The sequence below is a fragment of the Eucalyptus grandis genome, chromosome 7, assembly GCF_016545825.1.
Source record: "Eucalyptus grandis isolate ANBG69807.140 chromosome 7, ASM1654582v1, whole genome shotgun sequence".
NCBI lineage: Eukaryota > Viridiplantae > Streptophyta > Magnoliopsida > Myrtales > Myrtaceae > Eucalyptus > Eucalyptus grandis.
The window spans coordinates 46,883,608-46,954,916 of record NC_052618.1 but is presented as its reverse complement, the minus strand read 5'-3'; the positions used below and the strand labels follow the sequence as shown (position 1 = coordinate 46,954,916).

At 38.8% G+C, this 71,309-nt stretch overlaps 6 protein-coding genes and 2 long non-coding RNA genes across 8 annotated transcripts; 5 read left to right on the top strand and 3 right to left on the bottom strand.

Annotated features, from left to right (window-relative positions):
* The first annotated feature begins 26,628 nt into the window (after nt 1-26,628).
* On the top strand, nt 26,629-27,542 carry LOC104455718 (polyhomeotic-proximal chromatin protein-like). The gene is made up of 2 exons (XM_010070462.3): nt 26,629-26,718; nt 26,969-27,542. Exons 1-2 carry the CDS (start codon nt 26,664-26,666, stop codon nt 27,352-27,354), a joined length of 441 nt encoding a protein of 146 aa, XP_010068764.2. The 5' UTR covers nt 26,629-26,663; the 3' UTR covers nt 27,355-27,542.
* A 2,109-nt stretch (nt 27,543-29,651) lies between these two features.
* On the bottom strand, nt 29,652-31,310 carry LOC108961000 (aspartyl protease family protein At5g10770). The gene is made up of 2 exons (XM_018877463.2): nt 31,155-31,310; nt 29,652-31,016 (listed from the first exon to the last, which is right to left on the bottom strand). The coding sequence occupies exons 1-2, from the start codon at nt 31,225-31,227 to the stop codon at nt 29,806-29,808; spliced, it is 1,284 nt and encodes a 427-aa protein (XP_018733008.2). The 5' UTR covers nt 31,228-31,310; the 3' UTR covers nt 29,652-29,805.
* A 7,376-nt stretch (nt 31,311-38,686) lies between these two features.
* Nucleotides 38,687-40,371, bottom strand: LOC104453841 (aspartyl protease family protein At5g10770). The gene is made up of 2 exons (XM_010068466.3): nt 40,213-40,371; nt 38,687-40,073 (listed from the first exon to the last, which is right to left on the bottom strand). Exons 1-2 carry the CDS (start codon nt 40,283-40,285, stop codon nt 38,881-38,883), a joined length of 1,266 nt encoding a protein of 421 aa, XP_010066768.3. The 5' UTR covers nt 40,286-40,371; the 3' UTR covers nt 38,687-38,880.
* A 2,806-nt stretch (nt 40,372-43,177) lies between these two features.
* LOC104453840 (cell wall integrity and stress response component 1-like) lies at nt 43,178-44,108 on the top strand. Its single transcript, XM_010068465.3, has 2 exons — nt 43,178-43,436; nt 43,564-44,108. Exons 1-2 carry the CDS (start codon nt 43,325-43,327, stop codon nt 43,920-43,922), a joined length of 471 nt encoding a protein of 156 aa, XP_010066767.2. The 5' UTR covers nt 43,178-43,324; the 3' UTR covers nt 43,923-44,108.
* A 2,478-nt stretch (nt 44,109-46,586) lies between these two features.
* On the top strand, nt 46,587-47,234 carry LOC120295253. Its single transcript, XR_005552606.1, has 2 exons — nt 46,587-46,696; nt 46,869-47,234. It is a non-coding gene; the product is annotated as an uncharacterized LOC120295253 (long non-coding RNA).
* A 2,836-nt stretch (nt 47,235-50,070) lies between these two features.
* On the top strand, nt 50,071-50,975 carry LOC104453839 (cell wall integrity and stress response component 1). Its single transcript, XM_010068464.3, has 2 exons — nt 50,071-50,293; nt 50,429-50,975. Exons 1-2 carry the CDS (start codon nt 50,182-50,184, stop codon nt 50,794-50,796), a joined length of 480 nt encoding a protein of 159 aa, XP_010066766.1. The 5' UTR covers nt 50,071-50,181; the 3' UTR covers nt 50,797-50,975.
* A 3,676-nt stretch (nt 50,976-54,651) lies between these two features.
* LOC120296379 lies at nt 54,652-63,761 on the bottom strand. The gene is made up of 3 exons (XR_005553322.1): nt 63,721-63,761; nt 54,869-55,042; nt 54,652-54,780 (listed from the first exon to the last, which is right to left on the bottom strand). It is a non-coding gene; the product is annotated as an uncharacterized LOC120296379 (long non-coding RNA).
* Nucleotides 63,762-67,920: 4,159 nt separating this feature from the next.
* On the top strand, nt 67,921-68,860 carry LOC104453838 (putative protein TPRXL). Its single transcript, XM_010068463.3, has 2 exons — nt 67,921-68,195; nt 68,323-68,860. The coding sequence occupies exons 1-2, from the start codon at nt 68,084-68,086 to the stop codon at nt 68,679-68,681; spliced, it is 471 nt and encodes a 156-aa protein (XP_010066765.1). The 5' UTR covers nt 67,921-68,083; the 3' UTR covers nt 68,682-68,860.
* The last annotated feature ends 2,449 nt before the right edge of the window (nt 68,861-71,309 follow it).

Here is a 71,309-nt window from a genome sequence, read left to right as displayed (position 1 = left end):
TCTATCACATTGTTTTATTGTCTGGTGATTCATAAATGCTTCCGCATGCATAATAAAAAGAAAGGGTCGACGATACTTGGTCCTGGATATTGCACTTTAAAATCGACCGAGTAGAAGGATGGGCGCGTCTCCGAAGATCGGGGCGTGACAATATGTAGTCGAGGATATGATTTTCTTATGTGACCAACAGTTTATTGTTTTTAATTATTTATTTTTTCAGATTTTGATAGGCACTCTCCTTGTAGTATGAAGCACATAGAAATTAAAGAAATATTAACTCTTTGGTACAAAAAACTCTAATGCATAATCATAAAAAGAAAGACCCTTGGTTGAATCTATGCAAAGTACTCGATGAAGATTGAATAAGCACTCTAGACACGGTCCATTGTTTCATAAATGCAGTTCGATTCAATGGAACTAACTGATTACAAACCATGCTAACTCGTTCGTTCATGGCCGCTTCACCATTCTATTGCATGCAGGCATTCGCCCCCCTAAAATTGACGCAAACGGGGGCAAACCGAAGAGGGACAAGATTAAAGCAAGCTATCATTGGCGACAAAGATCACGAGGCTGCAAGCCGGCCAACCTATCAGATTTGCAAGCTGCCGTGGTCTCCGCCCCTAGCAATGCTAAAGTCAATGTCCCCATCGCAGTTTCTCCTACTAGCGCCACCTCGAAAAGCAGCGTCACTAGCGCCGCTACCAGAACCGACGTCACAATTCCACGACATCCTTAATGGTTTTAAAGAAAAAAACTTTGATGATTGTTGTTTAGTTCCTTTCTTATGGGGTGTTCTCGTTGGTTTAAAGAAAAGAAGTTTGATGATTATTGATTAGTTTCTTTCTTCTGGGGTTGTTCTCGTTGTTGTTCGATTGAGGTGATGAAGTATTCCTTTGTTGCGTTGTGTTTTTTTAGTATAAGGAACATGTCCGATTCACGTGTAAGGTCGTGCTTTAGAAGTGAATGTCTTTAAGTCTTCTGAGAAGTTGCAATTTCCTTTCGTAGGTTTTCCAAAGCTGAGTATCAAGATTTGTCATAAGCAAGCGAAGAGATATCGGAGAAGTTATTACATGATTTATAAACCACATGGACCTAGATTATCTAAACATAAATAATATGGATCTTATCACGGGGTTGCATGATCAATGGTCTTAATAAACTTGGTTGTTACGGAAATTTATGCTTTTAGTATATCGTGCGATGGACCACAAACAACAAAATTAGAGACAATTCCATAGAAAGGTAAAAAAAAAAAAAATGTAGAGAGATCACACCACGATTCATGTGGTTCAATCCGAATTTGTATCTACATCCACTTGGGAAGCAGTTGCAAAAGCTCTACTATGAGCCTAGAGAACCCACGTGCTCAGTTGTTCAACCGCTTTAATATTTCCCCACGCTAAATTATACTAAGCAATCTCATAACGTGTTTTCTCACAATTTCTCACTATATCTCACATAGAAAAATTACAGAAAGAAAATCTTAAACTCCTCTTGGATGCTCTAATTCGTATCTTAAGAAAATAGGTCTGGAATAGACTTTGATGGTTTTATGTGATGGGCTTAAGGCCCGTCCGCCCATGTTGGGCCTGAAAGCCCTGCCCACAATATTAGGGCCCATGGATGAAGGGGTACGTTTCTATTTTTGAGGGAACGTATATAAGGGATGAAAGAGAGAGAGGAAGACACCTTTTGGCATTTGTGCGTACGTTCCTCTCCCTCTCTCCCTCCAAAAGGAAAAACAAGCGCAAACGGCGACGCCATCTTCCCTCCAAGGTCAATCGACGTCATCGGATCGAAAATGATCGGTTTCTCTTCCTCTTATCGGCGTTGGTGTTTAATCTGTGGCTAACAAGGTACGCTCGATAACGTGGTGTGCTTTAGGATCGGTGATACATGTGAATTTCCCGGGCTTCGTCTTCCGCATTTGTTTTAGGGGTTCGATTTAGTGTTGAATCCAGTTTTTGGGAATCCAACAATCCCAACATTGGTATCAGAGCCCTAGTTCATGTTTTCCTGACCCATTTCATGTTTTTTGATTGATTTTTCGCGAAAATAATCGACCGACACGGATCGGGGCGAGAAATCCCGACACCCAAGCACTGTTCATCCATTTTTTTGAGTTTCCGTAAGTCGAAATCAATTTTTGATGGCATAGGGTGAAAGAGCTCATTGAGACGAGTCCGTCGACATGTCGACCGCCGCCGGGCGACGCCGCACGCGCCCACACGCGCGGCCAGAAGCCCCTGCGCGTGGGCACCACGCGCCGGAAGCACTGGCTCAGCCAGCGCGTGCGCCACACACACCGGTCGGCGAACCGGCACGTGCGCGCCAACCGACACGTGCTGACGTCACCGTGACATCACGGTAACCGCCGGGATGACGTCATCGTCGATGACCGTTGGACGGCCTGTCACCGGCCGGCGACCCGACTCGACGGCGACCCAACCCGACCCGACATGCGCGGATGCTTGGCGCGTGCCGCGCACACGCCAGCTGATGTCTACGTGATGTCAGCCCGCGCACGCGCACGGCACGTGCCGGTCGGTTCGTCCAACCCGGCCCGACCGGCCTGACGCTCGTCAACCCAACCCGTTGACCCATTGACCGTCTGACTGTTGACCCGTTTGACCGTTGACCGTTGACCCAAAAAAAAAAGGAATTTGTTTCTTTTTCAATTATGTTTGTATGGGTTAGAGGTAATCCATTTTTTATTTTGCATTTGTTGCATGAATCATGAAAAATTATGTATTTTCCATTATGTTTATTATGGATTATAAGTGATCCATTTTTTGTTCTGCATTTGTTGCAAGAACTATGATGCGTTATGCAAGGATACCTACATTCCCGAGAACGGACGAAGGAAGAGCAAGACTTAAAAAGCTGATGACAAAGTTAGCTGATTATCAGTGGCATGACGGTGATTTAGTATCACATGTGATCAGGGTCAATCAGATGATACAGGAAATCATCTGGAATGGTTATCTTATGCCGGATTTTGAGAATGTGCCAGCTTTGATGAACACTCTTCCACCTGAATGGCAAACAGTGTTAAATCGGCTATGGGAGGTCAACGTGGTCCCGGGTTATAGGAGGCCGGTGGTAGCTTTTGTAAGAGAATACTATAGGATTGAGTTAACCAAAACAACAACCCTTAGATTGAGTACCACATGGCGTAGAGTAAATGCGCCTTGGAGACGACATGAGAGCTCTCCAAAAGTTTTTCCTTGGTTGGCAAATGTGCCTTCAAATTTCTTAGATATTTTGACTGATAAATTAGCAGGGACTTTCCCTATTTATTTCTTAGATTAGTTTGAGATGTTGGGTGTAAATATCTCTTTCTATGTTGATATTTTCCTCTGTGTATATTACTTAGTGTAATGGATAATTGTATTATGTGAAAGCATTATTATTCTATTAGATGTCAAATATTATTTGCTTTCTATTATTGTTGACTGCTGTGGGTAGTTCATAGAAGTTTTTGTAACTTCATAGAATTTATTTTGCATAAGACAATTATATTAATAATAATTTTAAGTTAGGATTTTTGAAGAATGATTGGAAACATAGTGACATTTTGATTCTGAAACCTTACTTAAAATTGTTCATTGATATGATGGGTCTATGCAAAGTGGATGCATAAAAGATAGGCATTAATTATTCGTGCATATATGTCTGATGTGTTTAGATCGATGGTTTCAGCAACTAAAAACGTAATTGCTGATATGAACGGCAACAATTGTGAAATATTGAATATGAAGATTCAATATGTGCTGAAAAAGCAAGAAGCACTAGAAGCTCTTGACCATATTATGGAAGATCTTGAGGATGCCATGCGCCGCCTTGCGCTAGTAGAGGACCGCATAATGGCATTTGAGCCGAAAATAGATAATTGCAATACAGGTTCTAGCTCAGAAAGGGTTTTGAGCTCTAAGCGCAAGCATATTGATTTGTTCAATATGTGGGAATGCAAAGGATCAAGTCCCAATTGCAAGAAATCAAGAGCTAACCAACACAAGAGAGGAAAACGTCCTTAAGTGAAGAAAATGTCAAGGGTGAGGTGTTACAATTGTGACAAGAAAGGTCACTATGCTCGCAACTGTTGTGAGCCGAAAAAGGTAAACACCTCTTGAACATTTGAGAACTTTGCTTATGTGTCAAGTTCTGCATTATTGACTGAATCCAATCTTTTATGGACTGTAGATTCAAGAGCGACAAACCATGTAGCGAAGGATAGAGGATCCTTCGTGGAATTCCGACGAGTACTAACTAGAACTAAGTGGATCTATGTGGGATATAACTTCAGAGATGAAGTTAAAGGGATTAGCACCTGCCAATTGAACTTGCGTGGTGGACACACCTTGTTCTTACATGATGTTCTATATGCTCCGGAGATTCGTCGAAATTTAATGTCTGTTTTGGTGTTGGTTAAGCTTGATTTTAATATGAACTTCCATAATAAAGGTGTAGATTTGTATTTGGATACAAACTACTATACTTGTTGTTATTTTCTGGATGGTTTCATTGTATTAGATATTGACTATGTTAATGCAAATGTTTGTTATTCCCTTCTCACATCTCCTAATTCATTTGATAATGATGTGAATGTGTGGCATGCTAGACCTAGTCATATTGGCCAACAACGTATGAATAGACTGGCCAAAGAGGGCTTGTTGGGCAACATTGAAAAAGTCGATTTGCCCATATATGAGCATTGCCTAGTAGGGAAAATGACAAGGAAACCATTTGGAAAAGGTAAAAGATCTGAATTTCCTTTGCATTTAATCCATTCTGACGTCTATGGTGCAATGAATGTGAAATGAAGGCATGGGGCTGTTTATTTCATCACTTTTATAGATAATTATACTCGATTCGGATATGTCTATTTGATTTCTCATAAATCTGAAGCATTAAGTTGTTTCAAAAGGTTTATGAACCTGGTAGAAAATCAATTAGACAAGAAAATAAAAATATTAAGATTCGATCGAGGTCGAGAATATTTATCTGATGAGTTCAGAAAATTATGTGATGAAAAAAGAATAGAAAGACAGTTGTCTATTCCATATACTCCTCAACAAAATGGTGTTGCAGAGAGAAGAAACAGAACCCTACTGGAAATGGTTAGGTCCATGATGGCGCATGCTAACTTACCTATTACTTTTTGGAGTGATGCGTTGTTAACTGCTGCCTATATACTTAACCGGGTGCCTTCCAAAACAGTTACTTCCACTCCATATGAGTTATGGACAGGTAGAAAACCAGACTTAAGTTTTCTTAAGCCATGGGTCTGTGCTACCTATACTCATGAGTCCTCTCACAAGTTTGGGAAATTTGGTCCCAAAGGAAAGAAGAGTATTTTAATGAGATACTCCAAATACTCGAAAAGGTATGTGTTCACAGGTGAGCAGGAAAGTGGGAGTATAACTAAATTTGAATCACGGGATGTCACATTCTTAGATGATGGATTTCCTAAGAAGGGCGAAATAGGGGAAGATTACCCCTATTTGAAACCTTGGATCAAGATAATAATATTAGTAGAGTTCGTCCAAGTGGGAGTAATATGAGAAGTGATGAATTAAACTCAACTCATTCTCAATTGCAACCACGTGATGAGACAACGTTATCATTATTTAATACTAGTGGGAGCATAATGGGGAATGATGTGCAAAGTGTACAATCTCCCATACAGCGAACAAGTTGCCAAAGTATTCCCCGTCGACGTTTTGACATTGAAGGGAAAATTTTTATGATTGCTCCGCAAGATGAGGATGAGCCAAGAAATATTAATGAGACTCTAAATTGCCCTAGTAAAGAAAAATAGATTTATGCAATGAAAAAGGGAATGGAGTCAATGAAGTCAAACCAAGTTTGGAACTAGTTGATCTTCCAAAATGACGCAAAGCTATTGGGAACAATTGGGTTCTCAAAATAAAGCGTAAAGCTGATGGCTCGATATAAAGGCATAAGGCTCGCCTTGTGGCGAAGGGGTATAATCAACAGGAATGAATTGATTATGAAGAAACATTTTCTCCTGTAGTGAGATTTACCTCGATTCGCATAATTCTGGCAATAGTGGCTAGTATGGATCTTGAGTTACATCAAATGGATGTAAAGACTGATTTCCTCAATAGAGAATTAGAGGAAGAAATATATATGGAACAAACATGCTGGTTTCATAGTGAAAGGCCAAGAAAAAAATGTATGTCGACTTTTGAGATCGATATATGGCCTTAAGTAGTCATCGAGACAATGGTATATATGTTTTCATAATGTCATAATGGCATATGACTTTACAATGATAGCTGAGGATCATTGTGTATATATCAAAAGATCCAAGGATCAATTTGTGATCATATCATTATATGTTGATGATATACTAATTGCCGGAAGCAATATGGAGCTTGTTAATACTATCATGAATTGGTTGTCTTCCAATTTTGAGATGAAGGATATGGGATTGTAAACCCATAGACACTCCTATTGCAAAAGGTGAAGGATTGAGCCATAAACTATGTCCAAGGACTCCACAAGAGAATGAACAAATGAAACATGTTCATTATGCTAGTGCTGTTGGGAACTTGATATACGCTATGATGTGTACAAGACCTGACATATGTTTTGCAGTTGGAATGATGAGTAGATACCAATCCAACCCAGGTCCAGCACATTGGAAGGCCATTAAAAGAATACTAAGGTATCTAAAGGGAACTACTGATTATACGCTGAGTTATTATGAAAAGGATCTGCGACTCTAAGGCTATTCTGATGTTGATTATGGAGGAGATTTAGATGAAAGAAAATCTACCTCTGGGTTTGTATTCTTACTAAATAATGGCGCCATATGTTGGAGCAATAAGAAACAAACGTGTATAGCCTTGTCCACGATGGAAGTTGAGTTTGTGGCATTATCAGCAGCAGTATAAGAAAGTGTTTGGCTTAAGAGATTATTGGATCATTTAGGTGTTATTGGAAGTGCTGCAAATTCATTGTTGGTTAATAGTGATAGCCAAGTAGCAAAAGCATAAACCAAAGATCCAAAATATCATGGTAAGACCAAACATATAGATACCAAGTATAACTTTATCAAAAATATGATTGCACGAAAAGATGTAAACTTACAGTACATATCTATGCATAGAATGGTAGCAGATCCTATGACAAAGCCAATACCTAGAGATGTGTTTTGTGGCCATGTGAAATCTCTAGGATTGCGTAGAGTCCGATGTACTGGATTGTAATTTCCATGAAGTGTTCACATTTGATGAATTTGTGTTTTTCATCATTAATACCTATGAATCTTTGTTTGATCTTTATGCATCTTAATGCTCAGTGCATTATTTTAAGTTGAGAAAGTATGTCGGACAGATATAAGATTAACCCACTCACACGGGTAATCACCTCTATTTACTATGTGATAAATAGAGATGAGACTGTTTTTAAGCTTATTATCTAGGTGATAATCGAGAGCTCAAGCTTAAAATACATATGTCGCCTTAACTGAGTGTTAAGATGATGACATAATACTTACTATGTCCGAAAGTAAAATACCCCACATATTTTACTTTATCTGTCTATGATGCCAGATGTGAGTTTTGATAAATTTTGTGAATGAGCAGATTCGTGAACTCAAGTTAGACATTGGGTATGTCTGAACTATCATCTGTATGGTATTGAAGGTGTAGACATACGCTCCATGGGAAATGAGTTAATACCGTAATACGTATTTCATACTACGTATGCATGAAACGACCAATAAGAGTGGCAAAAGTTTGATCTCAACTTTTATGTCGTGTGAGACTCTTGAGGAAAAGAGTTCCTCAATTTTTAGTCCCCTCATGACTCTTACTTATTCTCAAGATTTCTATTTAGTGTTTGCTATCTTAGAATGTTGCCAATGGTTATGAGTTGATTCGATCTAATGGGACATTTCTAGAAAAGCAAGCTGAACTGAAATTGAGAGTTTAAAGGAAAGAGAAAGATCGAATTTGGAGAATCACATTGTAGTTTTGTATTCACTGGTTAACCAATTATGACTGTCTTTGGGATAATCATAATTGTGAATACAATATATATCATTGTTTGAAAGAGATCAAGAGAGATAAAAATGTGATCGATCGATCTAGGGTACTGCATACTAAATCTACTTGGAGTGTGATGCCCATTATGAGCTGCTATATATTCCTAACATATGTATGGCAACGAGCTCTCAAAGTATGCTGGTCGCACGGATTATTCACCGATATGAATGTTGAAGAGAGGTAAAGAGAATCATGTTCGGCTCACCATGTGCGAGTGGGAGATGATGGTTTTATGTGATGGGCTTAAAGCCCGTCCGCCCATGTTGGGCCTGAAAGCCCGGCCCACAATATTAGGGCTCATGGATGAAGGGGTACGTTTTTATTTTTGAGGGAACGTATATAAGGGATGAGAGAGAGAGAGGAAAACACATTTTGGCATTTGTGCGTACGTTCCTCTCCCTCTCTCCCTCCAAAAGGAAAAACGAGCGCAAACGGCAACGCCATCTTCCCTCCAAGGCCAATCGACGTCATCGGATCGAAAAGGATCAGTTTCTCTTCCTCTTATCGGCGTTAGTGTTTAATCTGTGGCTAACAAGGTACGCTCGATAACGTGGTGTGCTTTAGGATCGGTGATACTTGTGAATTTCCCGGGCTTCGTCTTCCGAATTCGTTTTAGAGGTTCGATTTAGTGTCGAATCCGGTTTTTGGGAATCTGACAATCCCAACAGACTTGAAAACACAAGTTTACGAGGGTCAGTTCACCTCGGGTCTGCTTAAAAAAGCAGATACGAAGCCTAATCTTGGCTCTAGATCGGTGGGCAGTAGCCCAGACACCTAATTTCGTAGGGGGATGCTTCGTAAAACTTGCCTATGAGCCATTCTCGACTCCATGCTTGTTTCGACCAACTCCAAGTTGGCAAGAACTTGAGATATTACGTTTCATCATTGGTGATGTGTGGCACATCAGGATTGGATTTACACATTTTACTACTTTGATGCACTTAGACTTTTATAATTTGATATTCTTATTCTTTATCTGTTCGGTTTTAGCCATTTATATAAGAAATTTGATCGTAGATAGATTTTTGGAGTTCCCTAAAAAAATATATGGCTAAATTTTTCTCAATTTGAAATCTTTGATGTAGGATTTTACAGTTATAAATGTTTCTGATTGCACTTGTAACAATGGCTTGCCAATGTCAATTGCGACGGGTGAACTATCTTCTGCTTCCTTTTGGCGTGTAAATATAGAGACGGGGATATATATCATTAATTAAGATTGGTTTACAATTTTAATATAATAAATGAAGTGACAGATTGCAAGCGAAGAGGAGAGAGATCGAACGTTAGTCTCCACTTGAACTCAACGTGGTCTCCCCCGCAGAAGCTGCAAGTAAAGCTCTATCTGAAGAAAATAAGGGGATTCGAGAAAACAATGATTCAAAGATAAATTTTCCAGGAGAAAAATGTTCTTCACTGAAAGTTATAATATACACTATTATTCTACAATACATAATGCTATTTATATTAAAAAGGCAACTAGATTTTCTATTCTATATTCCAAATATCTAATCTGACAGATTGACCGAATCAGTCTATTTGCAATTGGAATAATCGGAATCAAATCATATCTACCATTCTAATCTAATCTTCCGATAGCAGAATCAAATCATACTTTAATCTAATCTTCTGATGACAAAATCAATAATATTATCAATCTTATCACTGTCCCCCGTTAATATTCTCACAAAGTCTCTTTTTATGCCACCGCCCTGGAAGTTTAACAACCTTTGCTTCAATAAAGCTCTGTTCCTTATGTCCCACGCTGGGTATGACGTTCACAGTCAATTTTTGTGTGTCAGCAGTATAATTGCCCTTTAAATAAGGGACGTGGTTGGTCATTAAAAAGCAGAAGGAAGAGAAGAGAGGAGAGGAGCGACTAAGGGACGAACAGTCCGTGTTGTTTCCGCATCTGTGGCTTTCCTTGCATATTATCTAACAGGCTTCGCATCGGTGAACAGCGAATAGCTCGTAGTCAGGAACATAAGTTGAGCGACTAAGAAAAGAGCCGAGGAAACCACGAAAGAAATGGAGTGCAAGAACCTCTTTTGTCTTCTGACCCTCGTTTTCTCTCTTCTCATGCTTGAGGCTTCGATGGCATCCCGGATTCCGGCCGCATTTGATCCTTCTGGTATTCTCTCTCTCTCTCTCTCTCTCTCTCTCTCTCTCTCTCTCTCTCTCTCTCTCTCTCTCTCTCTCTCGCTCTCGATCTCTACCTTTCCTCTATTAGGTTATTGCTAATATTTGCCTATGTCATGTGTGCATTACTTTGGTGGACATATTGGAAGTATTTTCTATGGTCCTGCAATTGAGATGCAATGCCGATGTAGTCAAGGATATGATCTTCTTATGTGTGCAACACCCTTTATCTTTTTGGGTTTTGGAAGGTATTTTCCTCAACATATGGAATGCAAAAAGATTATAAGAAAATTAACTCTTTGGTACGAAAAACACTAACAAAATAATCATTAAAAAAAATTTTTGTATTCAAAGTAATTGGTGAAAATCAACTGAGTACTCTAGACACGGTCAATTGTTTCACCAGTACAATTCAATTCGATCAAATTAACTGACTATAAGCCATGCTACCTCATTGATTCATGTCTGCTCGATCGTTTTGTTGCATGTAGTCAATTCCGAAATTGGTGTGGTTGGAAGCAATCCAAGAAAGGACCATGGGGGATCCGTGCCTCGACCGAGTGCAAAGACCATGGTGCCGCAAGCGGGCCAACCTAAGACATCTGCAATCACTGTCGTGGCCACCCATAGCAAGGCTAACGTCAATGCCTCCACCGCCGTTTCTCCTACCGGTGCCACCCTTGAAAAGCAGCGTCACTAGTACCTCTGTCAGAACCGGCCTCAGTCAGGCCACCTCGAAGAATTAGCATCGGAATTCCTAAACATTCTTGATGGTTGTTATAAAAAAAAAAAAAAACCTCGATGAACGTTATTTAGTTTATTTTTTCTGGGGTTGTTCTCATTCCAGTTCGATCGAAGTGATGATGTATTCTTGCAAGGTTGTGCTTTTGAAGTGAATATCTTTTCTAGTCTGAGAAGTTGCAATTTCTTTCACACGTTATCAATAGCTGTGGATCAAGGCTTGTGACAAAGAAAGAGGTACCGAAGAAGTTATCTGATTTATCAATCGCACGCATTAAGATTATCTGAAAACTAATTATTTGAGTTTTACTATGGAACACTGACGATCATGTTACGAAACTTACGCTTTTAGCACATTGTGCAATAAATCACAAACAACAATATTAGAGCAATTCCTAGGAATTGTGACAGAAAACAAAGAGAGGTCACAATACGATTCGTGCAGCTCAGTTTGAATTGGTATCTACATTTACTAGGAAAGGAGGATCCACTATGAGTCTAAAGAATTTACATGCTTAATTATTCGATCAAGTGTTTCCCAACATTAGATTATATCCAAGCAATTTCACAAAGTGTTTCCCAACATTAGATTATATCCAAGCAATTTCACAAAGTGTTTCCCAACATTAGATTATATTCAAGCAATTTCACAAAGTGTTTCCCGACATTAGATTATATCCAAGCAATTTCACAAAGTGTTTCTTTCTCACAATTTCTCGCCGTTAGCCCATCTAGAGTTAGCAAAGAAAGAAAACCTTAAATTATTCATTGTGCATTTTGGATCGGCAGGCGGTAGCCCCAGACACCACATCTTATATTCGTGGATCAGGAATGCCTTGCAAGACTCGTCTTCAACCGATTCTCGACTTGATGTTTCAACCCAGACTCCAATTTGACACAAACTCGATACATTATAATTCAGCATTTTTTTATGCCTGACACGTCAAGATTTGATTTACATCTTATCTTAATTTGATAGATTTAGAATTTTAGAATGTGATAATTCAGTTCTTTATCTGATTGCTTTAGGGATTATATTGGACTCTTGGATAAGATATTCTTGGATAAGATTGAAAGATGTTAAGTAGTTTCAATTGAAATTGGATTATAGATTAATTGTCAGAATTTCCAAGTCATGAAAGCAAGGCCATCTTCCGAGCAAGAGACTTGAAAGGGACTTATATTAGCATTAAAAGACTGAGAATTTGACTCGACTCGTGTGGGAAAAGTTTAAATGAAAACTAACGGACAGAATTCGACTTCTACAACGAGAAAGTCTAGGCCGGAAACTTGGGACTCACTTCAAGCGGAAACTTCCTTACATCTCTCCTTTATTTGCTTTGGTTGTTATTCTTCCGAGAAATTTCTCGTATCCATCCGGAGCACAAGATCCTACTTTATTTCGGTCATTAAATATTATGGTCTCCTGCATACTCACATTACCTCATAACTAAATTGAAATGGATTCACCGGAGCATACATCGGGTGCATGTAAAACCTGATCTCTTTTTATGCTTGTCTTGCGTGATTGTCGGTCCGTCCCATTTCATTTCCATTGACCATTTTGACCATCCATGGTTGGCGAAGTGAGGTTTTTTGGCCGAAACCTACGTGAAGATAATTGAAACTCTCGTATAAATTTCTGTCGCGTCTAACTTTATCGTACGCAGCTCTGTTCAAAGTTTCATGAAAATCCTATTTAATCCACGTAAGTTATGGGCTCTTAAAAGCAAAATCTTATTGTTCTGAGTCCAAAAACATGGATGTATTTTTCAATGCCGGTAAATTTCAATAAGTATCGGTTAGCGTAAAGAAACTATTAGTAGAAAAATGATTTGTGACTTTTTGGTTGGTAATTGGCCCACAGTTTTGTAAAATTAGCAACTATTTTTACAGTTTGCAAATAAACAATCTTTGAACTGACATATCAACTTTTTCTTTACAAAATTTACAAACGCTTCATATACACTAACCTTGAATCACTCACCAGAGTTTTTTTTTTTTTTAAATAATTTACCTCATTTTCTATTGAGCTTCTAATTTGTATCCGCCTTTTTCAGCTGTCCTTGACATTTACTAACTCCTCTTAGAGATTACCGACCTGAATTAGTGCGACCCCCCAAGTTTCCTCCCCTTAAATTACCATACAAAAAAGAGTTGTCATTTCAGTTATTAATAAACATTTATTTGATTTTTTTTAATTTTCCAATTTCTCTTCTTGTTCATAAACTTTTATTTGCTTTTTTTTTTTTTTTTTTTTAGCATGCCTAACTCTCATTTGAATTGCTTACAAAATTTTTCTCTTTCAATACTAACTTTAATGTGAAATTATTGTTTTTAAACAATGGGAGTTGGTGATCTAAAACTAGTCTGTAACTCAATTAGAGAAAAGTCATTGAATGACTCTAATTAGGGTTAGTAATTTTTAAAGAGTTGACAAAATGAGGGTCGCACTACATTTCATTCATCAATTGACAAATGGCATTAGAGCAGGATTTCTCTAGTAGGTGGGTGATTCAGGGAAAGCTTATGGTCTGCCAGGTCCAAAGAGGGTGAAAAGCGATCACCAAGGCTAAGAGGGCTTGAACAAGGTATGGCTCTTGTCTAGCTTCTAAGATGGCAATGGGGCACAAGAAAGAACCAAATTGCTCACTAAATAAGGAAAACATTCCTAGATCAATTGATGAATCTCAAGAGGAGGTCTATTACCACATTTCTAACAAGGGGAGAAATTTCTAAGATTACAATAAGCCTAGTGGGCAAAAGTAGGTGCTGCTGAAAGAGTGTAATTGGCTTCGGATGCCACATCTGCTAGGGAGAGCATAGGTGACCAGATATGCATAAATGACTATGATCAAGGGAAGCTACCAGTGGAGGAGAGTGGCTTATTTTGTTGGGTGAACGTTGTCATTCATGTAAGTCCCGAAGGAGCAGCTTTGGTGTTGAAGAACACAAGGAAGTGACAAAATAGCCTGCAATGAAGGAGTTGCGAAATTGAATGGGGGAGAATGTCACAAATGCAGTTCTCGTACTTTCACACCTTTGTGAGTGTCGCTTAGTGTTGTCGGGATGAAGAGTGAGTGATACATAGGGGAAGATAGGAATGACATTAGGACGTTTGTGCTAAGAGTTCTAGAATAGAACGATTATAACTATAAGAAACTCTAAAGGCGGGGTTGGCCTCTCGCGCATAAATTGGTTAGAAGTTAATGTCGCTCTCTTGATGAGGCTATGGTAGGCCCGAAACTAGTTGTTGTGCAAGAGTGTTCTGCGTATCTCTCTCGAGGAATTGGATGCCCGAGCTAAACTGGGCATGATACAATCTGATACAAGGATGTGATATTGTTTTAAGGTACAACTATAAAAGGAAGGATGACCTGGTGTTCTTATCTCACCAGGCGCCGCAGGGGCTATTTCGCAGTCAAAAACCTATCGACCATTGACACATGACTACATGATTTTTGTTCAAATCCATCCATATCCGTTGTCTCTTATCCCGATTTACTTTCCTTACCCTTTATGTCATGTATAGATTCATGTTAATCAATTCTCTGGATGAGCAAAGCATGTCAACTTATGCCATAAAGTAATGTAGTAAAATCAAGTGGTCATGAATTTGTTGGAATCTGACAAGTTAGGTTCACTGGATGGAGATTATGCCTCCTAGTTTTGTAGCTTATTGCTCGGCTGATAGGCGTTGTGGTTGTGAAAAAAAAATGGTATTGCTTTAACGATGATTAATAATTTTGCGCTTCTGAATTCAATTGTACTCGCGCTTTTCGTTGAAATGTCATGTGGGCTTATTGAGATTTCCTCAATTGCATTGATCGCCATTCCTCATAGTGGCCTGGGAAGCTTTCATATTGATCCGATAAGAGAGCAAATATCTCTCGAAGCAGATGCACCTATTCTCTTGCATTATAATTTGATTTTGTCTGGAGATAATATGACGGTAAAACCCTTTGTAGTGTAAAATAAGTGGGCCGGTGAATTCGGATACCGGTATAGAGGAGATATGCCCCACTCATGAATCTGTTGATGGCCTAAGAAGGTCTGATGTTAGATGGATTCGTTCTTTGCCTTGAACAAACATTGAAAGGTATGAGAAAAGGATAAAAACAACAGACAGTGAGGTGTTTGGCGAGCGTTTGTGCATATACGTCTGTAAATGAGTGAAGAGTAATGAGCGAGTTGAGCAAACATTGAAAGAGGAAAGGAATGAAAAGGTTGAAGGAATTTTAGAGAAGCATCTGGAGGCAAGGGACCGAAAAAGGGGCAAAAAAAATCAAATAAAAAATAAAAAAATAAATCGAAAAAACAAACATTGGAAAAGGTTTAGAAACTAGGTCTTGACGAGCTAATTAAATCGCCATATTAGATTTAGATTAGTTTAGTTTAGGTTTAGAGAGATTAGTCTTTTAGAAAACTTAGATCCATATGAATTTAGCTGGTGGGGTTGTTGTCTTGGTGCTTAATAACAAGACAATGTCATATTTTTCACTTGATTCGTATCGGGTTAGTTTTCTCGCCCTTTATCTTTTACTCGCCCTTTATTGTTACTCATGATGTGTGATGTGATTTCTCTTATGTTACTTTTTGTGTTGTAATTGTTTTTCTTAGTTGGAGATATATTACATTCTAGGATTGTAATGAACATCAAAACATCGCTTGGGGACACTTAGTAGGCGAGAACTTTAGGACTCATAATTGAATAAAAAATGCAGATACTTAGTTGATAAATAATCAAGTTTAGGCACCAAAAGGCATTAATTGGATGACTAATGTAATCAAATTCCTGTGCATAAATCTCTAGTCGTGTAGGAAGTGAGATATAATCATGTATTTCACTTGGCTCCTAGCCAGTCCAAATATGTTAGTGATGGCTCCTTTACATCATCGAATTTTTTTAGGATCAATCAAAACGAAAAATCCCAATGTGCTCAAGGAAAGAGTTTGGAGAACTTGTGCCAATTGAGAACTATTGGTCCCCAGCTTGACATTACTTCTAAACCTATCCTCCGCCTCCAGGTGAGTTGCAACAATTATTATTTAGTTGTTGCTACAAAAATGACTTCTCTATATTAATGAATTCAATTAATTATGAGGTTCATTATGAACTCTATTTTTTGTGCTAATCCCTTTTTATGCAAAGGCTCATGACATGCTCCACCAGCCATGTTTTTTTTTTTTTTGTCGGTCATACTCTAATCATACTCTAACACTCATTCTCAGACTTTTGCCATGTGGGGATTTAAACCTCTCACCTCCTCCTTCCAAGTTGAAAGGGTGGCCACTGGGGCGAACCCCTAGTGGTTGGCCATGTTATATTTACGAGGAAAAGAGGGTCTTTGGAAGCAAATGAGGTAGGGTGCCTATAATTGAATCTTGTAAAATAAATGAGCTGATATCATATATAAGTAGATGTATATGCACATATAAAAGAGGGGTTTTTCTTTCCGTATTTATGATGTGGTACTCGATTTTTTCCTCCTCTATTATTATGGTTTTGCTATCCTGATAGGTTTGACTGGAGATTGTGAGCATTGGTTCCATTTTCTAGATAGTTTGCCTTTAGATAATCATGTAATGTTTTCCTTCTCTATTCTACGTAGTCTTTTTCTTCTCGTTTTATCTATTTGTACTTTGATAGTCGTCCATTTCATTTGCCATTCTGTCTAGCCTATAGTTAAATGTTTGGTCGTGGTACCGTATTAGCAAGAAACAAAACTATGGACCGCAGTTATTTTAGTAGAGAAGGCCCAATATTAACGATGACAGCTCTAGCTCTCTCCTTCTTCATTTTAGCGCACAATCGTATTAAGAGTGGCTTATGAAGTTGATACATTAACCGATGTATCAGATTGCAATTATGTCTTCAAATAAGAGTGTGACATGATAAAGTTTGGCTACATAAGTTGATATAGCAATTTTGTAGCCAATTTTAGTATGCTTAATTTATATAAGACAAATTACAAGAGATAAATGTTACGTACCAGAGTCATCATCAACTTTCTCCTTCACGACAATATGCATCATATAATTTGAGAAGTTAGATTTTGCGCTCCCTAGTTTGTAAGGTTGTGTTCTTGAAGTGAAAATCTTTTATAGCCTGAGAATTGCAATTTCTTTTACACGTTATCAAGAGCTGTGGATCAAGGTTTTTGATAAACAAAGAGTTATCGAAGATGTCATCTCATGATTTATGAATCATACGGATCAAGATTAGCTGAAAACTAATCATGTGAGTTTTACTACAGGGTACGTATGATCAATGGTTGTTACAAAATTTACCCTTTTTTTCTCATTGTGCAAAAAATCACAACCAACGATATTTGAGACAATTCCTAGGAAATTTTACTAGAAAACATTGAGAGGGCACAATAAAATTTATGTGGTTCGGTTTGAATCACTATCTACATTAACGAGGAAAGCGGTCATAAAAGCTCTACTATGAGTCTACAAAACTTAATGCTTAATTATTCAATCGATGGAGTGTTACCCAAGCAATATCACAAAGTGTTTCTTTCTCACAATCTCTCGCCGTTAGCCCATCTAGAATTAGCAAAGAAAGAAAACCTTAAGCTCCTCTTAAATGCTCTAATTTTTAACTCAAGAGAATAATAGGTCTTAAATAGACCTGAAAACACGATTGTACGAGGGTCCGTTCGCCTCCGTGGCCAGCTTTAAAAAGGCAGATACGAGGGCCAAATCTGGGCTCCTGGCCGACCACCTGCCCGATGCTCAGAAGGCATTATGCATTTATGGATCGGTGGTAGGTAGCCCAAACACTGAATCTTATACTTCTGGACGGGGAATTCCTCTTGCAAGACCCATTCTCGATTCAATAGTTCGACCCAAACTGCAATTTGGCACAAACTTGAGAAATTGTAATTCGACATTTTTTTGCCTGACACATCAAGATTCGATTTACATCTTATCTTAATTGACAGATTTAGAATTTAGAATGTGATATTTTTGTTCTTCATCTGATTGATTCACATTTCTTCCCCCGACAATAATTAGTCAGTTGTTTTTATTTAAATCTAAAATATGACTTCTTCATATTTATGAGTTCTATTAATTATGAGGTCAATTCATTACGAACTCTAATCTTTGTGCTAATCCCTAAGGCTCTCGACATGCTTCACCGGCCATCTTGTATATACGGAGAAAAGAGGGTCTTTGGAAGCAAATGAGGTAGGGTGCCTATAATTGAGTCTCGTAAAATAAATAAGCTAATATCATAGATAAGTAAATGTATATGCACATATAAAAGAGGGTTTTTTTTCCCCGTATTTACGGTGTAGTATTCAATTTATTCCTTCTCTATTCTTATGGTTTGCTATCCTGATGATGTTTGATTGGAGATTGTGAGCATTTGTTCCATTTTCTATATACGTCTTTAGATGATCATGTAATAACTGGGGGGTAGAAGAAATACACATTAGATTGTCTACGGAGTCTTTTTTTCTTTTGGTTTTCTATATTTGAGCTTTGATATTCGTCCATTTCCTTTGCCATTCTGTCAGGCCTATCGTAAAACATTTGGTCATGGTATCATATTAGCAAGAAATAATAACATGGGCCGCAGTTTTTTTACTAGAGAAGGCCCAATATTAACAGTAGCAACTCCACCTCTCTCCTACTTCATTTTGACGCGCGCACATATGAAGACGAGAAATCAAAATTGCTAAATATATTAAGAGGGGAAAAGATTGGGTAACGGTACCGTTAGATTCCATGTCCAAACGGTGGGTTCTCCACCACAAATTTTTTTCAAGGAAACCTGTTATCCTGTTAAACTGGTTTCCTTTGCTCCAAAAAAAAAAAAAAAAAAAAAACTGGTTTCCTTAAAAAAAATTAAAATTGAAAAATCTCACTTCAAAATCCCATCAGATTTCTTCATATGAGAAGAGAAAAAATAACGTAGAAAACACCAAATTTTAGAATAAATCGAATATCAAAATATAGATATTCGCAAGCAAGATAATATATTCCCTAGCAAAAAAAAAAAAAAAAATAGTTAATGTCATTCAAAATATCAATTTAAGCTTTTTTTAACATGGAAAAACATAATAAATATTGACTTTGAGACTAATAACGAAATTATTGTACTTTCAAATGGCTTCTTGTTATTTTTGCTCAAATCAAGTCACTCTAAAAGGATTCTCTGGTGACTAGAATTAGGATTAGTAATATTGGTAATATATGATAAAATTAAAAAAAAAATGACCTAAATGTATATAATGAATTAGTAAACAAAAAAAAAAATATCCATTAAGAAATTAATAAACAAATATACATATATATATATATATATATATATATATATATGTTCATTTGAATCTCATATACGAAGATGTGCAAGGACTTGATAAATTACATGATCAATTTTAGGATGTTATGAGATAAAAATAAAAATAAAGTTAAAAAGGATTGATTCAATAACACGTCACCACGCGATACTTGACCCTACATTGATTCTTATGAATTAGAAGTTAATTTTGTAGTAAAGTAATTTTCTTTAAAAAAAACAATAATAAGTACAGTAATGATTTCTTCCTTAATTACATATTATATTTGAGAATACCTATGGCAACCCATCCGATCCAATTTCCAAGTGGGTGAATAGCATTTAAATTCTCTTGAGTGCCTCCGAGGGTTAAGTGACTAGGTTTTTTTTTTTTTTTTCATATATATATATATACACACACATTTGTTCTGTTTTATATTTGTTGAAAAGTAATGTAAGACTCCACAGTACACCACACTACTATTTAACGGTGACTAGTCAACGACATTAGTATTTTTGTTTATTGTTTTAACGTAATTACTTATTTGAAAGAAAAAATATTACCGTGCCATAGTCCTTTTTCTTTTCTTTAGCTTTTTTCTGTCATATTTTGTTTAGCTTCCACTGTTGAAGTAATTAAAGGTGTTTGTATCTTACAAAATTATATTTAAATTCTTCCACAAATTTAATCGGTTGCCTTGAACTTGCAAAATAAATATATGGACAGAATCACCGTCATTAATTATAAATAACGGTACCATGTTCTTAGCAAAGTTCTATAAAGAGCGGCTTGCGAAGTTGATATATTAACCGACATGATAGATTGTAAGTAAATTAGTGAATGATATTGATATACATACATATATATATATATATATATATATATGAAAGACAAATTACAAGAGATAGAAAGGTACTTACTAGAGTCGTTATCAACTTTCTCCTTCATGTCACTATGCATTGTATGGTTTCAAATCATATACTTTACACCCCCCAATTTTCCATAGTTTCTTCTTCTTAAAAGTGCAGACTTATTGATGCCTAGGTGCAAAGTGCATATCATGCTAGGTCTCAATGCAAAATGAGGGTAAGAGAAAATCAATGTGGTTCGTGGTATTTTTCCCAAGAGAAAAACATTTTATCTAGTTTTGGTTAAAGAATAGATTATTTAATAAATGAGTTATGCTTTGCTATGTCCCAAATCTTATCAAATTAGATCAGGTTGCTCAGATAAGCAATTTAATTTGTTTTTTTCTTTTTCTTTTTCGTAACATCTGAAGCTCCAATCATAGTGGGAGAAGGATTATTGAATGATATACATAAGTGCAGTCCAATAATCTCGATCTTGAGTACTTTTTTGAAACTCTTGATACTCGGGTTTGGGTTAGTTGCTATGGTGTGACCAATGGAATAATTGTGGGATATAAAGGGAGCTATTAGTTGAAAATGCTAGTAAGAATACCTAGAGGGGGGTGAATAGTGTTTAGAAGAAGTCTTGACAAGTAAATGCAGAATAAAATAAGTTATGAGCAAAGTTTGAATAAGGATAAGAGTATGATAAACGAGCCACCAACTTCTAGTAGATGTTCAAAATCTATTATGCAATGAAACAAACTTCTGAAATAACCTATAATTATACAATAGACTTAAAAATGAAGAGTTAAGGAAAGAGAATGTTGCACACGAAATTTATAGTGGTTCGGTTTAGATCAAACCTACATCCACTCTTTCATGCTGACAACATTTTGGCTAGAATTCCACTATGTGATCAACAAGAGATTACAAATTTGAGTGCAAACACTTAGTAGTAGATCACACTATCTTACTAAGTCACTCTTTTGGTATTTATCTCATGATCACAATCGGCATTGCTATGTTTTGCCTTTTTAGTATAATTATGCATTTATTTGCTTGCATATTGATTATATTTTATGTTTAATTTATATATTTAATTATGTTTAATTGCACGTGTTTAATTTTACTACAATTAGGATCTTGATAGCTATGATTGTTACTTTAATGATTGTGTACCCGCATGATCACATCACCTATTAGTGGATAGTTGCAAAATCAATCCAAACTGCCAAGCAAAAGTCCTTTTTTTTTTTAAATGAACAATATTAGGTACCGAAATGGCACTAATTGGTTTATTAGTGTAATTAAGTCTCCGACCCTAGATTCTTTGGTTACGTAGGAAGTGAGATATACTCTCATATCTCAGTTGGTTTCTAGCCGACTCCAATAGGCTATTGATGACTCATTTTTGCGAAATTCCTAAAAATATTCCAATGTCATGCGAGGTATGGGCTTGGGAGAGTTCATGCCTAATAATGGGCTTTAGGCCCATCCTTTAGGCAATACTCCTAAACCCGTTCCCTCCCCCGAGGGTAGGTCGCGATAGCCACGTCAACAATTTCCAGCTTAAATTAGCCGGATGGACTAAATTGGTATCAATGTGAAAATGTTTAGGACTAAATTGATCCAATTAAAAAGTTTAGGACTGAATCGGTACTGATACAAAATGTTTATGACTATTTTGGTACTTTTCTCGAGAAAAGAACCTTGACGATTGTCGTTTCGTTTCTAAGATAGCTAGTATAAGCACCTAGAGGGGGTGAATAGGTGCACAAACAAATTCTCGAGATACGGAAGCGATTCTAGGCAATCGATAGAAAAGAAAATACAATCAAAGTAAAGTAAAGGTTAGGGAAGAGAAAATTGAACACAAGATTTATAGTGGTTCGGCTTATCCCAAGCCTACGTCCACTCTTCCGCACTGACAGCCCACCAGCTGGATTTCACTATGAACAAAAGAGAAGTTACAGCACAGCTTTTCCTTGATTCCACAGTGTAGTTGTTCTACCACACTTCCTCAAGATTTCTCACGAATATAAACTCTCTTTTGTTTACACGATTTTGCTCAACAAAATGAATTGACTAAGAACAAGGAGCTTCAGACTTTGGAATTCTTCTATTGTGCACACTCTTGAACAACTGGAACTTCTTCCTTATATACTCCTTCATGCCATCATACCCGTTGGCACTTACCAAAGGAATTCCTCCAATCTACCCGTTGGACAGAATCAATTAGGAAGATCATTCGAGCTATTAAGGGAACATGTCGATAGCCCATCAATCATGTTCGCCTATACAATCAGGATCTCGGTTTCCATAAGTAGAACCTTCCAAGAATACTTTGCCAATCATCGGATCCTTAATCTTCGAATCAATTATGATCAAATAAAGGATTTCGTTATGTCATATCTAGCCAAGAGATCTTCTCCAGTCGATAAGGCCACATCCTTAATGAAACATCCAGTTCTGGATAGCCTTTCTTCAACGGATTAAAAACTGTCAATGAGGATAGACTTTGAGTCTTGAGTCTGGCTGTCCGAAGGTCTTCAGACTTTAAATAACAGAGTCTGCAAGCCTTCAGACTAGATTGATGAAAACGTTTTGTCAACTTCAAAACACTTCACAAGGATTTCTCCAACAGTTTCTTCCTTCTAAGGTTGTTCTTGTTCTCGTTGGATTAAAATGATGATGCATTCTTTAGTAGAGTCGTGTTTTTCAGTATAATAAGCATCCAATTCACCTGTAAGGTTGTGCTTTTGAAGCGAAAGCCTTCTAGTCTGAGAGGTTGCAATTTACTGACTCGTTATCCAAAGCGGTGCATCAAGATTTGCTATAATGAAAGAGGTATCTGAGAAGTTATCACACGTTTTTCAATAATATGGATCAAGATGATCTTACCATTAGTCACGGGAGTCATACTGTGGGGCTCGCATGATCAATGGTCTATATATACTTCATTGGTCGCAAAGTGTTATGCTTTTAGCAGATTGTGCAATAGACCACGAGCAATAGTATTTGAGAAAATTCTGAAGAAAAGTAACAATAAAATGTAGGGAGATCACACCAAGATTCACGTGATCTGGTGCAAATCGGTGCTTACGTTCACAAGAAAAGTAGCCACAAAAGCTCCACTACCCTTCCAGAGAATCACATGCTCAATTATTCAATGGTTCAAGTGTCTTCCGACCCTAGAGTATACACAAGCAATCTCACAAAATGTTCTCTCATAATCTCTCACAGTTATTCCATATAGAGAACTTAAAATCCTATTGAATGTTCTCATAATCATACCGGTACTGGGGACGCCTCACAAAATTCATCTTTGATCATTCTTGACTCCTCATTTTGACCCAAGCTCCAATTCGGCAACAACTTCCGACATGATTATTCAAAATTGGTGATGCGCGGCGCACATCAAAATTTGATTTACATCTTTTATAGAATTTTAGAACTGGATATTTTAGTTCTTTATCTGTCTGATTATGGTAGAATCTTAGATCAGATTGTTTAATGTTAATAATCATTAAAAGAATACTATAGAAAGATTTTTGTATTTTCCTAGTATTTGAACTTTTTTTATGGAGGATTGTGTATTTAAAAGTATTTCTTGCACTCGTAACCATAGCTTACCGAAGGTGAACTATTTTCTGCTTCCTTTTGGCACACATATATGAGGACGAGGAATGCATCCAATATATTATTAAATGAAGAGACAGATCACAAGTTTTTAACGAAGGGAACCATTTTCCCGACTCGATAAGAGTTTGCCACTTCACTTAGTATAACAAATTTATAACCAGTTTCAATGTACCTAATATTAATTATATATGTGACAAAATACAAAGAAAAGGAGATTTATAAAAGTCATCTCCAACTTTATGCTAAATAACACTTGGCAGAGTATAGTTTTGAAACTTATATTTTGCACCCACAAGTTTCAAATCATATATACTGTACGCTCCTATTTTCCATAGCTTCTTGATCTCCAAGGTGTACAGTGTAGGTTCTTTGATGCTGTAGTGTATAATTTACTAAGTCATTGTGCAAAATGAAGCTTAAGAAACGCTTGTGCGGCTCATGTTATTTTCCAAACAAAAAATTCGGTTCATTTTGGTTTAGGAAAGTAGCTTATCTAAATGAATAAGCTAATTCTTGATCTGCCCGCATTTTATCAAATTAGATCGACTAAGATTTTGCTTTTATGAGCCTACATAACTCACGTGGATTAAATAGGTTTGTCATAACACTTCGAAGGAAGAAAGATGAGGATGATAAAAGTCAGACGTGAAAGAAATTTATACAAGACTTTCAATTATCTTCACGTAGGTTTCGGCCAAAAAAGCTCACTTTGCCAACCATGGATGGTCAAAATGGTCAACGGAGACGAAATGGGCCAGACCGACAATCACGCAAGTCGAGGATAGAAAAGGATCAGGCTTTACATGCATCCAGTGTATGCTCATGTAAATCTATTTCAAGTCCGTCATTAAGGTATGTAGGCGTCACGGGAGATCCATAATATTTAATGAACGAGATCAAGTGGACTCTTATGCTCCAGATGGATACGAAGATATATCCGAAAGGAAAACAACCAGGCAAATAAAGGAGAGATGTAACGGAAGTTTCCGCCTGAATTAAGTCCCAAGGTTACCGCCTAGAATTTCTCGCTGAACAAGTCGAATTCTGGCCTTTAGCTTTAAGTTGAAATTTTCCCACGCAAGACTTCGCGAGTCAAATTCTCAGCGTTTTAATACTAATATGAGTCCCCTCCAAGTCTCTTGCTCGGAAGATAGCCTTGCTTTCACAACAAAAAGTTATCGGAAATTGAAGAAAAAGTCAATCGCGTGTCCGTTTCGCTAGAATAAATTGTCGAAATACCTTTCAAAATTGATCAATAAGCAAATCGAAAGAGTGAATGAGTCTTATATTGATTCTTGGATAGGAAAACGTAAACAGCACGAGATTTAAAGGTACCGAGATTGGAAACAATTGTTACCAGTCATATAAAAGGTACAGGTATGTTTAGCTAAATTGGAGGATAAAAGTAAAGAATTTGCATTCGTTGATTGATCGGTGGTACCTTTCTACAAAGGGATGATTATACAAATATTTTTTGAACTTTGACTCAAGGTGAATGTTGTCCCCAAATTTTTAATTTATTCAATATGATGCTTGAACTTATGGTAAATGTTCAATTGTCCCCATACTATATGAAAATATCCAATTGCATTATTACATTGATTCAAGTAAATGGAATTTGTCAATATGACTTCTAATCCGGTAAGTTTGAACAGTGGACAAAAGGTGACATTATACATATATTATCCACATATTCAACTATGATAATCCATGTAATGGATGATCATTTTTCCAAACTGAACAAATCAAATAAATTTAAATTATTATTACATTCTAATTTGAGTTGAACATCTTAAGTGAATAATTCATGTGTAACGTAATTTTTGTGTATCATTCAAAGGTGCCAGATTGGAAACCAAATCAAAAAATTCCTTTCACTTAAATTAATAGAAGAGTAATATTAAATATTTCTATATAATTTAGGAACTGGATTGTACATTTACCAAAAGTTAATAAATCACCTTCCGTCATTCAAACGTACCGAATTGAAAGTTAAATGAACAATTTCCGTTAACTTAAATTAAAAGAATGGTAATATTGAATATTTTCAAATAGTTTAGGGACTACATTGAACATTTACCAAAAGTTCATGGCCCACATCAAATAAATTAAAAGTTCAAGGACTACATTAAATAAATTAAAAGTTCATGGATAATATTGCATATTGTATCAACATACGTGTCATTTTCTCCTCTAAAAACTACAATTTAAGTATTTATACCTATATATGCGATTAACAAATGGTTACAAGGAAATCAAACACATTCTATAAGGATTTTATAATCCAGCAATCCCTATCTACAAGCGGCTCCAAGAAAGAATAGACTCTGATACTCAATGATGGCATCTTCTCCACTTCTTCACAATTGTCATTTTCAGTTGCTCCTAGACTCTTTGGTTCCACTACTTGATAGTTGCATCAGATTCACTTCTTCGCGATTGCCATTATCAATTGCTCCCGAACCCTTCGGCGCCTTTACTTGGATACTTATTGCATTCCCACTTCGTTACGGTTCCGTCAATCACGACTCTTTTGTAGGTCAATTCAATCTTCATTTGTTGACATTTTTCTTCAGGACTCGGTCATATTCACCCATATCCTCATTACTATTTTTTTATCAACTGGGTGAGTTTATCAACTAGAAGCGCTCAACACTTAGCAAATTTTACCTTCGTCGCGTCTCACTCGGTCTTTGTCATTTGAGTCGTCTTTCGAGGGCTTGGACATTTTTTTGTGTGTGTCGACAGTGTCATTTAATAGTGAAATTATATTTAATAAAAATATGGTTGGCCTTCCTTGTCTCCCTATTAAAGGCAGGTTTCCATATTGAATTCGTCGAAGTCATAATTGAGTGACTCAGAAAATGGAGAGAAGGAAAACCTTTCATCTTCTTGCTATCATTCTCTCTCTTCTCATGATTGAAAAATCAATGGCTTCCCAAATTCTGGCCGAGAATAATCCTGCTCCAGGTACTCTCTCCCTTCTTATTTTCTATTTTAGATAACTAAATTTATCACAATATGATTTTCTTAGGCGTGAAATTTTTGTTTTTCGGATTTTGGTAGGCACTTTCCTTTGTTGAATTGAACCAAAGTAGTTGGGGAAATTCATGAGTACTTTGGACAGGATGGATTGTCTCTCGGATGCAATACGATGGAATCAGTACTTAATTTAAAACCAAGCTAATGAATGCGCGATTGATCCTTTTTGCCCATGCAGACCATGACAAAAGTAGGATCCGCGTGAATGGTAGCGTGCCAGACAAGGATGGGTCTTGGAGCGGCAACAGCTCGGGCCAGGGGAAACTCATGGTGCCTCCGCCTTCAACAAGGACCACGATCGACGTCAAGACCGCCGTTTCTCCCACAAGCGCCACTTCAAAGACCAGCGTCACTAAGAGTAGCAACACTTCAAGCACTACCGTCACTAACGGGGGCACCGTTTCAAGATCCAGCTCCACTGGAGTCAGCAAAAACAGCAGCACGGGCACCATCACTAGCGGAGGCACCGTTTCAAGATCCAGCAGCTCCACTAGAGTCAGCCAAAGCAGCAGCGCCACTAATGTCAGCCAAAGCAGCAGCTCCCCTCGTACTCAATATCCTTGAAAAATTGCCAAGCGAAACGCGAAAGATTCTCGATGATTGCCGTTTTCTTTTCTTTCTTTCTGGAGTTGCTCTCACGCTTGTTTCGATTGAAGTGATGCATTCCATCGTAGAGTTGTGTCCAGTCAGTATCACTGTCCAGTTCACTTGTAAGGTTGCTCTTAATCTTGAAGTGAATATGTCTTTCTGTTTGAGAAGGTTGCAGATTTTCTTCATATTGGTAGATGGGAACTTCACTTTTAAGGCTATAAAGCTGCTAAGGTTCCAAAGGCGTAATTCTACCCCCCCTAATCTACTAATAACTCCAGCTTTGCGTAGACGTTACAACCATGAGAAGTTATGCATGTTATGCAACACCTTTTCGGGCAAAGCGACAAACACGGAAAAAATATATTTACACAGAACTGTGCCTGAAAATGTGTGTTAAGTCTAAGATGCGACTTTCGTGAAAGGATTTGACGCACTTTAAAATTCCGTTTAGATACCATCTATCGTTCATTCTCTTTTGAAAAATTTCAAGTAGCATTCTCGCTCTTGTATCAATGTCGTCATAAAATTTCGAAAGTTACAATTTGCATCTTCGCAAAATGAGAAGACCAATTTTAACCTCGATTTGAGGCGGCGATCATTGCTCGCCTTAACTCTGAGGTCGGCGGTATTTGGTAACCATAGAGACAAGTGCCATGGATTTTTCTTTTTCCATGCGCGACCAATTTAGGAAGGAAAATGACAATTCCCTAAATGGATCTTGTTAGTAAATGTCCCCCGGAGAACAGTTCTTTTTTTTACTTTTTTGTAAGGGCAGTTTCAGAAGGAAAAAGTCAATTTAACAAATGGATAATGATGACTTACGGGACACTTGTTAATCATACTAAATAAGAAAAAGTTCTAATTTTCGAATCGGTACGAGAGAGGCATTACAATGAAAATAGCAAACATTCTCTATTGAGGTACTTAACGAGTTTTTTGGAAGGCAATCCTTAACAAAATCCTTAATAACTAAGGGTGTGTTTGTTTCACGGAAAACGTAACGTTTTTGGAAAAAAAATTCTGGGAAACCATTTTCTAGGAAAATGGTTAATTTTCCTTTGTTTGGTGATACGTGACTGAAAATATTTTCTGGTGTTTGGATTGCATTTGAAAAATTATTGAAGGTGTGGAAGACACCGACGAAGAGGAAGAGGAGGGAGCAAAGCCAACGGGAGCACAGAAGGGGCTAGGGTTGGAGGAGGTGGCAGTGACCAAAAGGAGGGGGCGAAGGAGAAGGAGAGAGGAGAGGAGGAGTTAGGGTTTATGTTCACAGGCAAAAAAAAGAAAAGAGAAAATAAGAAAAAAAAAAAAAAAGAAGAAAGAAAAGAAAAGATATAATAATAACAAATTCAAAATTTTTAATTAGAAATTATTTTTAATAATAAATTTTCATCAAGCAAGGACCTTAAAATATTTTAGAAAATATTTTCCGGTTTTTTCAAAAGGAAATCATTTTCCGTTGACTCATTTTCCTAAATGAACCAAACGCTTGAAAATGAGGAAACTGTTTTCCTGGAAATTGTTTTTCGCAAAACAAACACACCATAAGCATGGATGCGAAGATGGAGCTTCAAATCTAATCATAGAGTTTGGGATGCAAGATGTAGGTTTTAAAAACTCATTGGCAGTGTATGATATGATATTAAAAGTACCATGTCATTTGTAATTTTCACTTGAGCTTTTCAATACCCATTCGAAGACATTGAAATTCATCTTTTTACTTTCTCTACGTATACTCTTGAAAATATTGGTGATTTTTTAATGCTCGCATGAAAAAAATTATTGCAAAATTTAAGAGATTTCAAATTTTTCCCATTCAAGTTGCAAATTAAGATAAAGTTCTAGAGCTTCATATTGCATCTTAAGAGTACAGCAGTTATCAATTTTGCTACACATGGAACTGGAAGAAAAAATAGAAAACATATTTTCACGAGCCTTGCTGGTACTTATCCTTCTTGATTCAAAGTTTGGCAGTCTTCTAAAAATCTCATTAGTACTGCAAGTAGCTTCTTATAAAAGTAAACCCATATCGTTTTATCTCCCATCATTTTCTTCCACCGATTTTATCTCTACCGTTATTTGGCTTATACATTACCTATATACTTTTTGAAATACAAATGGTCCTGGAGGTCTACGTCTACAACAATGTTAGTACATGATAGCAATAAAAATCACCGTACAAAGGGAAAGTTACTTGAATTTCCATGAAAGTAAGGACCGAATCGACCAATTGACAAAGCATAAAGACAATCACTACAGCTATTATGATCTTATGAAAATACACAGATTGATGTAAAAGGAAATTTAACAACACATATCTTGTAAGTATGTGCCACGTGTAGCAGAACAATACTCCAAATAAAAACGGGCACTCGTTTGGATATTCATGTCACTTATAAAGTTTTCTTCATCAATTGTAGCCTCTCAATTGCCACAAGCACCTCTCCCAAAATGAAACTCTTTATCTTGAACGTTGAAAAGTATGTTCAGGTTCCGCTGCTGCACGTTGCCAATAATGACCAAGTCTTGCCTTTCCGAGTTCGGCGGGTTTGGCACGAAGGCCAAGCAAACTTGCGCATCATCGTTCTCTCGCCAAACTACGGCAGACGGGTCCAACGTAACATCAGTATTCTCAAATTGTAGGATCATCTTCGGCAACTTCACATTCTCCTGACCCCGAAGATCATAGCACGTGTCCAGTGTCGACAGACGATCTGCAACGGGGTAGGCCGACATGTACTTGACGAATTCTGCGTGAACAGCCTTATAAATCGAGGGCGGCAACCGAGTGAAGGTAGTCCCCGAGTCTATGATGGTCCTAGGAGGTGAAGACTCTGAAGAGAGGCTAAATTTCTGATTGCCAAGGGTAATACCAAGGAGGTTGACAAAATAATAAGATGGGTTACGATCGTCGATTATGAGAGGTGTGATATTGTCTGTTTGGCAATTACTAAGGGCTTCAAGCCCAAAAAGTAAGTACCCGGATGAGCTCTCGCTGCCAGGGATGCAGTAGCAGAAGATATTGGAAAATTCTGATTCTATGCGGGAGATTAAGGTCGTGTCTCCTTGCCCTAGGCCTAATACACCGGCCGTGGTGCCGAAATCGTCGCTATAACTTTGGCTGCAACCGAAGATGAAGTCCTTGAACTGGTACTCTGGAGTGAGGGTGAGCAGATCTTGGACGTAGTAGCCATTGGAATGTGATCCATCTGCATAGTCAATCGAGTAGGTGCATTCTGATGATGTGCATGCTGGCCTTGAGAATGTGGTAGAGTCGGATGGCTCAAACAATGGGCCTTGCTGACCAGAGCAACTAGGACAAGGTTTGCATTTGGTCCATGTAACGTCACTGCCCGTGTCAAAGATTAGGGGCAGGTCGATTTTCGGGGTCCCGACGCCAACTGTGACCACAAACTCGCTCGTTCCGGGAGAGCCACGGTGGATCGGCATTTGGGCATGCTCACCGTAATCCCCATTGGGCAATGCGCGAGATTGTCCTGGGATGTTCATGGAATTGACCCGTGATTGGTCTCGGAGAAAAATGAGCTTGGAATCGCGAGATTGACGGTTCGCAGCAAGCGGCGAACAGGGTCCCTGCCTATGTGCCAATGTCAACCCACGTCCCTTTGCTTGACCTGCAATCAATATGAATCATAATGTAAGTGATGCTTATAGCAGTCGGATCTTGAGGCAACGTCAACTATTGTTATTCAATAAAATGCATTTAGCAAAGCAAAAACATGACCCGAAGTATTAAACATAGAGAACGACACCTTTGCAAGTAGTTGCTGCCCTCAGCGGCTTCATTTCGACAACATACTTATCATGCACTTCATGATTTACCATCACCCTTCCCCATGCACATCTCTTCCCAACTTCGTGACCGGAGAAAAGGAGGACGAGAAGAAGAAGAAGAAGATGGAGAAAAGTGCAACTGGCCATGGATGGAGTGTGATTTGGTGAAGGACTCGGAGGGAACTCGAGTATTTATAAATCGACGATGACGATTGTTAAATGATCCAACCGCGTAGGTATGAAATGGAAGGACAGAAAAGAAGGGTCGAAATAAGCCAGAAGCAAAAGGTTGGTCTGTTGTTGACTTGGAACCTTCCCGGTTCACATACATTTTGAGTGTCACGACCGTTTCTGGTCTTTCAAATAGCCAACTGTCACCCTGTCGTCAAGCCAACGTTAGACTCCGATGGTTGACTCACTGCAACAATACTTGCCGCTCCTCATTTTACGTGTACTAATCTTACGTATTGATTAAGTATTTAAACAGTAAATCACATCTCTCTCTAACAGTTTAAGTTTTTAAGTTTTTAAGATAACTAATAGTGATCTCACACTATCTCACATTATATCAAAGCAACCCAAAGTGATAGCATTAAGATCAAACTAAGTAAGAGATGAAATATAGAGTATTTAATCACACATTCATCTAATAACTTAAGCTTTTAGAATAATTAGGTGTGATCTCAAAAAATCTCACATGTATTAGTGCATCAGGACTTTTGTCATATGCTAGGGTAACATTTATCCTCGACAAAGATTATGACATGTTGGTAGATAGAAAGCAGCAAATGACAAAAATGATTTTGTTTATGGCCCCTTTGAATTTGCGTAGGGTCGGACAATATATTCCGTAGGAATGAAACTTTTGTATTCTTTACTAAATATTAGTTTAATTATTTTACCAACGCTTTAAATTTACCACTATTACATGAAATTACGAACTTTTGTGGTGCAATTCACCAAATTTTCTCTATATAAACCAACTACTTTTGAGTTACCAAATCATGTTTGAGTTTATCAACATTTATTTGCTACTTTTAACTCACCATATTGAGTTACATTCTTATTTGCCTCATGTACAAACTCTTTTCTACGATTCAATTACCAACTAGTTTTACGTTATCAACTCTTATTTGAGTTAGTCTAACTTTTTTAAATTATCAATTTATATTATTTTTGTCAGAAAAAAACATTTATTAGTATATAAAAACTTGTATTTAACTTTCTTAACAACACTCTACATTTACCAACTACTATATGAAACAATGAGCCTTTATCTGGTGACTTACCAACTTTATCAATTAAATAACCCTACAGAAAAGTTGGTAAATTAAAGGAGCAACGTTGGCAAGCAACTCAAATAAGAGTTGAAAACCCATAACTAGTTAATAACTTAACCGTAGAAAAGTTGCTAAATCACGTGAATTAAAGTTAGTAATTTCATATTAGAAGTACTTAAATTAAAGGCATACTAATAATGGCTGACATAAGCTTGTATTGAAAGAAAAACAAATTTGATAAGCAACTCAAACGAAAGTTGGTGAGAGAAAACTAGTCAGTAACTTAATTAGAGAAAAATTAGTAAATCACTCCAATTACATATGTTAATTTTTGTACATAATTTGATAACTTTAAGGCAGCATTAGAAAATGCTAATTAAAGTCTATAAATGAGAAGAAATGTTGCAAATTTAAACAAAAAAAAATGAATGTCAAGTAACTCTACTGTAGACGGTCATTTAAAAGGAAAAAATATGGTAACTCGGTAGAAAAATTGGCAAATTCAAAAAAAAAAAAAAAATTAGACTTTAGTTAGTAACTCAAATGAAAGTCAATAACCCAAAATTAGTTGATAATTGAATATGGCAAAAGTTGGTAAAATACTCTAATTTAGGTTGATAATTTTATATTAGTAAACACAAAGTTGGCAAGTTACATAAATAAAAGTTGATAAGTTAAGTTAAAATATTGCTTATTTGCAAGCTAATCAATTAATAGTTTATAAACTTTTGGGAAGTTACTGACAAATAAAAAAAAAAGTCACAAATAGTTTTTTTATCAATAGTTCTTTTACACTAATCAATATTATTGAAATTTACTGGCGCGCAAAGAAAATTCATATTTTTGACGCAGAATAATAGAATTCTCTTTCTTGGAAACTACAATTAACGTGAATAAAACTAGATCGTTATAAAATACTAAAGAAAAATGAATATGGTAAAAGAAAGACGCGTAACCAATTCTACGAGAGTTTCAATTATCTTCACATTCTTTTGGGCCAAAAAAATAAAAAAACTCACTTCGGAACCATGGAAGGTTGAAATGGTCAAGGGAACCAAAATGGAAAAAGGACTGATAACCGCGCAAGTTAAGGCAAAAAGCCAAAACAGTCATGTGAATTCATTTTATTTCAGTCGTCAGGTCACGTAAACATCACAAGAAACCCATAATATTTAATTCTTCAGATGAAGTCGGCTCTGGCAGTTGGGACGCATATAGAACTTTTAATTAAAAAAATAAAAAAGACAAGAAGACAAAGAAACGACCAAGCAAAACGTGGGAGAGATGTGATGGAAGTTTCCCCTTGACCTTGAGTCCCAAGTTTCACGCGGACAAGTTCTCGTTGTACGCGATCCCAACTCCCAAACTCTAGAAGTTGCAGGTCGACTTCTGTCCCTTATTTCTTTCTGCTTTAACTCATCCGACATGAGTCTTTTCGAGTCAAATCCTCAGTTTTTAATACTAAATCCCGTTTGGTTCAATTTTCTGAAAAGTAAAAAGAGGGCCTTTCGGCGTATTGGAAAAATATAAAGTATTTGGTAAGTATTTTTGGGATTCTATTTGTCAAATATTAACATTGGGTTTTCATTGAAAATGTTGAAAACCTAATGTTAACAACCCAAGATAAGCAGGGATCTGCTTTGAGCTTTTAGTGGAATACCATTTTGTCGACACCTAATTTTAGCAAATCTAGGAAAATAAAGAAAATAAAAATTGCATTGGAACAAATAAAAGAAAAAAAATGAAAAAATGGGAGAAATTGATTTGACTGAATTATGCAAGGAAATATGAAATTTTGATGGATGTTTGGATTTTATTAAATACAGAAACAATTAAAAATCAGGTAAACAAAGGGCAATGATTTTAATAAAATGGAAAGAATCGGTGCAAAATCGAGCTGATTTCGAAATCATGCTCCGATTTACATTCTTGATTTAATGCAATAAAAGATGGAAGTTTGAAAATGTCATACAAAGTAGCTGTTCGGAATCAGTATAAAAGAGAGCTTTATTTTTTGTAATCCCGAGAGGAATTTTTCGAAAAAATTGAGAGTAAAAGTTCCAAGAGAAGTTCGTCCCAAAAAAGCTTTGAGAGAGAAAAGACAAAAAAGTTAGCTGTTTCCTTCTGTGGAAAAAGTGGAAAAAGCGGAAAAAGAAGCAGGAGGAGAATAAAAAATTGGAGAGAAAATTCGTGCAGAAGAGCCCTTCTTCGTTTTTTCTCAAGTCAAAAGATATAAAAGACAAAAGAGGGATTTCTTACCAAAAAAAAAAAAAAAAAAAGACAAAAGAGGGATTTGACTTCTGCAGAAAAGGACACCAGCAGGGGGAGAGAAGACGTAGGAAGTGACGTGAGAGTGAGGGTAAAAAAGAAGAAAAAAAGAAAAAGAAAAGAGGTTGCTGTTCATCTTCCTCGAAGGGCTACCGGCGTTGCTGCTGACCACCTCTGCTGGTCCCTGCGCCGCCGCGCTTCCGTCCGGCGCAACCCGCAGCAGCACCGCCTCCGCGTCCTCTCGCCGTCGCCGCTCGCCACCGCTCAGCCCACCTCCACGGTCGCACGCGCCCCGCGACACCAGCAGCCGTGCCCGAGTCCTCCGCGACGCCCCCGCAGCACTCGAGCTTGCGTCGGTCGTCACTTCCGCGAGCCTGCACCGCCGGTCTCCAAGCTGCACCGCCGGTCTCCGAGTAGCACCGCCGCTTCGCTCACCCCCGCCAGTCGCTGCCGCGACCCAACGCCACCGGAGCCCACACCGCCGCCGTTCGCCTCCGTCCGGTACCCGACAGCCAGCCCCGCGCCCACGCCGCTGCTGCTCGCCTCATCCGCATCCGCACCGGAGCCCGACGCCGTGCCTCAGTCACCTCCGCGTCCCAGCCGTTCCTACACCGACGCCCGACAACCACCAATCTCGCCACGCCGCTGTCCCTGCTGCTACCCGACGTCGCTGGAATCTTCCTCACCCGCGACTGCACCAGCCCGACGTCCTTGCTCGCCGTGCCGACGCTGCCCGAAGCTGAAGACCAGCGACCAGGCGCTGCAACCCAAGCTGCGCCTCCTCTGCCGAGCACTGCTTCCTCCTTGCCGGACCTTCGCCGGAGCTCTGACCGCGACGCCCCCGCCGGACCTCCCATCAGCCATCCTTGGTTGGACCCCACGGCTGCCAAGCCCAATTTTGAAAAAAAGGAAAAAAAAAAAAAAAAAAAAAAAAAAAACACATTAGGTAGTTTTCTTTAGTTTATTTTATTTTACTTTTATCTTATTTTTTTAGTATAATTAGTCTTTAGTATATGATTGGAAATTCAACATATCACTAGATTTGCAACCGCATCTGGGTTTTTTATTTCATCTATAAGGCTTTAAATGAAATAATTAATTAAGCGGGAATAAAATTGATATTTTGATCTTTAAGGTTTAAGATCAATTTATCGATTTTACTAGCAAAGTACTATTTCTTGATCTATACGATGTGTGATATTTTTTGGTAATTTTGAATGGTCTTGATTGCTTTATTTATCTTGAAATGTGTTTAAGTTATAATATTGCATGTTTTAGGGTTTACATATTTAGAATAGGAATTTTATTTATTCTGAATTTTCGAAATAAAAAATATACCAAAAACATGAATTTAGGATGTTAGATTTTCATTTCATTAACTTGGATTACATGTTTAATTATTTGGCAATTGTTAATTTCGAAATTTAAAAAAAAAAAAACAAAAGGAAATGCATTCATTTAGGATGCTAGTTTTATTGTTATTTAAATTGCATGTTAAATTTTAATTTTGGAAAAAAGGAAAAACACAACAAAAAAACTATCATGCATTTGTCATGTAGAGTTAGGGCATATTTTGAACGTCATTGCATATTATGGTTAAATTGCACTTAGTTTAAATTTAGATAATATTTTCTTAATTTATTATAAGTTTAGGTATTTTCTTAAATAGATTGCATTTTAGGATTATTTGGGTTAAGATAATATTTTAGTTTAAATTAGGATTTAGCTCAACCTAATTCCTAATACAAATTGAATAGGATCTTAATCTAATTAGATAATTTTCACATTTTATTTAATTCCGAATTGCATGAAAAAATACAAAAAAATGTCTTAGAATAAATTAGTTCTATTCCCTAGGATAGATTGCATTTTTAGGAAAAATAAAAAATGTCATTGTATGTCATTAAAAATAGATTCATGAAATGCACATCATTTAGAGATTGTTACTAGGTCCATTTAATTAGAAATTGCAGGACATTAGAACTAGGTCATTTAGTTATATTGCATTGCATATTGCATGATTTTCATTAAAAAAGTGAAAACAAAAAGAAATTGCGTGTTAATTGGAAATCATATCTAAGGTTGTTGATGTGGATTTTAATTTAACATTGCAGATACTTTCGTTACTTTGAGGTAAGTTTTTACAATTTATTTATTATTTATCTGGGTGTTAAATTGGTGGATTGCGTATCCACATGATCATTTTACATGTTAGGGAATTAGATTTAAAATCAATTTAAGCTGCCTACAAAAAACATTTTTAAAATTAAAAAGAAGTGGTACCGAAAGGGCATTAGAGAAATATAGTGTAACCAAGTCCCCGTGCCTATAATCTCTGGTTTGTAGGAGTAAAGTGAAATTCCCATTACTTTACTTGAGTTTTTAATCGACCCACCAAAAAATAGATTAGTGGTGACTCCTAGATAAAATCTATCTGCATGTTAAAAACTGTCATTTTAAGTCGCGGATTGGTATGGGCTTAGGAGAGCCCGAATTAAAGTCTATGCTTAATAATCCATTAGCCAAATTTTAGGTGGTTCACACCTCGAAAAATTTTGGTCGCGACACATTTTAAGTGTTTAATGATATTTTTTCTTTTCAATATTGCCTTCACTAATAATTTTGTTTTCCACTTTTGCCCTAAAAAAATTATTGTTCATCTTCTTCCATGGGCTCGCTAGTTTGTCATTAAGGTGAGGTCCAAGTCAAGGTGGTTGTCATCATTGAGGTCGTGGTTGAGGGTTGAGCGACTTTGATACGGCTTTCGACCTTGACCCTCGATCATGGTCGTGCAACCTTAGTGTAGCACATCCTTGGTGTTGGCATCCTCAACAGCCGTCGCCTAGGTTGCGAGTGGTCAAAGGGCTCAGAAGATCTACAAGATTTGTGCCAGTGAAGCTCCGCAATGCAATGTCCAAATCAAAAACCCTAAAATCAATGAGATTAGTCATTGGTGAAGCCTCTACAAATTGCCGAGTAGCATGACCCCAAGGATCGCCTTGCCTAGGTTTGTGTGACCTCGGCTAACGGTTGCCCCCAGTTGCTGTTGATGCTCACCTAAGGTTGATGCCAGTAAAGCTCGCCCAATCCCAGCCTCTACCCATGCTTGCCCCTCTGTTTTTTACTTTTTCTTTTTTTTTTTTTTCTTTTCTTTTCACCTCAAAGTTACTTCACAAAATATACACTAGAAAAAGTATCCAAACGCTATTACTTTTACCAAATGCCCCTTCATTCAAAAACACTTGGAAAATGCAAAGCCATTTCCCCGAAGTTGAAGGAAACGGGGGCTAATTCTTATCCGAGAAGTTCCTTTCGAGCCTCTTGCTCGGAAGATGGCAGTTGCTTTATGTGGTCCAGTTACCCTCGGAGTTGACGAACGGTCGATGGCGTGTCATTCAATAGCGAAACCATAATAAACAAAAAAAATGGTCGGTCGTTTAAAAAATAAAATAATGAATAAAATAAAATAAGAAGAAGAAATCAATTAGAAAGAGAGGTCGGTAGCAAACGAGACGTGGGTGTCGCTTTTACATATCCGCGGCTTTTCTTGGTTGACTACTTTTAAGAAGGCTTTGCATGGGTGACTTCGTCGAAATCAAGACATCATTGACCTTCACATTGCATCTTGAGAGTGGAGCACCGTTATCAATTTTGCTACCCATGCATGGACCCTGCTGGTACTTGTCCTTATTAGTTCAAAGTTTGGCAGTCTTCTAAAACTCTCATTAGTACTGAGAGGTGCTTCTAGTAAAAGTAAACCCATATCGTTTCATCTCACATCATTTTCTTCTGCCGATTTTGTCTTTATAGTTATTTGGCATATACGTTGCCTAATTACTTTTTCAAATACAAATGGTCCTCTCGAAATCTACGTTTGCATCAATGTTAGTACATGATAGGTATAAAAATCCTCGTACAAAGGGAAAGTTGAGTTTGTGTGAAAGTAGGGATTGAATCGACCAATTGATAAAGCACAAAGACAGTCATTACAGCTATCATGATCTTATAAAAACACACGGATTGATGTAAAGGAAATTTAACAACACACATCATGTAAGTATGTGCTACGCGTAGCGAAACAATATTCCAAATAAAAACGGGCACTCGTTTGGATATCCACGTCACTTATATAGTTTCCTTCATTAATTGTAGCCTCTCAATTGCCACAACGACCTGTCCCAAAATGTAACTTTTTTTCTTGAATGTTGAAGAGTATGTTCAGGTTCTGCTGCTGCACGTAGCCGATAATGACCAGGTCTTGCCTTTCCGAGTTCGGTGGGTTCGGCTTGAAGGCCAAGCAAACTTGCGCATCATCGTTCTCTCGCCAAACTACGGCGGACGAGTCCAACGTAATGTCGGTATTCTCAAATTGTAGGATCATCTTCGGCAACTTCACATTCTCCTGACCCCGAAGATCATAGCACGTGTCCAGTGTCGACAGAGGCTTTGCAACGCTGTAGGTGGTCGACATGTACTTGACGAATTCTGCGCGAACAGCCTCATAAATCGAGGGCGGCAACCGAGTGAAGGTAGTCCCCGAGTCTATGATGGTCCTAGGAGGTGGAGACTCTGAAGATAGGCTAAATGTCTGATTCCCAAGGGCAATACCAACTAGGTTGACAAAATAATAAGATGGGTTATATTGGTCGATTATGAGAGGTGTGATATTGTCTGTTTGGCAATTAGTAAGGGCATTAAACCCAAAAAGTAAGTACCCGGATGAGCTCTCGCTGCCAGGGATGCAGTAGCAGAAGATAGTGGAAAAGTTTTGTTCTATGCGGGAGATTAAGGTATTGTCTCCTTGTCCTAGGCCTAATACACCGGCCGTGGCACCGAAATCGTCGCTATAACTTTGGCTGCAACCGAAGAGGAAGTCCTCGAACTGGTACTCCGGAGTGAGGGTGAGCAGATCTTGGACATATTCGCCATTGGAATACGATCCATCTGCATAGTTGATCGAGTAGTTGCATTTCGATGCAGAGCATCGTGGCCACGAAAATGTCTTAGACTCATGTGGATCAAACAATGGACCTTGCTGACCACATTTGGTCCATGTAACTTCACTGCCCGTGTCGAAGATTAGAGGCAGGTCGACTTTTGGGGTCCCGATGCCGATTGTGACCACAAACTCGCCCATTCCAGGAGAGCTGCGGCGGATTGGCATCTGGGCATGCTCGCCATGATCCTCAGCAGGCAGTGCCCCAGATTGTCCTAGGACATTCATGGAATTGACCCGCGATTGGTCTCGGAGAAAAATGAGCTTGGAATTGCGGGATTGACGGTTCGCGGCAATCGGCGAACAAACTCCCTGCCTGTGTGCCAATGTCAATCCGAGGCCCTTTGCTTGATCTGAAATCATAATGAATCATAATGTAAGTAATGCTTATAGTGGTCAGATCTCGAGATCATGTCGACCATTATTATTCAATAATATGCATTTAGCAATGCCGAAACATGACCCAAAAATTTTAAAGATTGAGAACGAGACCTTTGCAAGTAGTTGCTGCCCTCAGCGGCTTCATTTCCACAACATACTTATCATGCTCTTCATGATTTACCATCACCCTTCCCCATGCACATCTCTTCTCAACTTCGTGATTGGAGAAAAGGAGGACGAGAAGAAGAAGATGGAGAGAAGTGTAACTGGCCATGGATGGACTGTGATTTGTTCAAGGACTCAGAGGGAACTCGAGCATTTATAACTCGACAATGACGTCATCCAACCGCGTAGTATGAAATGGAAGGACAGAAAAGAACGGTCAAAGTAGGCCAAAAGCAAAAGGTGGGTCTGTTGTTGACCTGGAACCTTCCCAGTTCACATGCCTTCTGCGTGTCGATTGTTCCTAGTCTTAGCCAACTGTCACCATGTCGTCAAGCCGACGTTAGACTCCGACGGTTGACTCACTGCTACAATAACTGCTGCTCCTCGTTTTACGTGTACTAATCTTATGGATTGATGAAGCATTTAAACATAAAACACGTCTTCTTTACTTTAAAATTTTAAAATAATTGATAATTTCATAACATCTTATATCGTATCAGAGCACCCCAGAGTAATAAAGTCAGACTAAACTAAGCGTGATGAATGAATGATAGAGTATTTAATTGTACTTTTGTCTAATAACATAGAGTTTTAGAATATTTAGCAATGATCTCACAAAATTCCTCACATATTAATTTATCAAGTCTTTTGTCATCTACCTAGATCACATTTATCCTCAACGAAGATTATGACATGTTGGAAGATAGAAAGGAGCGTGGCTTGAATGAAAAAAACGACGTCGGTTTATGGCCCCTTTAAATTTACATAGGATCAGAAAATATATTCCATAAGAATGAATCTTTTATATTCTTTACTAAATTTTATTTGCTTTTTTACTAATGCTTTAAATTTACCACTATTACATGAAATTACCAACTTTTTTGTGCTACTCACCAAATTTTCACTAATTATGAACCAACTATTATTTGGTTACCGATTGGTATTTGAGTTTATCTACATTCATTTGGTTTTTTTTAATTCACCATATTGAGTTACCATTTTTATTTGCCTTATGTACAAACCCTCTTCTACCATTCAATCACCAACTAGTTTTGCATTATCAACTCTTATTTAAGTTAGTCCAATTTATTTGTCTTTCTTTAAATTATCGATTTCTTTTATTTTTGTAAAAAAGAAAAACTACTATTACAATATACAAAATTTTGTTTAACTTTCTTGCCAATACTTTATATTTACCAACTATTATATGAAACTACCGACCTTTATTTGGTGACTCACCAACTTTATCCCAATTAAATAACCCAACAGAAAAGTTGGTAAATAAACAGAGCAAATAAACGTCGGAAAGTAACTTAAATAAGAGCTGGTAACCCAAAAGTAATTGATAACTTAATGATAGAAAAGTTGATAAATCACAAAATTAAATTTAGTTATAATATATTAGAGTTGTTAAATTTAAGGTGTGCTAATAATGACAAATACAAGTTAGTATCAAAAGAAAAATAAATTTGGTACGTAATTCAAATGAGCATTGGTAAATACACAAATGGTTGGTAACTGAATTAGAGAAAAGCTAGTAAACATAACCCATTAAATTTGTTAATTTATATACATAATTTGATAACTTTAAGGCGGCATTAGAAAATGCTATTAAAAGTCTATAAATGAGAAGGAAAGTTGCAAATTAAAAAATCAGATGAATGTCAATGAATAACATTTATGAGACTTGGTAACCCAATTCTAGACGGTCATATAAAAGGAAAAAAAACTTGGTAAGTCATGCTAACTGGTAGTCTCCTGAAGGAGACAATAAACGTTAAAAGAGTGCTAACACAGGCAAATAAAAACCGGTAACTTGATAGAAAATGGCAAATTAAAAATATAATTAGGCTTTAGTTAGTAACTCAAATGAGAGTTGATAGCCCAAAATTAATTGGTAATATTATAAGAAAAAATTGGTAAAACACTCTAATTTAGGTTGATAATTTTATGTAAGTATTTGTAAAACACAAAGAGTTGGTAAGTTGTGTAAATATAAGTTAGTAGGTTAAGTTAAAATTTTGCTTATTTGCTAACTAAAAAAAATAGTTTATAAAGTTTTGGCAAGTTGTCGACAAAAATAGTCATAGTTTGTTTTTCTAATAACAATTCTTTCACACTAACCAATACCATTTGAAATTTACTAGCGCAAAGGAAATTCATATTTTTTTTATATAGAATAGTAGAATTCTTCCTTCTAGAAACTACAGTTTACTTGGATAAAACTTGATCGTTATAAAACACAAAAGAAATATGAATATCCTTACCAAATATATATATATATATATATATATATATATATATATATATATATGAATATGGTAAAAGATAGACATGAAAGAAACTCTATGGAAATTCAATTATCTTTGCATCCCTAAAACTCACTTCGCGAATCATGGGAGGTTGAAATGGTCAAGGGAACCAAATTGGAAAAGGCCGATAACCATGCAAATTAAGGCAAAAGACCAAAAAAGATATCAAGTCTTACACGCTTGGTGTATTTCCATGTGAATCCATTCCATTTATATAGATACCACAAGTGATCAAATAATATTTAATTCTTGAGATGATCTCGTGGTTGGGACGCATATAAGAACTTTTAATTTAAAAAAAAAAAAAAAAAAAAAAAAGATAAAGAAACAACCAGGCAAACCGTAGGAGAGATGTAATGGAAGTTTCCCCTTGAACTTGACTCCCAAGTTTCACGTGGATAGGCTCTCGTGGCACGCCATCCCTGCTGTCAACTTCTAGATGGCCTTCGCTCTATATGGGCCCGGTTAGCCTCGGAGTTGACGAACAGTCAATGACGTCTCATTCACTGGTGAAACTATAATGATTAAATAAATAAGTGGTCGGTCATTGAAAAAAATAAGAAGAAGAAGAAGAAGAAGAAGAAGAAGAAGAAGAAGAAATCAATCGGGAAGAGAGGTCGGTAGCTAACGTGACGTACGGTGCGGCTTTTACATATCCGGGGCTTTTCTCTGACTATTTAAAGGAGGCTTTGCATGGGTGGGAATTCGTCGAAGTCGAGACATCATTGAGCGAGCGACTCGAAGAAATGGAAAGCCAGAAAATCATTCGTCTTCTCGCGCTTATTTTCTCTCTTCTCATGATTGAAAAATCGATGGCAACCCGAATTCTGTTCGTGAATTATTCTCCTCCTCCTCCAGGTACTCTCTTCTCTTGTCGAATCGATTTGAAGTAGTTGGGGAATGTGACAGAGCCAAGTCCATACTTAATGTAAGCCGTGCTGACTTGTTGGTTTATGTGCGCGGGGTCGATCCGGTGCGCATGCAGACGGTGACCACGGTAAGAGCCGCGTGAACGGGAGCACGCCAGTTCAGGATAAACACTGGAGCGGTGACGGTTCAGGCCAGGGGACGGTCCTGGTGCCTCCGCCTTCGACAAAGGCCACGCTCTCGCAAGACGGCACGCCGAACTCGTCTGCGAAAGCCGCAGTGGACGCCCCGACCAATGCTAAAGTCAATGTCTCGACCGCCGCCTCTCCTACAAGCGCCACTTCGAGTGCGCATGTCACCAGCAGCGGCAACACGTCAAGCACCAAAGTCACTAGCGGAAGCACCGTCTCAACATCCGGCCACAGGAGCGTCAGTGCAAGCAGCACCAGCAGCAGCACTGTTACTAAATATCCTTGATGATTGAGAAGTAAAAAGCTAAAGTTCTTGACGATGGACGCTTTCTTTTATTTCTTCTTTGTTTGTTCTGACTCTTGTTTGATAGAAGTGACGCATTCTTTCGTAGAGTTGTGCCAAACTATCCAGTTCACGTGTGAGTTTGTTCTTGATTCTGAAGTGAATGTCATTTTGTTTGAGAAAGTTGCAAATTTTCATTATATATATAGACATGACCTTCAATTTTCTCGCTCTCTTGTCAAACATATCAAATACCAACCGCAGAATTTCAAAAGCTACGATTTGCATTTTCGCAAACGAAAACTCTCCGACCTGAGATTTGAGACAGGCAACCATCGTTGGCCTCAGCTCTGAGGTTCGCAACAATCGGCACAAAGGAGAAAACAAGATGCACATACTAAGGGCGTGTTTGGTAACGTTTCTGTTCAAAAATAGAAAAAACTATTTCTGTTCCGGGAACAATTTTTAACCGAAAAGACGCGTTTGGTAAACTTATTCCGGGAATAAAAAATGAACGAAACACGTTTGGTAAATTTATATTCTTTTTTTGTTTCTTTTAATTTTTTAATATTTTTATTTTATTTTCCTTTATTTTTCTTTTTTTTCCTCTTTTGGCAAGTCGCCGGCCTCCGGCGACCAATGACGGGGGCGGCAGCCTTGCCCAACCACGGCGAGGCTCGCCGGGGGCGAGCGGCAGCTCGGCGAGGTCGCCGACCCTCGATGGCGTCGCCGGCCCTCAATGGCCGGTCGCCGGCCATGGCGGGCCGGCGACCGGCCAAAGAAAAAAAGAAGAAAAGAGAAGAGAGAGAAGTGTTTCTTCAAAAGTGTTTCTGGAACAAAAAACAATTTTTTTTTGTTTCTCGTTTCCGTTCTTTTTTTGTTCCGGGAACAAAAAAACAGATTTTGAACAAAAACGCAAACAAACGCGTTTTACTGTTCTTTTTTGTTCCTGGAACAAAAAAAAAAATTTTTGTTCATGAACAATAAAAAGAACATTACCATGCAGCCCCTAAATGGTCATTTACCTTCCTAGAAGATTCGTGTTGGTTGGCTTTTTCTTTGGGTGGGGGCGATTGCATAAATGGGTCTTGCCAATAATTTCTTTTGAAACACTCGTTAATTTATATTCAATGAAGAAAAAACTTTCATCTCTGATACACTCATCACGCGCTATACAAGGAAAGTATTGTATTGGAAAGGATAAATTTTGTTTTATTGGGTACTTTAACCAATGTTTCCCTAGGCACTCATTAGCAAAGTCCCCAATAAAAAAGCATGGATGGAAAGATGCAGCTTGAAATCTAATAGCAGATTTAAAGATGCCAAATGTACGTTTAAAAAGTCACATTCATACAAGAGTAAAAAGTGGAACGGTATTTATAATTGTGCAAAAAGTGAGATGCTCCCGATAATATTTCCTTTAAATTTTCAATACCCTTTTGAAAAGAAAAGCTTTAAAATTCATCTTTTCTTTCTCTACCTATACTCTCGAAAATACTGGTGACGTTTGTGCCCCATAAAATAAAATTAATTCAAAACTGAAGGGATCTCCGATTTTCTCCATTCAATTTGCAAATTAAGAAATACTTATAGAGCTTCATATTGCAGCTCAAGAGTGGAGTACGTTATCAATTATACTACACGTGGATGAGATAAAGTCAACCTTAGAACGATCGCCGACAACAATGGCAATCGAGCAGTTACTTGGCTCATAAATTACCTAATTACAATTTTTAATACATGGTCCAGACCAAGAGACCTGCGTCTGTATCAGTGTTAGTGCAAAATACACATGAATCCTCGTACAGAGACAGAGGTACTCGAATTTGTGTGACGGAAAGAACCCAATCGACCGACGGGGCAAAGCATAAGGACGATCATTGCAGCTATCTTAATCTTATAAAATTAACGGACCACGTGAATCAAGTGTCGCGCGTTGTATGACAATGCACGAGATAGAGGTTTGGACACTCGTTTAATGTTCTCGAGGGAGACAGGCTGTCCGAAAATGATAGAGGCAGTGGACTTTTGACTAGGATTCCAGGTTTAACAATTATGGAAAGATGACAGGAGAGTTTCGTCTAATTTGCTCCTTTTTCTGGTGTGGTCCAACGCGCGAGTTTTATTTACCTTTTTTTTTTTTTTAGAGTGAAAAGGAGCGATCAATGCAGAGATTAATGACTCGACCTTTCTACGCGGCCCGAATAGTAAAATGAACATTTGGATGTGTCAACTCATCCTGTAAACATCCCAGTCCAATGAGGTGGGAAGTAATTGACGTAGCCCAAGAGGACCTAGACAAGAAGTGACCCTCGGCACACTTTTAAAGTGGCAAAGAGGGCGAGAATGAATAGAACTATGCACCGAACCTAGGGAGAGCGATTCTGAAATATATATGTGAAAATTGAAATTAACTTATAAAGGCGCTTTTTGATGTAACGGCAAGCTTAATCGAGTTCAAGTTAAAGCACTATTAGGATGAGTGACCTTTTAGGAAAGTGCTTGCATGTACGCCAAAGAATAAAATCATGAGGCTCAAGATGGACTGGGTAAAGCGGACAATACCTTCAATGAACTAATCCAAGGACGTCACATATCCACCCAAAGGATAATAAAAGTCGGCAAATTTGATGTGAAGATTTTTTTGTCCACTGCTGTGGACCCAACCCCAAAGACACCGCCGGCTTACAAGTCCGTTTCTCTTGTGATCATCTTCTGCATTCTTCCTGGCTCGCACTGTCTTCCCTCAAGGTCATCGGCCGCTCGAACTCTCGCAGGTGACTCGCCAATCCGCCCATTTGTATCTCTCGCAATTACTTCATACCGTGTTCTCTATTCTCAATCCGGTTAGAGAACAGATCATACTCGCATCATGTTTTTATACGTTAAATACTACATGTCGAATCCCTTCTGTGTTTGTTTTTCTCTTCTTCTTTTTTCCTTTTGCAGATGATAATCACAACAAAACTGGGATGGGCGGGAGCACGCCGTGGCAAGATGGCTCGTGGAGTGGCAATAGCTCGCCTTTGGGCAACACCCTGTTGTCTCCGCCAACCTTGGCCACTCATATTACCATGGCTCCTCCTGTGACCACTGTCGCGACCTCTCATAATAATAATAGCGACCAAAATCCTAGACAGCGTCCTTGATGGTTAATTCCTGGCCTTTTGGTAATTTGGTGGCCTTCACAAAGCAGTGCTCACGAAGGAGGAAGAAAATATTGTTTTTCCTCTTCATTCAATCGTTTTACACAGTATTAATTGGTCACTGGTGTATTTCTTCGAATAATGAAATAATCTGAGCTATTGCATACAAGTATTTTTCTGGTAATGTTGATACACGACGGATAATCTCATCTATCGTAATCAATCACATCGTTGAAATGTTCTTTGCCCTTTCCGTTAGGGATTCATGTTACCCTCAGAAGTTCATTGGCGAGAATTCAAACCTCTAGCCACGCTGTCGCCCGCACTGCCGTTGCCGGTTATCACCAGGAAAGCTTGCCGTGTTCACAAATGCAGCGATGAAGCATTTTTCCTATTAAGCGCATAAGCAGAAGACAATCTCAAGACTTGAGAAGCCACCTCAATGAATCCCTACTTCATTATCTTCTTGACCATGCCACAGTATTCACTTTAAATTTTTTTTTTTTTTTTTTGGTCGGTTCAGTATTCACTTGAATTAAAAGGGAAGATCTTTGTGTTCAAGAATCAAAAGCCATTGTGTGGTCTAGTTTAATTCACTAAATTGCGTGCGACATGCTACAACAATTTCACATCTGATGACACAAGAAACAGAGCATTTCGGAAAACAAAAAAGGAAAAAAATTCCAATCGTTTCCTTCATCAACCGTAGCCTCTCAATTGCCACACCCACCATTCCCAAATTCGACCCTGTTATCTTGAATCTTGTAAAGTATGTTCAGGTTCCGTTGCTGCACGCTGCCGATAATGACCAAGCCTGGCCTTATCCGGTTCGGCCCGAAGGCCAAACTACGCAGAGGGGTCCAAGCTAACGCAGGTTTTCTCAAATTGTAGAACCACATTTTCCATGAGACGAATAGAGCCCAAGTAAAGAAAATATTTTCAACATTTCAAAAGTGAAAAATATTTTCCCTAAATTAGAAGACTTTTTTTTCTTTCATGGAAAACATTTTTCCTAATGAATTCATTTTCATGTAATGAACGTCGGAAAATTCGAAAAACGTTTTCCTGAAAATTGTTTTCCGTGAAACAAACGGAGCCTCAATCTCTCTTATCTCACATCTCTACAAATCCCCACTTCCTCCTCCCCTTTCTTCTTCTTTTTCTTTTCTTTTTTATTCGAATTATATTTTAATTTTAATTTTCTTTTTTAATTTGAATTATTTTTAATTTCATTTTTCTTTTCTATTTCTTTTATATTTCTATTTTTTTCTTTTTTTCTTTTTTTTTCTTTTTGTTTTCTTTATTTCTCATCTTCTTCTTTCTTGACTAGTCGTCGACCATTGCTAGGCGAATCTCGAGCTCGTCGATCTTGATAATGCTAGTACGAGTACCTAGAGGGGGGTGAATAGGTTTATAAAAATTTTCTTGGAGATTGCACAATACTTAGACAGATGAATGATTAAAGAATCAATCGTAAGACGAGTAAAGGAAAGAGAGAATTAAACACGAGGTTTATAGTGGTTCGGCTTGATTCAAGCCTACGTCCACTCTTTCTCGCACCGACAGCCGATTGGCTGGATTCCACTATGAACAAAGAGATGTTACAGTGTTGATCTTCCTTGATTTCTCGATGTAGATGATCTACTACACTCGCTCAAGGTATCACCAAGTATAAACACTCTCTGTGTATACAATTTCGCTCGAACTGTATCGACTAACAATCAAGGTTCTTCGGACTGGAATTTTTCTATCGATCACACACTTAAAACAACTAGAACGTCTTCCTTTTATACTCCTTTATGCCATCATAGCCGTTGGCACTTACCAAAGGAATTCCTCCAATCTACCCGTTGGACGGAATCAATTAAGAAGATCATCCGAGCTATTTAAGGAATCGATGATAGCCCATCAATCATGTTCGCCCATACAATCGGGATTTTGGTTTCCAAGAATAGAACATTCCAAGAATGTTTCGTCGACCATCGGATCTTCTATTGATCTTAGATAAGAATCAAAGAATCCGTAGTGATTATCCAACCAAGGGATCTTTTCCGAGGGATTGGATCGAATCCCCAACCATATACTTCGGCTTCGGATATCCTTCGCCACTGGATTAGAAAGACTGTCAGTGAGAATAATCTTGAGTCTTGAGTCTTGAGTCTTGAGTCTTGAGATTACAAAGTCTTGAGACTTTAACTATCGATATCCGAGACTAGACTAATAGAAACGTTTTGTCAGCTTCAAAATATTCTGGAAAGATTTCTCCAACAACGATCTCAAGCTTGCGCTCATCAATCTGGCGAGCCTCGAGCTCGATGCTCGCGATCGCCAATTTGGCAAGCCTCGAGCTTGATGCTCATGATCGCCAATGCGGTGAGTGGCGAGCCTTGTTGTCTTCGAGCTCAAGGCTTGTCGGTGGCCGGTCACGAGCCATCACCGTGGCCGACAACCGGCTAAGAAGGAAGGAGATGGAAAACAAAGAAAAAAAGAAATGAAAAATAAAAATGAAAAAAAATAATAATAGATTTTAAAAAGTAAAAATAATTAAAAATCAATAATTAAAAAATATGAAAAATTCATTTTAAAAAATAAAAAAAAATGAAAAAGAGTATATGGAGGAAAAGACTTTCCTTACCGAACAAGAAAAAATATTTTCACTTCATTTTCAAGTTTCATCGAACACTGAAAATAATTACATTGTCCGGAAAATAACTTTCGGAAAATATTTTTAAGAAACGTCACATCTTTTGTGAAATGAATGGAGCTTTAGAGTCAAATCACTTGTCAAAGGAGTTCCTTTCCAGCCTCTTGCTCGGAAGACAGCCTTTGCTTTGAATGGTCCCGGTTACCCTCGGAGTTGACGAACAGTTAATGGCGAATAATTCAATTGTGAAACTATAATAAATAAATAAATAAATAAGTGGTCGGTCATTGGAAAAAGAACAAACTAATGGGAAGAAGAAGAAGAAATAAATCGGAAAGAGAGGTCGTTAGCTAACGAGACGTAGGGTGTTGCTTTTACATATCCACGGCCTTTCTTCGACTATTTAAAGAAGGCTTTGCATGGGTGGGAATTCGTCGAAGTCAATGTATCATTGAGCGAGCGACGCGAAGAAATGGAGAGCCAGAAAATCCTTCCTCTTCTCGCGCTCGTTTTCTCTCTTCTCATGATTGAAAAATCGATGGCAACCCGAATTCTGCTCATGAATTATCCTGCTCCTCCTCCGGGTAATCTCTCTCTCTCTCTCTCTCTCTCTCTCGTTGAATCGATTTGAAGTAGTTGGGGAATGTGACACGGCCAAGTCCGTACTTAATGTAAGGCGTGCTGACTTGTTGGTTTATGAATGCGCGGTCGATCCGCAGCACATGCAGACAATGACCACAGTAGGATCGGTGCGGTAGGGAGCCCGCTGCGTCAGGATAATCACTGGAGCGGCAACGGTTCGGGCCAGGGGACGGTCCTGGTGCCTCCACCTTCAACGAAGACCACACTCTCGCAAAAAAGCACGCCGAACTCGTCCGCGAAAGCCGTAGTGGTCGCCCCGACCAATGCTAAAGTCGATGTCTCGACTGCCGCCTCCCCTACAAGTGCGAATGCGAGTGCGCACGTCACCAGCAGCAGCAACACGTCAAGCACCAGCGTCACTGACAGAGGCACTGTCTCAACATCCAGCTACGAGAGCTTCAGTGCAAACAGCAGCAGCAGCAGCACTTTTACTAAATATCCTTGATGATTGCGAAGTAATAAGCTAAAGTTCTTGATGATCGACGCTTTATTTTCTTTCTTCTTTGTTTGTTCTGATTCTTGTTTGGTAGAAGTAACGTGTTCTTTCGTAGAATTGTGCGAAACTATCCAGTTCACGTTTGAATTTGTTCTTGATTCTGAAGTGAATGTCATTTGTTTGAGAAAGTCGCAAATTTTCATTATATATGCAGATGAGACCTTCAATTTTTTTGCTCTCGTATGAAATACCAATTGCAAAACTTCAAAAGCTACTATTTGCATTTTTTCGTGAACAAAAACTCGAGTCCGACCTCAAATTTGAGACAAGCGACCATCGCTGGCTTTAGCTCTGAGGTCCGTGACAATCGGCACAAAAGGGAGAACAAGATGCATATACGAAATGGTCGTTTACTTTCCTAGAAGATTAGTGCTGTTTGGCTTTTTCTTTGGATGGAGGCAATTACATAAATGGGTCTTGAATAATTGCTTTCGGAACACTTGTTAATTTATACCCAATGAGGAAAAAAATTCATTTATGATATACTCATCACGCGCTGTACAAGGAAAGCATTGTATTGGAAAGGATAAAGTTTGTTTTATTGGTACTTTAGCCAATGTTTCCGAAAGCACCCATTAGCAAAGTCCTTAATAAAAAAAAGCATGGAGGGAAAGATGTTGCTTGAAATCTAATAGCAGATTTAAAGATGCATTAAAAGTCACATTTATATAAGAGTAAAAAGTGAGATGGTATTTATAATTGTGTACAGAATGAGATCCTCTCAGTAATATTCCCTTTAGCTTTTCAACACTCTTTTGAAAAGAAAAGCTTTAAAATTAATCTTTTTCTTTCTCTAACTATACTCTCGAAAATGCTAAAGATGTTTGTGCTCGCGTAAAAAAAATTGAAAACTTAAGGGATTTCCAATTTTCTCTATTAAATTTGCAAATTAAGATAAACTTCTAAAGCTTCTTGTTGCAGCTCAAGAGTGGAGTACGTTATCGATTATACTACACATGGATGGGATAAAGTCAAACTTAGAACGATCGCCGACAACAATGGCAATCGAGCAGTCATTTGGCTTATAAATTACCTTATTACAATTTATAATACATATGGTCCAGACCAGAATACCTATTTCTGTATCAGTGTTAGTGCAAAATACACACGAATCCTCGTACAAAGACAAAGGTATTCGAATTTGTGTGACGGGAAGAACCGAACCGGTCGATGGGGCAAAGCATAAGGACGGTCATTGCAGCTATCTTAATCTTGTAAAATACACGGATCACGTGAATCAAGCGTCGCGTGTTGGAAAACAATGTATGAAATGGAAGTAGGACCTTGTCAAAAAAAAAAAAAAAAGAAAAAAAGAAATGGAAGTAGGACACTCGTTCAACGGTTTCGTGGAAGACAGGCTGTCCGAAAACGATTGAGGAGTGGACTTTTGACTAGGATTCCAGGCTCGACAATTATGGAAAGATGACACGAGAGTTTCGTCTAATTTGCTCCTTTTTTTTTCTGGTGTGGTCCAACGCGCGAGTTTTCTTTACACATTTTTTTCAAGAGTGAAAAAGAGCGATCAACGTAGAGATTAATGATTCGATCTTTCTAAATGGCCCGAATAGTAAAATACGCACTTTGAGAGTCAAGGTCGATGACCGCATGATATGATCCTTTGGGTGTGTTAACTCATCGTGGAATGACCCGGTTTGACAAGGATAGAGAGTGATTGTTAGGGCGAGAGAGGACCTAAACAAGGGACGGTTCCTGGTAGGCTTCTACAATGGTGTACACTGAACTAGGAAATAACGATTCTGAAATATATATGTAAGAACTTATAGAGACACATTTTAATGTAATTGCAAGTTTTGCTTTGAAACTTCAAAATTAAGAGAGCTCAAATTAGAGTACTATTAGGATAGGTGACCTCCTAGAAAAGTGCCTACACATACACTAGAGGACAAAACCGTGAGATTAGGACAAAACCACGAGACTTAGTGTGAGACGTTCATTAAAGTCAGCAAATTTGAAATTCCTAGCACTAGGTATTGCCGTGTGAAGCCTTTCTTGTCCACTGCTAGGGACCCAACCCCAAAGACACTGCCGACGACCAAGGTCAATAAAGGACCAAAAATAGCTAGCAAGTCCATTTCTCTTATGATCATCTTCTGCAGTGTCCTTGGCTCACACTGTCTTCCCTCAAGGTCTTCGGCCGCTCTAATTCTCAAAGGTGATTTCCCAGCCGGCACGTTTGTATCCCTTGCAATTACTTCATATCGTGTTCTCTATCTTCAAAATGGTTAGAGAGCGGATCATACTTGCATTTATACTTTAAAAGGTACATACTGAATCCCTTCTTTGTTTGTCTTTTTTCTTTTGTAGAAGATGATCACAAAATTCAGGGTGGGCAGGAGTATTAACACATAAAATTTGCCCTTTTTATTTAAGACTTAATTGCATAGAGAAGTAAGGATTAGTCTCTAAAAAAAAGAAAAAAAAGTAAAAATTAAAATAGGTAATTTATCGTGTTTTCATTAAATTGTATCGCATATAGACATTAGGGACATTTACATTACTAGTATTAAAAACTAAAAAATTTAATTAAAAAAAGGCAACAAGGCCGGGGCAGGGCTAGCCTTAGTCCGGCCCCTCCTTCTTTTCTCTTTTCTCCGCCTAGGCCGGCCCAGCCCACTTCTTCTTTTCCTTTTCCCTCGCCCAACCCTCTCTTCTTCTCTTCTCCTTCTCCGCCGTTGGGCAGTGACTTCCTGACAAACAACAAAAAGAACAGATGAAAGGACAAAGGTACACAAAGCAGGAGCAGATCTACCCAAGGTTGGTGGTTGGGGCTAGGCCAACAAGGCAACTGGTGGTGGCAAGGAGAAAATATTGGGTTCCCTAAGAGCTTGTTTGTTTGTATTCTTATTTTTTGTTCATGAACATAATTCTTATTTTTTGTTCATGAACATAATTCTTATTTTTTTGTTCCGTTAGAAAAAAAAAAAAAAAAACGTTTATTTTCGTTTTTGTTCTAAATCTATTTTTTTTTTCTAGGAACAAATTTGAAATAGAAACAAGAAAAAAAAAAAAAACTTGTTTTTTTTTGTTTCTTTTTTAACAATTTAAAAAAAAAAAACACATTTTCTCTCCTTTCTTTTCTTCTTCTTTTTCTTTGGCCGGTTTTCGCCGACCTCGGCCATGACTAGCGACCAATCGCCGAGGGCCAGCGACCTCGCTGGAGCGTCACTGGCCTCCGGTGGCTGGGCGAGCTCGGCCTCGCCGGATTGAGCTAGCCTAGCCAAGGCGAGCCCCGCGAGGCCACCGACCCTCGTCGGGCTGGTCACCGCCATGGCTGAGGTTGGCTACTAGCCAAAAGAAGAAAAAAATAATAAATAAAAAATAAAGAAAAAAAAAAAAAGAAAATAAAAAAATTAAAAGAAACAAAAAAAAAAAACACACAAATTTACCAAACATGTTTATGTTTTTTTATTTATTTATTTCCGGAACAAGTTTACCAAACACGTTTTTCTAGTCAAAATAAAATGAAAGATCTGCTTACCTCCTCTAGAGCAGTTTTTGGCATAGAGGTTCTCTTGTGCGTTAAAAATGAGTGAAGGTCCCATTTCAACAACTCATTTGCAATCACTTCAAGATCAGACGCAGAGCCCTAAGATATAACAAATTCATAAACAGGGGAATAGACACCGAACTTCAGCAATCATTAGAACAGAACCAGTGGAAAGATGTCATGAAGAAAATCAAACACATTTTCACTGCATCATTTATTAGAACTCACATTATGGAACATTTACTGTAGGACATTTTTGCAGCTCTTTGATGTATCAACTTTCGCCTTAGATCCCAATCAGGACCAAGTACTGTTCATGCTTCCATTTCTAGGGCCACATAACTCCTCCAAGCATCTCAAAGAAACAACTTCCTCCATATTTTTTCCCAAGTGAGCAGGTAACTCTGGAGCCACTTTAATGATACCTGAAAAGCATAAACCATATGAATGCCCAACAAAAATGATGAGAAAGTGGACCAAAACTTGCAAAATGCTACTGTCGAATGTGAATACCATGCAAGAGGGATGGCTTAACTTGCTCGAATTTTGCCAAATACTCAATAATCCAAAACCAGGAAGGCTCAACTCAGATGAGCTTTTGCCATCCATGGAAGCACTGTTGAGCAGTTGGGACAACAAGGATTTCTTCAACTCATGCCTTCATCAATCCATAACAAAGATTGCTTTCTACAGAGAGAAAAAATAACGATGATTTAAAACTGATCGTGCATTTTGCAAAATTATGCACCTAGCATATGATGGGCAAAGAACTCTCAGTATCGGCCTAAAAGCTATGAATCCAATATAACTACAGCATGAACGAAATTTTTCTGATCATGCACCATATGAAAGATTCATTTGGCAAGGACACTCTAGAGTAGTGATCCTCTTTGTCAAAAGAAGCAAATATGCCATGACATCCTAAATGGAGTACTTCCACAGTGGAATCAAATGAAAGCCAATTATTGCCATGCTCACTAAATTCTCACATAAGTGACCCAAGTAACAAATGAATGCAAGCATTATTAAGAAGTAAACACGTTAGTTTTGATACTTTGCTTATACTGAGAAAGTTATAATAGCTAAACGGAACCAAAGTCAAAAAGCTTTTCGTGCAGCACATGGAAAGGAGTAATGAAAAGTGCTGAATCATAAAGATGCAGTCAGGTGACAAATCCGTACAAATAAACCATTTAACCATTCTGGCATGGCCTTCTCAGATAATATTGCACAACACACGAACCCATATGAACAATCAAAATTGACAAAATTATAAGATTAAAATCTTTGAACCACCAAGTCCCATGAACTCAGTAAGACCGACAGATTAAAAAGATAAACTAACTCAAGACAAAGTGTGAGCAAAAACAAGGTCAAAAGGTTAACCGCAATCATTGATGACAAGCAATTCGACTAATTCCCTTTACGGCAAAACCAAAAAAGAGAATGAGAAAACAAGAAAAATGGACACTAAAGTCAGATACAAAGCATGAGCAGTTGAGCAGAAAATGCTTATCAATAGAAGAAATGCAACCATTTAATTCAATTCCAGGGGTGTTCATGAATCTAGATACACCCACCAACTATTCCAAGAGATCTCAAGTAATATCAGCTTCCTCATGTGTTCAGTTCATCGAAAGAGTCACATTAGTTCAGTGTCTACTCTTCCTATAATTTTTCTTGACAAACAGCATCTAAGATTAACTAGCTTTCAACAAACAAAAATGCCGTGACTCCCAACTTGTCAATAATCGAGACAAATAGATACCTGTGCATGATTTTGTTGCGGCAGCCTGATCTAAAAATCCACTTCGTGCGGCAAAATTGGGTCCACAGTTCAGCTTGCGGAGGGACATATAATCGAAAGTCCAGTCACAATTTCCAAAGGGAAAATACACAATCAAAGTCCCACTGAAAGAAAAGAACGGATCAACACAAGTATTTCCACGCATGAGATCGTGCTCGCGCGACCAAGAAAGAGAGAGAGAGCCCAAAATCCAAGAAAATCCCTACCCTTAAATCCAACTTCAACAATATCAAAATTTTCAGCAAAACCCACTTTCTTGCTCGTTCCCCACCAACGCTCATAGCTCGTGCGAAACCGCTTTCATTCAAAAATCATACCGTTCGCCATATACGGGACGTGGGGTCGACCACTCCCGCGTTAATCTCTCACAATTCAGGCGAAACCTCACGGCCCGATTCCTTTCTTTGACTTATAACATCCCCACCACTTCCTGAAACCAAACGACGAGGGAAAAAACGAAAGCGAGAGAAGGGATGTGTTGGGAATGACGATCCCGGAAAAACCGGATTCGACACTAAATCGAACCCCTAAACTCAAGCGGAAGACAAGCCCGGGAATTCTAACACGTATCACCGATCCTAAAGCACACCACAGATTCGAGCGTACCTTTTAGCCACAGATTAAACACCGACGCCAATGGAGGAAGAGAAATCTTGGTCCTGTTGATCCGGTGAAGCAAAAACGCCTTTGGGAGTCACTGTTTCCCTTTTGGAGGAAAACGACAGAGAGAGGGAGGGAGAGAAGCGTACGTCGTTTCTTTTAATTAAACGGTACCTTTTTCTCTCTCTCTCCTTTTTTATACCCCTTCTTTCCACGGGCCCTATTCCGTGGGCCGGGCTTTCAGGGCCCAACTTGGACGGACGGGCCTTAAGCCCAAATCAAATAAAGTCTTCATCTCCCACTCGCACATGATGGGCCGAACAGGATTCTCTTTACCTCTCTTCAACTTTCATACCGGTGAATAATCCGTGCGACCAGCATACTTTGAGAGCTCGTTGCTATACATCTCGGTAGGAATATGTAGCAGCTCATAATTGGGCGTCACACTTTGAGTAGATTTAGTATGCGTCTACCCTAGATCGATTGATCACATTTATATCTCCCTTGATCTCTTTTAAACATGATATATATATATATATATATATATATATATATGTATTCACAATTATAATTATCATAAAGACACTCATAATTGGTCGACCAGTGAATACAAAACCACAATGTGATTCTCCGAAATCAATCTTCCTCTTTCCTTCAAACTCTCAATTTCAGTCCAGCTTGCTTTTCTAGAAATGCCCCATTAGATCGAATCATCTCATGACCATTGGCAACACCCTAAGATAGCAAACACTAAATAGAAATCTTGAGAATAACTAAGAGTCATGAGGGGACTTAAAAAAATTGAGGAACTCTTTTCCTCAAGAGTCTCACACGTCATAAAAGTTGAGATCAAACTTTTTGCCATGCATACATAATATGAAATACGTATTACGGTATTAACTCATTTCCCATGGAACGTATGTCTACACCTTTCAATACCGTACAGATGATAGTTCAGACATACCCAATGTCTGACTTGAGTTCACGTATCTACTCTTTTTACAAAATTCATCAGAACTCACATCTCGGCATCTTAAACGTATAAAGTAAAATATGTGGGGTATTTTACTTTCGGACATAGTAAGTATTATGTCATCATCTTAACACTCGGTTAAGGCGACATACGTATTTTAAGCTTGAGCTCTCGATTATCACTTAGATAATAAGCTTAAAAACAGTCTCATCTCTATTTATCACACAGTAAATAGAGGCGATTACCCGTGTGAGTGGGCTAATCTTTTATCTGTCCGACATACTTCCTCAACTTAAAATAATGCACTGAGCATCAAGATGCATAAAGATCATACAAAGATTCATAGGCATTAATAATGAAACAACACAAGTTCATTGATGTGAACAACTTAGGGAAATTACAATATCCAGTACATCAGACTCTACGCAATCCTAGAGATTTTACATGACCACAAAACACATCTCTAGGTATTGGCTTTGTCATAGGATCTACTACCATTCTATGCGTAGATATGTACTGTAAGTTCACATCCTTTCGTGCAACCATATCTTTCACAAAGTTATACTTGATATCTATATGTTTGGTCTTGCCATGATACTTTGGATCTTTGGTGTACGCTATAGCTGCTTGGCTATCACAGTTAACCAACAATGGATTTGCAGCTTTCTCATTAACACCTAAATGATCCAAAAATCTCTTAAGCCAAACTCCTTCTTGTACTGATGCTGATAATGCCACGAACTCAGTTTTCATCGTGGACAAGGCTATACACTTTTGTTTCTTCTTGTTCCAACACATGGTGCCATTATTCGGTAAGAGAACAAACCTAGAGGTAGATTTCCTTTCATTTAAATCTCCTCCCCAATCAACATCAGAATAGCCTTAGAGTCGCAAATCATTTCCATAATAACTCAACGTATAATCAGCAGTCCACTTTAGATACCTCAGTATTCTCTTAACGGCTTTCCAACGTGCTTGACCTAGATTGGATTGGTATCTACTCACCATTCCAACTACATAACATATGTCAGTCTTGTACACATCATAGCATACATCAAGCTCTTTACAGCACTAGCATAAGGAACATGTTTCATTTGTTCCTTCTCTTGTGGAGTCCTTGGACACAGTTTATGACTCAATCCTTCACCTTTTGCAATAGGAGTGTCAATGGGTTTACAATCCCATATCATTCAATTCAAAAAATTTGGAAGACAACCAACTTTTGACAGTATTGACTAGCTCCATATTGCTTCCGGCAATTAGTATATCATCAACATATAATGATATGATCACAAATTGATCTTAGGATCTTTTGATATATACACAATGATCCTTATCTATCATTGTAAAGTCATATGCCATTATGGCATTATGAAAACGTATATACCATTGTCTTGATGACTGCTTAAGGCCATATATCGACCCCCAAAGTCGACATACATTTTCTTCTTGACCTTTCACTATGAAACCAGCAGGTTGTTCCATATATATTTCTTCCTCTAATTCTCCATTGAGGAAAGCAGTCTTTACATCCATATGATGTAACTCAAGATCCATACTAACCATTATTGCCAGAATAATGTGAATCTAGGTAAATCTTACTACAGGAGAAAATGTATCTTAATAATCAATTCCTTCCTGTTGATTATACCTCTTCGCCACAAGGCGAGCCTTATGCCTTTCTATCGAGCCATAAACTTTTCGCTTTATTTCGAGAACCCACTTGTTCCCAATAGCTTTGTGTCCTTTTGGAAGATCAACCAGTTCCTAGACTTAGTTTGACTTCATTGACTCCATCTCCTCTTTCATTGCATAAATCCATTTTTCCTTACTAGGGCAATTAAGAGCCTCATTAATGTTTCTTGGCTCATCCTCATCTTGTGGAGCAACCATAAAAGTTTCCCTTCAATGTCAAAACGTCGACGGGGAATACTTTGGCGACTTGTTCGCCGTTTGGAAGATTGTACACTTAGCACATCATTTCCCATTATGCTCCCACTTGGATTAGATAATGATGATGTTGTCTCATCATGTGGTTGTAATTGAGAATGAGTTGAATTCAATTCATCACTTCTCATATTACTCCCACTTGGATGAACTCCATTAATATCATTATCTTGATCCAAGGTTTCAAATAGGAAGTAATCTTCCCTTATTTCGCCCTTCTTAGGAAATTCATCCACTAAGAATGTGACATCCCGTGATTCAAAATTAAGTTATTCTCCCACTTTCCTGCTCACCTATGAACACAGACCCTTTCGAGTGTTCGGAGTATCTCATTAAAATACTCTACTTTTATCTGGGACTCAATTTCCCAAACTTGTGAGAGAACATATGAGTATAGGTAGCATAACCCCATGGCTTAAGTAAACTTAAGTCCGGTTTCTACCTATCCATAACTCATATGGAGTGGAACTAACTGATTTGGAAGGCACCCGGTTAAGTATTTAGGCAGCAGTTAACAACGCATCACTTCAAAAAAAAAAGTGATATGTAAGTTAGCATACGCCATCATGGACCTAACCATTTCCAATAGGGTTCTGTTTCTTCTCTCTGCAACACCATTTTGTTGAAGAGTATATGGAATAGACAATTGTATTTCTATTCATTTTCACCACATAATTTTCTGAACTCATCAGATAAATATTATCGACCTCGATCGGATCTAAATACTTTTATTTTCTTGTCTAATTGATTTTCAACCAAGTTCATAAACCTTTTGAAACAAATTATGCTTCAGATTTATGATAAATCAAATAGACACATCCGAATCGAGTATAATCATCTATTAAAAGTGATGAAGTAAACAGTCTCATGCCTTTCTCTCACATTCATTGAACCACAAACGTCATAATGGATTAAATGCAGAGGAACGTTAGCTCTTTTACCTTTTCCAAATGGTTTCCTTGTCGTTTTCCCTTCTAGGCAATGCTTACATATGGACAAATCGACTTATTCAATATTGCCCAACAAGCCCTCTTTGGCTAGTCTATTCATACATTGTTGGCCCATATGACCAAGTCTAGCATGCCACCATATTCACATTATTATCATATAAGGTAGAAGACGTGAAACAAGGGAATAACATATTGACATCATCACAGTCAACATTTAGTACAATAAAACCATTCAGTAAGTGACCACAACCATAGTAGTTTGTATCTAAACACAAATCTACACCTCTATTATGGAAGTTCATATAAAAACCAAGCTTGACCAACACCAAAACAGACACTTAAATTTCGACGAATCTCCAGAGCATATAGAACATCAAGATGCGTCCACCATGCATGTTTAATTGGCAGGTGCCAATCCCTTTAACTTCAGCTCTGGAGTTATTTCCAATATAGATCCACTTAGTTCCAATTGGTATCGTCGGAATTCCATGAAGGATTCTCTATCCTTTGCTACATGGTCTATCGCTCTTGAATCTACATTCCACAAAGGATTGGATTCAGCCTATAATGCAGAACTTGACACATAAACAAAGTTCTCAAATGTACAAGAGGTGTATGCCTTCTTTGGCTCACGACAGTCGCGAGCATAGTGACCTCTCTTGTCACAATTGTAACATTTCACCCTTGACATTTTCTTCACTTGAGGACGTTTTCCTCTCTTGTGTTGGTTAACTCTTGATTTCTTGCAATAAGGACTTGATTTTTTGTATTCCCACATATTGAACGAATCAATACGTTTGCGCTTCTAGCACAAAGCCCTTTACGAGCTAGAACCAGCATTGAAAATATCTATTTTCGGCTCACATGCCGTCAAGCGGTCCTCTACCAGCTCAAGGTGGCGCACAGCATCCTCAAGATTTTCCATAACATGGTCAAGAGCTTCTAGTGCTTCTTGCTTTTCCAGCACATATTGAATCTTCATATTCAATATTTCACAATTGTAGCTGTTCATATCAGCAATTACATTATTAGTTGCTGAACCATCGTTCTGAACACATCAGACATACATGCACGAATAATTACTGCCTATCATTTATGCATCCCTATTTACATAGACCCATCATATTAATGAATAATTTCAAGTAAGGTTTCAGAATCAAAAGGTCACTATGTTTCCAATCATCTTCCAAAATCCTAACTTAAAACTATCATCAATATAATTGTCTTATGCAAAATCAATTCTATGAAGCTACAAAAAATTCTAAAACTACCCACAGCTAATTACCCACAGCAACCAGCAATAACAAAAAGCAATATATAATAGAACATCCAATAAAAACAATAATGCTTTCAATTAACACAATTAGGTAGTAATCATTACATAATATGTACACAAAGCACACTTAATATATATCAGCCAATACAACTAACACCAAGTCAGCACACGAACTGGGAAAGATCCTCTTTTGTTCAATTTCTTGATCTTTTCCCTTGAAACAATACGGTAATCTTCATTTACAAAATCCATCACAATCTTCTTGTAGGAAGCAGCTCCGTTGACATCCCATATGCGATTCAACACATCTTGCCATTCAGGTGGAAGAGTGTTTATGAAAAATCGCACCATCTCTGACTGTGACATAGGACGACCTTTCCATATGACCTGTTGAATTTTCCCATTGACTTCAAGGACATGATCAATTAAGTCACCTCTCTCCCATCGATGATCAGTTAGCTCAGCTATCAACTTAGACAGTCTATCCTTTTGTTCATCGATAATTGCACGAATAGGTGCGCGTAATCTCAGAGAAGGCATTGTTCCTGCAACAAATGCAGAACAAATAAGGGATCACATTATAATCAACATAGACTTAATTGAAAAAGAAACAAATGCTTTTCCTTTTTTTTTCTTTTTTTTTGGGTCAACGGTCAACGGTCGTTAACGGTCAACGGAGGTCAACGGTCAATGGCGGTCAACAGTCATCGGTTGTCGGACCGGTCGGATCGGACATACCGGTCGGACCGGCCGAGTCGGTCGGGCCGGTGGGCCCGGCTCGCGTGAATCGACGGCACGTGCCGCGCACGTGCGCGGGCTGACGTCACGCAGACGTCATCCGGCACGTGCCGCGCGCGTGCCGGGTCTCGCGCGGGTCGGGTCGCCGGTCGGTGACCGTCCGGCGAAACGTCACCGTGCTGACGTCATCGATGACGTCACCCTAGCGGTTATTAACCGTTGGGTGACGTCATGCCGACGCCGCACGCGTCGGTCCGCGGACCGGCGCGTGCCGTCGCCGCCGGCGGTGCGCACGCTGGTTCGCCGACCGGCACGTGTGCCGCACGCGCTGGGCGACGCAGTGCTTCCGGCGCGTCGCGCCCACGCGCAGCGGCTTCTAGCCGCGCGTGTGGGCGCGTGCGGCGTCGCCCGGCGGCGCACGACGTACCTCCAGACTCGTATCAACGTCGCATTTCTCCCCATCTTTTCAGAAAACAGTTTCGACTTACGAAAACTCAGTAAAAAGGCCGAAGAACGCTCAGGTGTCGGGATTTTTGTCCCGATCCGTACGGTCGAAAATTTCTTCGCGAAAAATCAATCAAAGAACATCAAATTGATCGGGAAAACGTGAACTAGGGCTCGATACCAATGTTGGGAATGACTAATCCCCGAAATAACCGGATTCGACACTAAATCGAACCCCTAAACTCAAGCGGAAGACAAGCCCGGAATTCTAACACGTATCACCGATCCTAAAGCACACCACCACAGATTCGAGCGTACCTTTTAGCCACGAGATTAAACACCGACGCCAATGGAGGAAGAGAAATCTTGGTCCTGTTGATCCGGTGAAGCAAAAACGCCTTCGGGAGTCACTCAAGTTTCCCTTTTGGAGGAAAAACGACGAGAGAGGGAGGGAGAGAAGCGTACGTCGTTTCTTTTAATTAAACGGCACCTTTTTCTCTCTCTCTCTCTCCTTTTTTATACCCCCTTCTTTTCACGGGCCCTATTCCCGTGGGCCGGGCTTTCTGGGCCCAACTTGGGCGGACGGGCCTTAAGCCCAAATCAAATAAAGTCTTCAGGATGACGACATACCGAGAGAGGACAAAGGAGGCGGTTCGGTGTTGGGGTGATCATCGTGGGCACATTTCTTCTCGCCGGAAGTCCGCAATGACGGAACAGGGCGATTGCCACCCGGAAAATCTTGAAACCCCCGGACACAAGCGATTCAACAGCTCGGTGGAGCGAAGCGCGAGATTGCGTCGGGCTTCGACTTCACGGGTCGGCCTAAGATCATGTATCCAGAAGTGGGCTCATCTTTCGAATTTGCCAAGAACGGAAAAACCGGACAAGGGTAGAGAGAGAGAGACAGTCGCAGTTTCACTTCTCGCGTTGCTGCGCTTAGAATCAGAAGCAATAAACCAGTGAACGTCTGGTCGCAGATTTAGGCCAAGCTTTCTCCCCCAAACAAAGATGCGAACATAAAAACTCGGGAAATAAAATCGAACCTGACTTGCGGTGGCGGATTTAGGGCTTCTCGAGGGACTGCTTCGAGCTAGGCGGAGCAATTGCTTCTCGGTCGCGAGTCGGGGGACGGAGAGAGGCGAACAAAATCAGCCGTCGGGAGAGAGCGCGATTTAGGAAGAAGTGCGGCCGAGAGAATGCAGCCCCGAGATGAGGCCGTCGAGTGGAGAGAGAAAAGCCGTCGTCGGAAGGGAGCGACGATCGGAACCGCTAGACTGTCGTCCGCAGAGAGAGAGAAACGGTGAGAGTGAGATCGAGAATGAGAGATAGTGAAGAGTGAGGCCATGAGTGAAGGCCTCCTTCGTACCGACACGTTTCGAGAGTTTTTGTATGGTATCGGAGCATCCGACACTCTTTAAGACTTAATCAACACGTGTCGAAAAACTCGATACTTGTCGGTCAACTCTTCTAATACTTTTTGACACTTAAATTCAGAATTCCAAAATTCCGATATGTGAGTTTGCAACTTCAACGTAATTGTGATGCTCACTAGATCAATTTAAAAAATAATAATAAATTAGAGGTCAAAATAAAAATATATAAAAACAAAAAATAATAAAAATAATAAAAGGGAAATAAGAAAAGTATAGTAACTCTCGCTTCCCATGACACATGATTTACTCCAAGTTTTTTTCTCTTCTCTTCCGACATGCTTTGACACGCGAATCCATGATATGAATTGTTTGTTTTTTTTTTGCAAGTTTATGATTATCAAAATGGAATTGAATTTATCAAATTGAAATAATGATATTAACAAAGGGTAGATTAATGTTTTTAATGTAAATTGATTCTAGCTCTTTTTATTATTTTATTTATTTGTGAACTTGAATAAAATAAATTTAATTAAAATAATCATAAAAATAATAATTTATTATGTATATATAAAAATATACATTTAATATATAAAATATCTCAACGTGTCAAAATTCTTTATTTTTTGAAAAAAAAAAAAAGACATGTCGGCGTGCAATGTCGCGTGGTGTTGTACGTTGTGTGTTGATGTCGGTGCTACTTAACTAGTAACCATTGTCTTGGAACTCAGCCGCTGACCGTCGCTGACGCGTGCCTCTCCCCGGGGGGGCTGCTGGTTTTTGCAAAGTGAGGGAGAGGTGAAGAGAATTCGAGCGAGGGCAGAGAGGGAGAGAGGTTCTGGTGGCCACCGCGCCGCACACGAACCCCATCCAACGACCATGCCCGGTCGACGTCCTCAAGCCTAGCAGTGGAGGAATCCGGCTTTTCGCTTTGAGCAGAGCTCAAGGAGGAAGACAATGCCGCAAATCCAGAAAGCTCTTTGCTTTCTGATCGAAGCTCGACACACGCTCATGCCCAAGATCGCTCGCAGAAATCTGGAGTCGAAGACATAGGAGGCGTGACGGGTGGTGGTTCGAAGCAGGTGAGGGCGAGCTTTCTAGGGAGCTGCGGAGTTTCTTCCGACGGGGATTCTGCTTCTTCTTCTCCTTCTTCGGCTAAAAAAGAGATGGAGAGAACAATGGGAGAAGGATAGAGTGAGAGGAAAAGAGGGAAGCTTTATGCTTTCAATGGCAATTCTAATGCTCAAAGGTTAGAGCACCCCCAAGACTTAAGCGGAAAGGGAACGTCTGCTTTACTCTCCGAACTTTGCAACCCCTCCATTTTCTTTCGCGCTTCGCAATAGAGACAAATTCGTCTCGACCCACGAAATTATTCGGGGCGATGCTGCCATTGCTCGCGTTCTGGGGTCACTCCTGCTGATGAGCTTGAACCCTTGCGAGTCGTTTGACATTGACCCACGAGACGAGGCCGTGCTTTTGCTCTTCGGGTCTCCCACGCAGGGCCCGAGCCAGAGCTTGTCCGCTTAATTGGGGTCCAACTACACGAACTGGACGCGAGGCAACATACGCTCTGCTGGCTCGTGTCGATCGTGGCGAAGGAGCTCCTGAACGGCCAGCGGGTGGCGGTGGTCCGGTGATGGAGGTTCCCGGCCTGCTGCGAAAGAAGAATCGGCTGCGTTTCCTGCAGTTCCAAGTAGCAAAACCGAAGCTAAGTCTTCTCTGCCTTCTTGGGTTTTCGAGTTTTGTCCAGTTATGTCACTTGACTTCTTGCCGTTTTATATATAATCCAGCAGCGGCTTCATCATTCGAGCGAGTTTCAATCAGCACGAGGGATATTCGAAGATCACACTATTTTCTTTTAAGACCCATGCTATCGGACGCTCATGAACTTCCTCACCTTTCGTCGCACCCGGCCAGTCACCTCCGCCGTCCGTCGAACGGCGATGGTGATGGTACTCGTCTATTCGTGCAGGTTCGGTGTTTAAAAGATGCTTAATGGATGAATTATGTAATTGTTGGTTTAAGATGAGATAATAAGTGAGGGCGCTATTGTTGAATTTGTTTTATTCTGACATTGATATGGGATGTCGAAGTTTCCGGGAGGGTGCTGTTAGACGAAAGAAACCCTGATCTCCCCTGGGCGTGTGGAAAAGAGAGAACGGGCTGGGTTTTCATTCATAGTGGGCTTTGGGTATTGTGGGCCGATGGTGTAAATGAAGGAATTATGAGTGGGCTCAGTGGGCCGTCTTTTAAAAAGTGTTCTTACTCCAACCCGGACCGATAGGATCCGGTCGGTTTAGTCGGGCCGGGTCTCAGCCCGGTCCGATTCTTTTTTATAATGTTAAAAATCATAGAAAAAATATTAATTCAAGAAATCATAAAAATAATCATAAAATAAAAAATTCAAAAAAGAAGAAGAAAATTCAGAAAAATAATTCAAAAAATTATTAAAATATTAAAAATTCCTAACAATCCAAGAAAATTTTCAAAAATTTTAATTTCTTTGAAAATGTCTTATGGGGTAATTTTCTCTTTAAATATGCGAAAATCCTTGGTAAAAATTGTGCTCAATTTGAACAAACCCTTAGGCCTCTACAATAGGGTTTTAATGTTCCCTTTTTGGGGTGAATTATCAATTGATTGAGCGCCTTCATTACGTTGATTGTGTTTTTCTTTATGCTATTTAGGAATGAATTTTTTCTTAACGCTAGACCTTCACAGCCTTGCAATTTATTTAGCTCTTTCCTTGGCTATTAATTATCATTCTAATGAATGTAAACCCACATGGTCACCTTACACGTTAATAGATAGATTTAAAATCAATCCAAATTGCCTAATAATTTTTTTCCTAAAATGAATAAGATTATATATCGAAAGGGCATTCAAGTCATTGACCTTAGATTCTCTGGCTATGTAGGAAGTAAAGTATGCTCTCATGCTTTATTTCATTTCTAGTCGACCCTAATAAATTAGTAGCAACTCCCTTTCAGATATCAAGTCTTACGCGCTTGGTGTATTTCCATGTCAATCCATTCCATTTATATAAATATCACAAGTGATCGAATAATATTTAATTCTTGAGATGATCTCGTGGTTGGGACACATATAAGAACTTTTAATTCAAAAAAAAAAAAAAAGATAAAGAAACAACCAGGCAAACCGTAGGAGAGATGTAATGGAAGTTTCCCCTTGAACTTGATCCCAAGTTTCACGTGGACAGGTTCTCGTAGCACGCCATCCCAGCTGTCAATTTCTAGATGTTGCACGTCGCCATTTCGACTCTCAATCCGACATGGGTCTTTTCGAGTTCGAGCCTCCTGCTTGGAAGATGGCCTCCGCTATATATGGACCCGGTTAGCCGCGGAGTTGACGAATAGTCAATGGCGTCTCATTCATTGGAGAAACTATAATAAATAAATAAATAAGTGGTCGGTCATTAAAAACAATAAGAAGAAGAAGAAGAAGAAGAAGAAATCATCAATCGGAAAGAGAGGTCGGTAGCTAACGAGACGTACGGTGCCGCTTTTACGTATCCGCTGCCTTTCTTTGACTATTTAAAGGACGCTTTGCATGGGAGGGAATTCGTCGAAGTCGAGACATCATTGAGCGAGCGACTCGAAGAAATGGAAAGCCAGAAAATCATTCGTCTTCTCGCGCTTATTTTCTCTCTTCTCATGATTGAAAAATCGATGGCAACCCGAATTCTGTTCATGAATTATTCTCCTCCTCCTCCAGGTACTCTCTTCTCTTGTCGAATCGATTTGAAATAGTTGGGGAATGTGACACGGCCGAGTCCATACGTAATGTAAGCTGTGCTGACTTGTTGGTTTATGTGCGCGCGGTCGATCCGTTGCACATGCAGACGGTGACCACAGCTGGATCGGCGCGAACGGGAGCCCGCCGGTTCAGGATAAACACTGGAGCGGCGACGGTTCTGGCCAGGGGACGGTCCTGGTGCCTCCACCTTCGACGAAGACCACGCTCTCTGAAGACAGCACGCCGAACTCGTCCGCGAAAGCCGTAGTGGTCGCCCCAACCAATGCTAAAGTCGATGTCTCGACCGCCGCCTCTCCTACAAGCGCCGCTTCGAGCGCGCACGTCACCAGCAGCAGCAACACGTCAAGCACCAAAGCCACTGGCGGGGGCACCGTCTCAACATCCAGCTACAAGAGCGTCAGTGCAAGCAGCAGCAGCAGAAGCACTTTTACTAAATACCCTTGATGATTGCGAAGTAAAAAGCTAAAGTTCTTGATGATCGACGCTTTCTTTTCTTTCTTCTTTGTTTGTTCTGACACTTTTTGATAGAAGTAACGCATTCTTTCGTGGAGTTGTGCCAAACTATCCAGTTCATGTGTGAGTTTGTTCTTGATTCTGAAGTGAATGTTATTTTGTTTGAGAAAGTTGCAAATTTTCATTATATATGCAGATAGGACCCCTTCAATTTTTTCGCTCTCGTATCAAATACCAATTGCAGAATTTCAAAAGCTACGATTTGCATTTTCGCAAACGAAAACTCTCCGACCTCAGCTTTGAGACAGGCAACCATCCCTGGCCTCAACTCTGAGGTCCGCAACATGTTTCTGGAAACCACATATTCGTGGATAATTCATGATCATTATAAAATATTAAAGAAAAATGAGTATGGTAAAAGTTAAACGCTAAAGAATTTCTACGAGAGTTTCAATTAATTTCACATCCCTTTGGGCAAAAAATAAACTTACTTCACAAACTAGGGAAGGTTGAATTCATTTCATTTCAGTCATCAAATTACATAGATATCATAAGGGATCCATTTAATTGTTGAGATGAAGTAAGCTCTTTGTGGTTTAGACACAAATAAGAACTTTTAATTAGAAGAAGAAGAAGAAGAAGAAGACAAAGAAACTACCAAGTAAAACGTAGGAGAGATGTAATGGAAGTTTACGCTTGACCTAGAGTTCCAAGTTTCACGCGGAGAAGTAGGCGTTGACAGCCATCCAAACTCCCCAATTCTAGAAGTTGCAAGTCGACTTCTGTCCACTAGTTCTGCCTGCTTTAATCTATCCGACAGTCTTTTAGAGTCAAATCACTTGTCGAAGGAGTTCCTTTCCAGCCTCTTGCTCGGAAGACAGCCTTTGCTTTGAATGGTCCCGGCTACCCTCGGAGTTGACGAACAGTCAATGGCGTGTAATTCAATAGTGAAACTATAATAAATAAATAAAGGGGTCGGTCATTGGAAAAAAAAAAAAAAAAAAAACTACTAAGAAGAAGAAGAAGAATTAAATCGGAAAGAGAAGTCGGTAGCTAACGAGACGTAGGGTGTCGCTTTTACATATCCACGGCCTTTCTTCGACTATTTAAAGAAGGCTTTGCATGGGTGGGAATTCGTCGAAGTCAATATATCATTGAGCGAGCGACGCGAAGAATGGAGAGCCAGAAAATCCTTTTTTCTTCTTGCGTTCGTTTTCTCTCTTCTCATGATTGGAAAATCGATGGCAACCCAAATTCTGTTCATGGATTATCCTGCTCCTCCTCCAGGTACTCTCTCTCGTCGAATCGATTTGAAGTAGTTGGGGAATGTGACACGGCCAAGTCCGTACTTAATGTAAGCCGTGCTGACTTGTTGGTTAACGAATGGGCGGTCGATCCGTAGCACATGCAGACAATGACCACAGTAGGATCAGAGCGGTAGGGAGCCCGCTGGCTCAGGATAATCACTGGAGCGGCGATGGTTCGGGCCAGGGGACGGTCCTGGTGCCTCCACCTTCGACGAAGACCACACTCTCGCAAAAAAGCACGCCGAACTCATCCGCGAAAGCCGTAGTGGTCGCCCCGACCAATGCTAAAGTCGATGTCTCGACCGCCGCCTCTCCTACAAGTGCCAATTCGAGTGCGCGCGTCACCAGCAGCAGCAACACGTCAAGCACGAGCGTCACTAACAGAGGCACCGTCTCAACATCCAGCTGCAAGAGCGTCAGTGCAAGCAGCAGCAGCAGCAGCACTGTCACTAAATATCCTTGATGATTGCGAAGTAATAAGCTAAAGTTCTTGATGATCGACGCTTTACTTTCTTTCTTCTTTGTTTGTTCTGATTCTTGTTTGATAGAAGTGACGCATTCTTTCGTAGAATTGTGCAAAACTATCCAGTTCACTTGTGAATTTGTTCTTGATTCTGAAGTGAATGTCATTTTGTTTGAGAAAGTCGCAAATTTTCATTATATATGCAGATGAGACCTTCAATTTTCTTGCTCTCGTATCAAATACCAATCGCAAAATTTCAAAAGCTACTATTTGCATTTTCGCAAACAAAAACTCTAGTCTGACCTCGAATTTGAGACAAGCAACCATCACTGGCTTCAGCTCTGAGGTTTGCAACAATTGGCACAAAGGGGAGAACAAGATGCATATACTAAGGGTCCATTCGTTTCACGGAAAATATCATGTTTCCGAAAAACATTTTTTCTGAAGCCATTTTCCAGAAAATGACTTTATTTTCTAGTGTTCGGCTGAACCTAAATTTTGAATGGAAAATATTTTTCGCCGTTTGTTAGCTAATTTAATTGTTTGGGAAAAATTATCAAAAATTTAATTTTAATATTTTTAATTGACCGAAAAATTAGTTTTATTTTTATATTTTTTTAAAAAGAATTTTTAATTATTTGTATTTTTAAAAATTGAATTTATTATTTATTTTTATTATTTATTATTATTTTCCTTCCTCCTTCCTTCTTCCACCGCCACCTCCTTCCTCCGCCGCCACCTCACCGATAATGGCCGACCCGGACGACTACAAGACCCGATCGCTAGGCGGCGAGCTCAAGGCTTAGACGATCTCACCCGAGTGACGAATCTCTAGCGAGCTCGGGCGAA

Excerpts from the sequence above, each read along its gene's own strand:
- LOC104453838 (XM_010068463.3), top strand. The coding sequence starts at position 68,084 with ATGGAAAGCCAGAAAATCATTCGTCTTCTCGCGCTTATTTTCTCTCTT. Across the intron at positions 68,196-68,322 it reads TTATTCTCCTCCTCCTCCAG|ACGGTGACCACAGCTGGATC; the intron begins GTACTCTCTTCT and ends TTGCACATGCAG.
- LOC108961000 (XM_018877463.2), bottom strand. The coding sequence starts at position 31,227 with ATGGTAAATCATGAAGTGCATGATAAGTATGTTGTCGAAATGAAGCCG. Across the intron at positions 31,017-31,154 it reads GGCAGCAACTACTTGCAAAG|GTCAAGCAAAGGGACGTGGG; the intron begins GTGTCGTTCTCT and ends TATTGATTGCAG.
- LOC104453839 (XM_010068464.3), top strand. The coding sequence starts at position 50,182 with ATGGAGAGCCAGAAAATCCTTCCTCTTCTCGCGCTCGTTTTCTCTCTT. Across the intron at positions 50,294-50,428 it reads TTATCCTGCTCCTCCTCCGG|CACATGCAGACAATGACCAC; the intron begins GTAATCTCTCTC and ends GTCGATCCGCAG.
- LOC104453841 (XM_010068466.3), bottom strand. The coding sequence starts at position 40,285 with ATGGTAAATCATGAAGAGCATGATAAGTATGTTGTGGAAATGAAGCCG. Across the intron at positions 40,074-40,212 it reads GGCAGCAACTACTTGCAAAG|ATCAAGCAAAGGGCCTCGGA; the intron begins GTCTCGTTCTCA and ends TTATGATTTCAG.
- LOC104455718 (XM_010070462.3), top strand. The coding sequence starts at position 26,664 with ATGATTGAAAAATCAATGGCTTCCCAAATTCTGGCCGAGAATAATCCT. Across the intron at positions 26,719-26,968 it reads CGAGAATAATCCTGCTCCAG|ACCATGACAAAAGTAGGATC; the intron begins GTACTCTCTCCC and ends TTGCCCATGCAG.
- LOC104453840 (XM_010068465.3), top strand. The coding sequence starts at position 43,325 with ATGGAAAGCCAGAAAATCATTCGTCTTCTCGCGCTTATTTTCTCTCTT. Across the intron at positions 43,437-43,563 it reads TTATTCTCCTCCTCCTCCAG|ACGGTGACCACGGTAAGAGC; the intron begins GTACTCTCTTCT and ends GTGCGCATGCAG.